General features: G+C 47.1%; 1 protein-coding gene across 1 annotated transcript; it reads right to left on the bottom strand.

Annotated features, from left to right (window-relative positions):
• Positions 1 to 33838: 33838 nt before the first annotated feature.
• Positions 33839 to 68837, bottom strand: mybpc2a (myosin binding protein Ca; the record flags this gene model as incomplete). Its single annotated transcript, XM_056288399.1, has 26 exons — positions 33839 to 34276; positions 34648 to 34834; positions 40533 to 40669; positions 42974 to 43133; positions 43449 to 43588; positions 45049 to 45244; positions 45995 to 46083; positions 47233 to 47400; positions 48533 to 48667; positions 48818 to 49006; positions 49230 to 49334; positions 50316 to 50475; positions 51433 to 51572; positions 51721 to 51750; positions 51864 to 51970; positions 52359 to 52524; positions 53667 to 53836; positions 54310 to 54415; positions 56627 to 56751; positions 57423 to 57555; positions 57883 to 58055; positions 58220 to 58276; positions 63696 to 63744; positions 64023 to 64140; positions 68462 to 68610; positions 68750 to 68837. Coding segments are annotated over 26 exons (3312 nt in total), but the record flags the coding sequence as incomplete, so codon positions are not given.
• Between the last annotated feature and the right edge of the window lie 3252 nt (positions 68838 to 72089).

Raw genomic sequence — 72089 nt, 5'->3', positions numbered from 1 at the left:
CTGTTAATTTGTTGAGGTAATCTGGAGAAATTGCACCCCACGCTTCCAGAAGCAGCTCCAACAAGTTGGATTGGTTGGATGGGCACTTCTTTGAGCAGATTGAGTTTCTGGAGCATCACATTTGTGGGGTCAATTAAACGCTCAAAATGGCCAGAAAAAGAGAACTTTCATCTGAAACTCGACAGTCTATTCTTGTTCTTAGAAATGAAGGCTATTCCATGCGAGAAATTGCTAAGAAATTGAAGATTTCCTACACCGGTGTGTACTACTCCCTTCAGAGGACAGCACAAACAGGCTCTAACAGGTACTATTTAATGAAGATGCCAGTTGGGGACCTGTGAGGCGTCTGTTTCTCAAACTAGAGACTCTAATGTACTTATCTTCTTGCTCAGTTGTGCAACGCGGCCTCCCACTTCTTTTTCTACTCTGGTTAGAGCCTGTTTGTGCTGTCCTCTGAAGGGAGTAGTACACACCGGTGTAGGAAATCTTCAATTTCTTAGCAATTTCTCGCATGGAATAGCCTTCATTTCTAAGAACAAGAATAGACTGTCGAGTTTCAGATGAAAGTTCTCTTTTTCTGGCCCTTTTGAGCGTTTAATTGACCCCACAAATGTGATGCTCCAGAAACTCAATCTGCTCAAAGAAGTGCCCATCCAACCAATCCAACTTGTGGGAGCTGCTTCTGGAAGCGTGGGGTGCAATTTCTCCAGATTACCTCAACAAATTAACAGCTAGAATGCCAAAGGTCTGCAATGCTGTAATTGCTGCAAATGGAGGATTCTTTGACGAAAGCAAAGTTTGATGTAAAAAAAATCTTATTTCAAATACAAATCATTTCTAACCTTGTCAATGTCTTGACTCTATTTTCTATTCATTTCACAACATATGGTGGTGAATAAGTGTGACTTTTCATGGAAAACACAAAATTGTTTGGGTGATCCCAAACTTTTGAACAGTAGTGTACATTCCTAACATTCAACAAATAATATCGACCCACAACACAAGAATCATGAACAAATCAATGACACCTTCATCACAACCGGACTCCCCCAACTGCAACTGTTGGGGGAACGACTCATGCCTCCTCGAGGGAAAATGCCAGACGAAAGGAGTTATCTACCAAGCTACGGTGACGAGAGATGACAACGGCAAAATAGAGACATACGTAGTTCTAACTGAGGGAACATTCAAAAAGAGGTTTAATGCACACGTGTAGCTTTAGAAAAAACCGTTTAACGAATGGAACATCTTTAAGCCGTTATATATATAGTCATTGGCGGACAGAAACATTAGTTATTCAACCACCTGGAAAATCCTCTCAAAGAACAGGGCATATTCAACCAGCAGCAAAATGTGCAATCTATGTCTAACTGAAAAATACTTTATCATTTGAAAACCAGAAATGTCCACATTGAATAACAGGAATGAATTGGCCAGCAGTTGCAGACATAGATATAAGCACCTACTTTGTGATTATAAAGAAATCATGACAAAGGACAAATACCATCCATCCATCCATCCATCCATTATCTTAACCGCTTATCCTGCTCTCAGGGTCGGGGGGATGCTGGAGCCTATTCCAGCAGTCATTGGCGGCGGGTGGGGAGACACACTGGACAGGCCGCCAGGCCATCACAGTAGTTTCTGGTGACCATTCCACTGCTGTCGACAATCCATCTGCATACCGACTAAAGTCTGTCACTGGTCTGCTTAATGTCAATAGTCTCAAACGGCCCATGTCAAATCTTTTTGTAATACACGTGTGAATAAGTTAAATAGGTAGCGACTGTACAGAAAACGGCCTGTAACAGGTGTCTGAAATTCAGATTTGACCAGAAATGTAAAGCGCTTTGAGTGGCTGTTGCAGCTAGAAAAGCGCTATATAAAATGCAACTTGATTGATTGATTGACATGTGATGGCCTCGCGGCCGGTGTCTCCCCGCCTACCGCCCAATGACTGCTGGGATAGGCTCCAGCATCCTGAGAGCAGGATAAGCGGTAAAGATAATGGATGGATGGATATATATATATATATGTAAGGTAGTAATGCAAATCTGCCACAGGGTGGCACTGTTACGCTGTATGTTCCCCTGGGAATGCCGCAAATGGCGATGTTTGTCCCTTTTGCAACACCGTACCCCTAAGTCTTGTCCCGGGCAAAAGGCTACGTTGATAAAATGTTTTTTTTTATTCTTCTGCCGGAAGCTGTGAGTATGATGAGGCCAGCGGCCAGCTGATTGATGAGAGGTGAAGTGTAAGCGAGTGCCAGTAAAGTGTCCAGGTCTCAGCCACGATCCCAAGCCTCCGCCTCCTTCCTTTTCCACGCAAACATTATACTACAACAAACACAACGCAGAGTCCCAGGGCGTGAAGGGAGACGACGGCCGAACGCAAAGTGCGGGTTACATCATGGGGTTACATATATATATATATATATATATATATATATATATATATATATATATATATATATATATATTGTGGTGACCTACATCTATATAACGAGAGACATTCACCTAAGAGGACGGTGTACCTTTAAGGGAAGAGGCGAGGGGTCAGATAATGCACTTCCGCTTCCGGTTCACTGTTCAGTGTCGTTGTCGAATGTATGACATGCTAAGTTGGAGCTAGTAAACTACCTCGACTACGTCTACTCTCACGTCTCCTGTCTCGTTGTTTTCTAACTCCACATACCCCGACGTGATCGAACTACTAATACGAGTATGTCTGACAACGACGACGCCGGGAATAATGCTGCCGCGGTACCCGCTCCCGACGCCGGTGCTAACAACATGGCTATTGCTAACGCTAGCATTTACGCCGCTACTGTGAAGCTACCCGACTTTTGGCAGCATAATCCACGGCCGTGGTTTCAACATGTGGAAGCCCAGTTCCAGCTGAGAGGGATAACGCAGGATGCAACGCAGTACTTCCACGTAGTGGCGGCGTTAGACGCATCGACAACGGCGCGAGCAATGACACTGTTGGAAGCTCCGCCAGCTGCTGGCAAGTACGATGCTATAAAGACATTCCTCCTGAAGCTATTTGAACTGTCGGAGCTGGAGAAGGCAGACCGTTTACTGTCCCCGAATGGCCTCGGCGACGGCAAACCGTCTGATTTAATGGAAAAAATGCTGTCTGTGCTGGGATCGGCTGATCCGGCCTTTCTTTTCACACACATTTTTCTGAGGCAGCTCCCCGCACCTGTACGCACAGCACTGGCCAGTTCTCCTCTCGCCGCCTCCAAGGACTACCGTTCTCTGGCTGCTGAAGCAGACAGGGTTTTCCTGGCCAACCGGCAACAGTTTGTGCATGCCCTGCTACCCCACAAGACCGCCCCACCACCACCTGTGTACGACTATATGGACACCGCGGCTGCGGTGACAGCCCGCCGCCAACCTGACGACGGGCTCTGTTATTACCATGCCAGGTTTGGGGCAAAAGCAAAACAGTGTCGCAAACCCTGCAGTTACAGGGTTCAGGGAAACGCCAAGGCCGGCGCTCGTTAACGGCTATGGGCGCCGGCCGTGACTGCAAGCTGTTGTTCATCAGAGACTCCTTGTCGGGCCGGCGGCTGCTGGTTGACTCTGGCGCTCAACGCAGCATACTACCAGCACAAGCTGTGGACACGATGACCGACAGTCACGGCCCCCAGATGGACGCCGCCAACGGCACGTCCATTCGGACGTACGGTATCAGACATGTGGACGTGTGTTTTGGCGGCCGACGTTTCGGCTGGGACTTTGTGATGGCTGCTGTATCCACCCCGCTCCTAGGTGCGGATTTCCTCTGTGCTTTCAACCTGCTGGTAGATGTTAAAAACTGTCGCGTGATTGATGCCGTCTCTTTTGCGTCATACCCCTGCACGCTTGGGGGGGCTGGAGCGCTGTGCCTCGCTAACACACTCTCCACCGGGGATCCATACCAACGCCTGCTCGCCAATTTCCCCGAGCTCACCACACCCACCTTCTCCTCGGCGGTGGCCAAGCACGGCGTGGAACATCATATCACCACAGTGGGCCCCCCAGTTTACGCCCGGGCCCGACGCCTCGACTCGGCCAAGCTCGCAATAGCCAGGGAGGAGTTTTCGACTATGGAGCGCCTCGGCATTGTCCGCCGTTCTGACAGCCCGTGGGCTTCCCCTCTTCACATGGTTACTAAGGCCGACGGGGGTTGGCGCCCGTGCGGGGACTACCGTCGCCTAAACAATGCCACGACCCCCGACCGGTACCCCATACCGCACATACAAGATTTCTCTACCCACCTGGTGGGCGCTGCCATCTATTCCAAAATCGACTTAGTGCGGGGGTATCACCAAGTGCCGGTCCACCCACTGGATGTCCCAAAAACGGCTGTCATCACACCCTTATGGCTCTTTGAGTTTTTACGTATGCCTTTCGGCCTTAAAGGGGCGGCACAGACGTTTCAGCGCCTTATGGATTCTGTGCTCCGCGACGTGCAATTTTTGTAGACGACATCCTCGTGGCCAGCGCGTCGGCGGAGGAACACATGACGCACCTCAGACAGCTGTTCGACAGGCTCAGCGAACACGGCCTCATCATCAACCCAGCTAAGTGTCAGTTCGGGGAGTCGTCCATCACCTTCCTCGGGCACCACATCACTCCACAGGGGGCCGTTCCCCTCCCTGCCAGGGTTGAGGCTGTCACCATGTTCCCCCGCCCCCGCACTGTACAGTCGCTGCAGGAATTCCTGGGCATGGTGAACTTTTATAACCGTTTCCTGCCCCATGCCGCCCACATCATGCGTCCCCTGTATGAGGCCCTGCGGGGTAAGAAGTCTAAGGACGAGCTGGACTGGTCTTCGGGGATGGACGAGGCTTTTGTGGCCGCCAAGACCGCGCTGGCCAACGCTGCGCTGCTAGCTCACCCGTCGCCTGCCGCCCCCATAGCCCTTACAACGGATGCCTCCGACTACGCCGTGGGGGCCGTGTGTGAGCAGTGGGTGGGGGGGGGGCTGGCAGCCGTTGGCGTTCTTCAGTAAACAACTCCGTGAGAGCGAGCGCAAATACAGCACCTTTGATAGGGAACTACTGGGTCTCTTCCTCGCAACCAGACACTTTAGGTTCCTATTGGAGGGCCGACAGTTCACCGCTTTCGTTGACCACAAACCGCTGACGTTCTGTATGGCCAAAACCTCAGAACCGTGGTCTGGGCGTCAGCAGCGCCATCTCGCGGCGGTTTCCGAGCTTACCACGGACATACAACACGTGTCGGGCAAGGATAACTTCGTCGCCGACTGCCTTTCACGGGCGGTTGTTAACGCCGTTCACTTGGGACTCGACTACGCCGCTATGGCAGCGGACCAAGCCAAGGACGCGACCGTTCAAGACTACCGGTCGACCCCTACGGCGCTACGGCTGGAGGACGTGACGTTCGACGCGGCCAACACCACCCTCCTCTGTGACATCTCCACCGGTCAACCGCGCCCCCTGGTGCCTACTTCCTGGTGGCGCCGAGTTTTCGACACCGTCCACGGCCTTTCCCACCCGGGAGTGAAGGCCTCGACCAAGCTGGTGAGCGTCAAGTTCGTTTGGCCTGGGCTCCGTAAGGATGTTAGAGTCTTGGCCGGCTCGTGTGTGGCGTGCCAACGCGCCAAGGTGCACCGCCATACCAAGGCCCCTTTGGCGCCGTTTGTGGTTCCGGAGAGGCGGTTTGACCACGTCAATGTTGACCTGGTGGGTCCCCTGCCCCCCTCCCGTGGTTATACGTTCCTCCTCACTATTGTGGACAGGGCCACCAGGTGGCCAGAGGCTATTCCCTTGTCCTCCACGACGGCAGCAGAGGTAGCACGGGCGTTCATCGGCTGCTGGGTGGCCCGTTTCGGCACGCCTGGTGACATCACGAGCGACCGGGGCTCCCAGTTTACCTCGGAGCTCTGGACGGCGGTCGCTGAGCACCTGGGGGTGAAGATCCATCGCACTACGGCGTACAACCTGCAGAGCAACGGACTTTGTGAGCGGTTCCATCGGGACATGAAAGCCGCTCTGCGGGCAAGCCTCACTGGCTGCGACTGGATGGACCGGCTCCCGTGGGTCATGCTCGGCCTGCGTTCGGCCCTGAAGGAAGACCTCCAGACCTCCTCCGCTGAGCTGGTGTATGGCCAGCCCCTGCGGGTTCCGGGGGAGTTTCTTCCGGATGCTACGGCTCCCTGGTCAGCCGCCTCTCCCCTCAGTGCGTCCCGTAGCGCTGCCGGTGCCTTCGTTCCCGTTCCGATGTCTCAACACTGCCTCCCCCGGTCCTACGTCCCCAAGGATCTGCCATCGGCGAGGTACGTCTTCATTAGGCACGACAGCCATCGGTCCCCACTGCAGCCCCCATACGACGGGCCCTTCCGCGTCCTGGAGGCGGGGGATAAGAACTTTGTGGTGGACATGGGGGGCAGGCCGGAGCGGGTCGCTATAGACCGTCTCAAGCCCGCTCACTTGGACATTGGGGAGCCAGTGCAATTGGACCTACCCCCGCGGCGGGGGCGCCCTCCTAGGTCGGCCCCGGCACCTGCCTCTGTTCCTGCTTCGGCCCCGCCTATGGCCCGGGTTTCGGCCCCATCTGTTTCCCCTCCTGTGAAGCGCAGCCGTTATGGCCGCAGGGTCCGCCCCCCGACTCGTCACCTGTTTTCCCCGTGACTTTGCACTATGTCATTGACTGTTCTGTTGTAGAGTCTATTTTTATGTTCATGACTTGCACTTTTGCTGTTTTGCATTGTTTTGTGTAGGTGAATTCTGGGGGGGCCTGTGTGGTGACCCACATCTATATAACGAGAGACATTCACCTAAGAGGACGGTGTACCTTTAAGGGAAGAGGCGAGGGGTCAGATAATGCACTTCCGCTTCCGGTTCACTTTTCAGTGTCGTTGTAGAATGTATGACATGCTAAGTTGGAGCTAGTAAACTACCTCGACTACGTCTACTCTCACGTCTCCTGTCTCGTTGTTTTCTAACTCCACAATATATATATATATATATATATATATATAATTGTGTGTGTGTGTATCCACATTAGCAGCTGATGAGTGCGCGGCAGTTGCTACAAGCCATCCAGTCCTTGTATAACCAAAGTGAGGGCTCTGTCCGCATTCTCGGCACAAAGTCAAACACGTTTTCGGTGGGTGTCGGACTCCGCCAAGGTTGTCCCTTGTCTCCGATTGTGTTTGTGATATTCATGGACAGGATCTCAAGACGCAGCCAAGGTGAGGAGTGAGACCGTTTTGGGAACCTCAGAATTACATCCCTGCTCTTCACAGATGATGTGGTTTTGTTGGCTTCACCAGGACGTGACCTCCAGCACGCACTGGGGAGATTTGCAGCTGAGTGTGAAATGGCCGGGATGAGTCAGCACCTCCAAGTCTGAGGCCATGGTTCTCTACCGGAAAATGGTGGATTGCTCCCTCCGGGTTGGGGATGAGTTGCTGCCCCAAGTGAAGGAGTTCAAGGTTCTCGGGGTCTTGTTCACGAGTGAGGGCAGGATGGAGCGGGAGATTGACAGGCAGATTGGTGCAGTATCAGCCGTGATGCGGACGTTGTACCGGACCATTGTGGTGAAGAAGGAGCTGAGCCAGAAGTCAACGCTCTCAATTTACCAGTCAATCTTCGTTCCAACCCTCACCTATGGTCATGAGCTTTGGGTAGTGGCCGAAAGAGTGAGATCGCGGATACAAGCAGCTGAAATGAGTTTCCTCCGTAGGGTGTCTGGGCTCAGCCTTAGAGATAGGGTGAGGAGCTCGGACATCCGGAGGGAGCTTCAGTAGAGCTGCTGCTCCTTCGGATCGATAGGAGCCAGTTGAGGTGGTTCGAGCATCTGATTAGGATGCCTCCTGGGCGCCTTCCTTTGGAGGTTTACTGGGCACAGCCAACTGGGAGGAGACCCTGGGGTAGACCCGCTGGAGGGACTGTATGTTCCAGTCTGGCCTGGGAACACCTTGGGATCCCCCAGGAGGAGCTGGAGGGCGTTGCTGAGGAGAAGGACGTCTGGAGTGCCCTACTTAGCTCGCTGCCACCACGACCCGACCCCGGAGAAGCGGCTGATGATGAGACGAGATTTGATAAAAGAAACACTCAACAGTAGGGAAAGTGCTCAACAAGTAAGGAGGAAAATAATCTAGTGAGTCAAGTAAATTCTTTATGAGACAGTACAAGCCTGTTTCATGCTGATGATTGCTTATGGCATGAAACAGGCTTGTACTGTCTCATAAAGAATTTACTTGACTCACTGGATTATATATATATATATATATATATATATATATATATATATAGTGGTGAACATATAGTGTAAGGGCCTAAATACTTTCTTTCTGTGATGGATAGTGCTCACTTAACTAAAACAAAGTATCACATAAAATAGGGATTTTTGTCCAAATGGCTCTCACCACAGACTATCTCGTCAAACACATTTACTGCCTCATTACCGGCTCTGGTAGACAGCAGTTCAGATAAGACTGGAATGGATACCACGGCCGTGGATAGACACAGTACACACGCTTCCGTAGCATCGAGGCTGTACCCAGTTACACAGCGGCTCAGCTCCAAATGTAAAACTTTACCTTTTTCTAAAGGTATCTGCAGCTCGACTGGATTCTGTGAATACAGCAGGCAGGATGGGACTCCCACCGCCATCCAAGCTTCCTTTGTCTCCTCTTCAGATGTAGATAAGAGAGTACTGTCTTTAATATCAGGTGTTTGGATGTGACAGAGCTGACTGAGACAAGCTACCTTAAAAGACATCCCTTGTAAAAAGGAACCTTTGCTTTGTCTGACTTGATTTGTGTGCCAGGAAGAAAAAATAAAAGCCTGTCAAAACTGTGAAATTTAATCTGTCCAGTTTAAGACCCGTCAGTAATAACTGATATCTCACTGCAGCTAAGACCCATCAGTAGACCTCAATTTTTATCTCAAACGTCTAATTTTCAGTCTATGGTCATCCCAGCACAAGGAAACCAGTGGCCTCACTCTCAATACAAAACCATGCAGATAAATAGCTTGCATAGCTGCAGATAAGGGATGAGGTGTGGACCCGGTGAGAGGCTTTCCCACATCGTCTTCCCGCTGCCGTGTCCTTACTGCCCTCGAGAATGTTAACTGCTGCTCCATTTGAATCATGATGACCTCAATGCTATACGTCCAGCTTATCATCTCTCTTCTTCTTTTTACGTACTTTTTGACCCCCCCTCCATGCCTGCACTTCTCAAAATAAAGCGTTTCCATCTTTTTTCTGCAGCAAGTGAAGTGGAATTAGTGTAATTGTTGTAATGAAAAGGCCTCAGGACCCGTTCCCCCAGCCTGGCACTGCAGTGGAGTCCTGCTCACCGAACGCATACGGCCGTCCCCGAAACTCAGCAGCCGCAGCAGCAGCAGAAATTATGACACACTATAAGAAAAGAGACCAAAGTAATGCCTTAAAATAATACTACTTTTACTAAACATAATGCAGATGAAAGCACAGCAGTAAACACAAGCCTTCCCCCCAAAAGACTTGCTTGGGATTTGCTCAGTGGAAAAAGAAAAAGAAAAGAAAAGGAAAAAAAAACAATTACAGTGCCGTGAAATGAATAAAAGGTATATTCGTTTATGGGAGGCCTTTGAAGATGGGTAAGGAGGACGAGTAAGCAAATCTAATTCAGCGGCGAGGGTTCTCCGTTGCTGAGGAGCCCAGGAAAAGAGGACCCATCTCCCAAAGTGCAGAGATTATTTGAGACATGAGACAAGTTGGCACTAAGTTCCAGCTCCTGCACATCCTTGAGGGCTTTGGCCTCACAGTGCCGGGTCCTCTGTTATGGACGGGGTGGGGTGGGCTGGGCTGGGGTGGGTTGGTGGGGGGGGATGAGTTAGTGGAATCCATATGTAGGCCATCCTGCCTTCCCACCTCAATCCAAGCAGTGAATGAGGAACGGCAACATGTTGCATGATCCCTGGGATTAATATGATGAGCATGCAGCAAGCCATGAGGGGGTTTTGATCAAATACTATAAGCAGAGCCAGCACACACACACACACACACACACACACACACACACACACACACACACACACACACACACACACACACACACACACACACACACACACACACACACACACACACACAGCACCCAACCACCTGACATATCATGCTGACATGACGCCTAGTAGACACACCTAATAGGCTTTCATTTGCACAGCAATATGGAACACCTGCTTACAGGTGTTCCATTAATCTCTCTCTCACACACACATACACACACACTAACCCTCATACAAATGCCCACCGGCACACACGTTCACTTATGGTACAGATTTGTCAATTTGTCATGACATGAAGATATGAAGTTGTTATTGCGGTATGTGATATGTGATTTCTCTCGTGTGCAGTGGCCCAGTAGCAACCCCCACCCTCACCCCCACCCCTCCACCCCTCCACCCCCACCCCTACAGATACATCAGGCTCATATATGGGCTGTGAGCTCAGGGAGGGCCTGGACTCTTTAATCAATGAACACGATGACACAGGGATAAGTCACACTGTTATTCAATAGAGCGTACAATAGCAAAAAAAAACCCCAAAAAAACTTGAAGGGCAAAACGGAGGAAAAAAAGAAAAAGAAAAAAGAAGTAGGCCATTTTTAGGCATGTCAGCTTGTGCTACATGTGTATATTTGTGTGTCTGTGTGTGCATATGTGTGTCTATATATATATGTGTGTGTGTGTGTGTGTGTGTGCGTGGGTGGTAACACCTGTGGTGATGCAGATACAGGCTGCGTTAGGTGGAGGTGCACTGTGTGCCATGCGGAGACACTGGGTGGAGGGTTCTCTATGATCCCTGTGTGTCTGTCTGTGTCATTTACTTCCTAATGCTGTCGCTGCACGCATGAGACCCACTCCTGGGCTTTCTCTCCCCCTGTGCTCTCTCTCTCTCTCTCTGTCTGTCTGTCTCTCTCTCTCTCTCTCTCTCTCTCTCTCTCTCTCTCTCTCTCTCTCTCTCTCTCTCTCTCTCTCTCTCTCTCTCTCTCTCTCTCTCTCTCTCTCTCTCTCTCTCTCTCTCTCTCTCTCTCTCTCTCTCTCTCTCTCTCTCTCTCTCTCTCTCTCTCTCTCTCTCTGTCTCTCAATTCAATTCATTCCAAATGTGCTTTATTGGCATGACAAACATTCTCATATTGCCAAAGCATTAATAACATATGATACAAAATACCTAATATCATAACAAACAATACAAACAAGATAAGACAGTTGAAACAAACAAACAAACAGATATATATTAATGAAGTGATTTTAGTCACTCATTGTCCTTCCCTTTGTGGCAGACTGCTACATACTTTGCTGCCAATCATGAACATTGGGCTTTCTCACCTAATAAGTAGGGGGCTGCCTGGGCAGAGTCAACATCTATTTGTGTTTTTGTTATTTTTGTGAATTTAGGGTGGTATTCTTTTCTTATATGTTTGTGTTTGTCACATGTGGTCAAGAAGCGGAGCTGTCTCTCCACCGCTCCTTGACCACAGTGAGACACAGCCATGTCTGTCCTCTCTGGGTAGCAGCTCTGTCTCCATGGCCAGGCTGTGCTCAGTGAGTGTGTGCATTGTCAAGGTGTTTCTCGGTGTGTTATCAGTCACCATGGTCAAGTAGTCTGCCATGGTGTGCTGTCTATTTAGAGCCACTAGCCCTGAAGTTTACCTTGGTTTTTGTTGTTTCAGTCCAACAGGTTTCATAGTTATGTTTTTGTTGTTGGACAGTTTGGTTGGCTGGAATTAGTTGAGGAATGATGTCACCGTCCTGAGGCTGGTTATCATTAGTGGTGTTAGAAGGTCTAATGTTGGTCTGTTGAGTGTCAGAACCAGTTGACTGAGGGGACTCTTCTCTATGGTCATCTCTTGGCTTTTGAGGGATTCATAATGACAGGATTTGGGGTCACTCATTTTTAGGTGTTTCCAGAATTGAGTGGCTCTTTTTTCAATGTGAATTATTAGAGGGCATTGGCCTATTTCTGCTCTGCATGCATTGTTGGGAGACTTCCTCTGGACCCGGAGGATTCCCTTACCAAATTCTGCATGCAGGCTTTCAATTGGATGTTTTTCCCATTTTCCCGAATTTGTGTTTGGTGAGAGGACCCCAAACCTCGCTGCCATATAGTGCAACTGGCTCAATCACTGATTGAAATATTTTGAGCCAGGTCCTAATTGGGATGTCAGCATGTGTTGACTTTTTGATGGCATAGAAAGCCCTTCTTGCCTTCTCTTTCAGTTCATTAACGGCCAAGTTAAAATTTCCAGGGGAACTGATTTTCAACCCTGGGTGTGTGTAGTTAGTTGATTGTTGGATTTTAGTTGTTCCTAGTGTGAAGTTATACTTTGTTCCCTGACATCTGGACCTTTTTTGGAATATAACTATTTTAGTTTTTTCGGGGTTAATGGCCAGGGCTCAGGTCTAACAGAACTTTTCAAGCAGAGCCATGTTTTGCTGTAGACCCTCTTCTTTTGGTTTTGCTGTAGACCCTCTTCTGTTCGCTCTCTCTCTCCCTCTCTCTGTCTGTCTGTCTGTCTGTCTTTCTCTTTGTCACACACACACACACACACACACACACACACACACACACACACACACACACACACACACACACACACACACACACACACACACACAGAGTACAGTACAGTACAGTACATTCTGCCCTCTCCTGTCTCCTGGTAGGACTGTGTGTCAGTGGTTTTGTCTCTCAGTCCAGGGCAGAACCTGTTCTAATAGTGGTAAAATAGCAACAACAGACAGCGAACACTAGTCTATGGTTTACTGTCGAGCTGCCTGTGCCCGTACCTCTGCATTAATCATTCATTCAGAAATCACAAACTTAAAAGCCTAAAGATGTGTAACAGGGAGTGGAAAACAGTAAAACAGTGTCCCATCATTTCATTCTGACTGCCTTCTGAACGCTCCCCAAAACTATGCCAGGTGCATGTGTGAGAAATGGGGTGGGGGGTAGGAGAGAGAGAGAGAGAGGGTTGAGAGAGAAGGTTGAAACAGGGTAGATACTACAGTGGAACGCTGCAAAAATCCAAAACACCAATGTTCTCTAGCTCATACTGCTAACCAAGGAATCCCGGATGCAATCTGATGCGCGACAGGATAAACCATGCAGAAGAAGAGCTCCCAATTTAATGTCAAACTTTTGTATTGTTAAGAGAGCGACAAACATCTAAAACGAGAACTACCTCCATAAAGAGGCTCGTTAGCTGGGAAACCTCGGTGTAGGTTTATCTTATTTTATCCAACTTTAATTTGCTAAGCAAAGCAAGCTAATGTTACTAGCCAGCTGGCTAACTAGTTAACCCCTACACAGGCTTTAATCTTCCTACGCCGTGACCCTCAGCTATTTTTCTATCAAACCAGGTAGGAAATATCACTCTAGCTACAGTAATATTAGTTGCTAGCTAAAAAAAACAAAACAAAACAAAAACAACAACATTTTTTTTATTAGCTATCTAAACATTGTTTATTCGCTGCCATAACAACATGGCCCTGAGACAGCAGCAGCAGTAGTGGCACTTTCCCCCTGCTTGTTTTCTACCCAGAGGAGGTAAAATCAGAGCACGGAAGAATACAGTTCAGAGATAAAATTCAAAGAAAATACTCAGAGACTATATGGCGATCGCTGTAATAACATTGGCGTTGTCACCAACTTGCTCTTTTATACTGAGCATGTCACTGCATGGCATACAGCCATATCAAAGCACTACAGCTTCATCTCCAAGAGAGGGGTCTGCAAGGGGAGAGAAATTCAGATCTTTGAGGGTGGGGTAAAGGACCAAGAGAGAAGCTCCTGACTGTCAACTTTTACCAAAATGGCACAGTCATGGTGCAAGGTAATGAAGCTGTCCTCGGTTCCTTTGGACAGGACTTTCCCACTCTGGAGGAAATGGCAGCATCTAAAACGAATACAGGAAGCATTCTGAGCTCTCCCATCACCACAAACACCCTGATACCAGAGAGCCAGGTCCACAGTACTGCTCAAAGCTCCTCCATGCCTGGCCATGATAACCAACATCCAGACCACCACACTGTCATCCTCCTGAGAGACAGACTTGCTCTACCAGAAGTGGAGCTCACTGAGATGAGAGAATGGCTGCTCCCCACCAGCACCATACCACATCCTGACCTCCAGGAACAACTCAGCCAGTGTAAGCACCAACTGGAGACTGTACACAAGAGCTGAAAGAACAGATCTCCAGCCTGCAGGAGAAAAATCAGGCCCTCACCATAGAGCTGAGGGAAATAAAGAACACCACGAGAAGAGAAGTAGCGCAGGTGAGAGACAAGATGACAAGGGAACTATCAGCCATCATGGTAGAGCTGCAGCACAGAAAACAGACTGTAGAAATGTCTACCAACACAAAACAGACACAACCCCTTACCCCCCCAACCCTCTCAACACTGATCCCCCACTATCCAGCGAAGGTGCAGCGGAGAGAGGCTCTCAAGCCCCTCGTGCCAACCCTCACAGTACTGAGCCCCCACCACCCATCAAGGATGCAGCAGTGAGAGGCTCCCAAGCCCCCTGTGCCCCCCCCAGCATCTCACACCGTAAGCCCACCACCCTGAAAAAAGACACTGAGGTTGCTATCCTCATTGATTCGAACGGCAAGTTCATACAAGAACAAAAACTCTTCCCCAACACGAAAGTGTCAAAGATCTGGTGCCCCACAACAGAGGATGCACTCCAAATCCTTTCCCACCCTGAGTTTGGCACTCCAGGCCATATTTGGATCCACACGGGCAGCAACAACCTGCGAGAGCAAAAGGAAAAGGTTAGGTTAGTAGTCTGGTCACCAAAATAGCAGAGAAAGCATGTGTGTCCTTCCCATACTCACGCATCACCATCTCTACCCTGCTACCCCGCAGAGACTTTCACCCTAAGACCATCAATAGAGTGAACACTGACATCATCAGAGGGTGTGCCTCACTCCCAAATGTGTTCGTTGCACATTATCCATCCATAACGCCTGAGCACCTGTACGATGACTCCCAATTAAAAAAGCAGGCAGCGGGCATGTTTACCAAAACACTAAAAGATGTGGCATTGGGCTGTCAAAGCCTCCATCTCATACCAGACAGAGGACCTCTCAGGGATCCTTACTATGCCCCAGACCTCATCAGGAGCCAAAAACCTCCCAGCGACCTTTACTACGCCTCAACCCCTGTCAAGAGTCAAAGACCTCCCAGGCATCCACCCAGAACCAGCGCACTTCACAGCCCCCCCACCCCCAAACCAGAACATAACCACATCCAGCAACACAGCCAGACAGGCCCTGGCTCAGGCTACTACCCGCCCCCCCCCCCAAACCAGAGACTCCGCCAGAACCAAGAGCCCAGCCCCAGCCCACAGCAACAGCAACAGCATGCAAAACCACACCAGGCCCCACTCAGCTACAAGTGGACTCTGAAGGAATGAGTGAGATTAAACAGCTCCTCCAGTACATCTGCAATAAGCTAAACTAGTGTCATAATGAAACACACCCGCACACAGATATATGTATATGTATATGTATATATATATATACATACACACATACACACACACACACACACACACACACACTTACAAAATACAGTATTCATACAGTTCAATGTTCATACCTCTCTTAACAATCCAATAGTTACTGCTTTATCCATTTTATCTGTGCCATCTCTCTTTTGTAATGAAATCACTATCAGTATGCATGTGGGATATCCAGGGCCTAAGATATTCAGCCTTTGAGCTGAAGATCTTAGAGCTGAAGACCTTTGAGCTGAAGATCTTAGCCCCAGAATTCAAAACAAACCTTTACGATATTGACATCATCATCCTACAGGAGACATGGTGTAAATCTGAAACTGTCACTCACTGTCCCAATGGTTATAGATATATAGAAGTACCATCTCAGAGACACAGCAACACCAACGGAGGTAGGGAATCTGGAGGATTAATCATTTGGTATAAACCTGATATACATAATCAAATTGATCCCCTAAAAATGGGCAAATATTACATCTGATTAAAACTAAAAAATAAATAAAAAAGAGCTCCTATTAACAGAAAAGGACTTGTTTATCTGTGCAATATATTTCCCCCCCTCCGAATCCCCCTAATTCTCAGAGGACATCTTCCCCACCCTTGAGACAGAGATATGCCATTTCCAGGCCCAGGGGAATGTGCTCATATGTGGGGATACAAACGCATGCACAGGAACACTTGCTGACCTCACAGATCCACAAGGGGACATTTACATCTACAATGAAAATATCTCTCACCCTTTCACTCTCCCCCACAGGAACAATAGTGACCAGGTCATCAACAAGAGCAGAAGAGACCTCCTGCAGCTCTGTCAGAGCCTCAGTCTGTACATTGTCAATGGTTGGACATGGGGAGACAGCCTGGGTAGATTCACCTACTGTTCACCTCTTGGCCACAGTACTGTAGATTATATAATCACAAACCTTGACCTGTCCTCTCGAATTTGGATTTGAGAGAGAGTGAGAGAGCAAGAGAGGGTGGGGGGGAGGGGGAGGGAGAGAGAATATACAAACAGAAATAGCAGTTAGAATTTGGTGAAAATTAATTGAGTGTGTTATTGAACCAGTTGCACTCTATGGCAGTGAAGTGTGCGGTCCACTTACAAAACAAGACTTTACTCAATGAGATAAACAGCCCATTGAGACCTTGCATGCAGAGTTCTGTAAGATTCTCCTACATGTCCAGAGGAAAGCTACAAACAATGCATGCAGGGCAGAATTAGGCCAATACCCACTAATACTAAAAATACAAAAAAGAGCAATTAACTTTTGGACACATCTAAAATTAAATGACCCCCTCTCGTATCATCACCAAACCCTGCAATGCCAAGAGCTGAATAGGAATAGGAACCCCCTTACCCAATTGGTCATGAGGCTGAGAGCACAAACCTGCTGTATCAACACACCTCAGGAACAGAACACATCACCAATCAGACTCAATCAAATTACAAAACAGTTAAAACAAAACTACATCACACATTGGCAAACACAAACAAAAACACAGAGCAAAATGCAGTGCTATCTGCTCTAAACTGACAGTACACCATTGCAGATTATTTGAGCATGGTGACTGATCAACAGCTAAAAAGATCCTTGACTGTGTACAGACTGTGTGAGCACAGCCTTGCTATTGAAAAGGTGAGACACAGGAAGACCTGCTCCCTGCAGAGCAAAGGCTGTGCTGTCACTGCACCCTCAGTGAGCCTGAAACAGAGCTACACTTCCTCACCACATGGGAAAAATATAAACATCTTAGAGAAGCACATTTTAAACAATTCAAACTAATAACAAAAGGTTTTCTGAACCTATCAGATGAAGAAAAACTGCGAGTCCTACTGGGGGAAGACCCAAAGAGCTGTAAGTTAGCAGCAGTCTATGTTGCTGCCTGCCATAAAGTGAGGGACAGTGAGTGTAAGTTAGCAGCAGTCTATGTTGCTGCTTGCCATAAAGTGAGGGACAGTGAGTTACAGTCACCTGACACACGTTGTTGCTGCCATATTCAATAACAGTTTGTTTTTTAGTATTATGTTTTTTTGTTGTTTTCAATGGTTTTCTCCAGTTGATGTTTGGCTTTTTATTTCCTCTTTCTTTTTTCAATGTTTGGACACTTGCTTTGGCAATATGTACATTGTTATGTCATGCCAATGAAGCCATTTGAATTGAATTGAATTGAGAGACAGACAGACAGACAGACAGACAGACAGACAGACAGACAGACAGACAGACAGACAGAGAGACAGACAGAGAGAGAGAGAAAGAGAGACTTTCAACAATACTTTAATAAAAATGACAACAAAAGGACAACACAAAGACCAACATGGTCAGTAACATCAGATTCACAGAATCTAAATCATCTCAGGACACTCGCCAAGATCAGCTCATCATCCACAACACAGCAAAGCACATTTTTATAACACCACACACTGCAAAAACTTCCCAGATCATCCATCGATTTAAAGTAGCAAAAATCTTTCAAACGAGCTCTTAACATTTTTATGAACACAAAAACAGCATCATCATCCCCAGCATCCTCCATTCTGTTTCTTCTGCTCAGGTACACACCCAGAACGAAATTAAGAAGCTGCATTTGGCCTTATTTTTCTGAGAGTACCTGTAGCCCAGAATGAACACAGGTTTGGAAAAGACTTCCCCAAACAACCCAAAAACATTTTCCAGTAATGTAAACAGTGGCAGCAGTCGACAACATTCCATGAAACAATGAAAGACAGTTTCACGATAAGAGCAAAATGGGCACTCAAGGCTAACATCAGAATTAATCACAGAGACAAAACCATTAACAGCCACGACACCATGTAAAACCCTCCACTGCAGGTCTGCAGCTCTTTTGACCAATGGTGGCTTCTACAGCGCTCTCCACTCAGAACCAACACTGTCCCTCAGACCTAGGTGAGGGCTCACCATTCAATTTGTCCCTGTGCAGAACTTTAACGTACATTTTGTACACTGACCTTCCATTCGGACCCCGAAAAGAAAACACATCCTTCTCATCAGGTCTAACAGAACCATTATAACGCTGGACCAACAGCGTCGGCTCACCACTTGTGAGAGCTTCTCTCCATTTGGTAAGCAGCAGAGTGATGATGCGACTTGATCTCAGCTCTGAGCAGGAGGCAAGAGGATCTGGATTCTCCAAGTCTGGGCCTGCAAGCTGAACCACATGTCCCAGAGTCACCACGTTCGACACACAGAACCGCCTCAGCAGAGTTGGCCCCACCTGACAGACTGCACTGAAACGGAAGTCATGTATGATTGGTTCCTGGAGCAGCCAAAACAAAGAGCTGTGTTGTCTTAGTCTCTCTTTGTTTAACAAGTTCCACACCTTGAACAGCCCACAGTAGAAGTCGGGTAGGTCCTTGATGTTAAGCTGTTTCAAGTCCATCAGAACCAAAGATCTGTCCAGTCACAGGCCACCTAGCTGACTCAGAATGGTGCAAGCCAGCGACCTCCGCACTAACTCAACAGGACCATACAGAACCTTTGCAGGAACTGGAAACGGAAGGTAGCCCCCCCTGCTGCTCAGGTGGATCAGGCCCTGCCCTCCTTCAACCCTTGGCAGGTACAGCATACACTGAGGCACCAAGTGCAGTTTGTCCCAGAGGAAGTCAAACAGAAGAGCCTGGATCTTGGACAGCAGGCCTGGTGGGGGGTCAACAACTGACAGGCGATGCCATAACATTGATGATATCAAGTTGTTGACGATCAGGACTCGACCTCTGTAGGACATCTCGGTTATGATCCACTTCCACTTTGCTAACCGACCTTTGACCTTTTCAAGAACATTTTCCCAGTTTTTAAGAACAACGGACTTATAACCCAGAAACACCCCTAGATATTTCAGCCCTCCCACCTTCCAATTCAACCCCCTAGAAAAATGGAGCTTTTTCTCCAGTACACCCCCAACACTGACAGCTTCGCTTTTGATCCAGGTAACCTTGGCCGAAGATATTAAGCCAAACTGGACGATGTCCCTCTTCAACATGTCAATATCCTGCTGACTGTTCACCAGAATTACTAGATCATCCGCATAGGCTGACAGTTTTAAGGGTGCACTGCAACCTTGGATAGTTATACCCCGAAGGTCAGATCTGAGTTTGTGTAACAATGGCTCAAATGCTAGGGAGTATAACATGCCCGAGTGGGCGCAGCCTTGTTTAATCCCCCTTTGCATTTGAAAAGGAGCACTCAAACCACCTTTAATTTTCAGCACACTCTGAATATCACAATACAGAACCTTATGTTTGCTAATAAAGCCAGGACCAAAACCAAAGGCCCTCATGTGAGCCACAGATATTCATGCTCAACACGATCAAAGGCTTTTTCTTGATCAATAGATACGATGCCAGTGTTGAGGCCAAACAGCTTACAGATCTCTAAACAGTCTCGAATCAGAATGATGTTATCTGGGATCAACCTGCCAGGTACACAGTAGGTCTGGTCACAATGAATCATCTGTCCCATCACTTTACTCAGTCTGATTGCTAACACCTTTGAGAGGAGCTTACAATCAGTGCAAAGCAGTGACACAGGCCTCCAGTTTGTAATGGACTGTGGGTCACCTTTCTTGGGCAGCGAGGCGAGAACCGCCCGCCTGCAGCTCAATGGCAGACACCCTCTGGCGAGAGTGTCATTTAGCACCGCCAGCAGATCCCCCCCGATCACTGACCAGAAAGATTTGTAAAAGTCAACAGGTAGATCATCAATACCAGGAGCTTTCCCACTCTGCATACTCTGCAGAGCAGCATAGAGTTCATCAGAGGAAAGAGCTGCTTCCAACTCTACATTGCTCTGCTGGTCTACCTGAGGGAGATCGGTATAAAAACTCTAAGCCACTGCCTGCTCCTCTCTATGCTCACAGCTAAACAGGTTACTGTAGAAGCTGACAGCACACTTGTGAATCGCAATATGGTCAGTCAGCACCTGCCCAGTGTCAGATCTTAGGCTGTGAATGAACTGCTTCTGCCCATTCTTACGCTCCAGGCCAAAGAAAAAAGTGTGATGGGACATCCATCTGGGCTACACGTTGAAAGCGGGACCTGACCAAAGCGCCCGGAGCTGAAACACCCAGCAAGTTGGTCAAATGAGACTTTTTCGCTGCAAGTGCCACAGTATGGTGTTGGTCCTCTGTGGCCTCAGCCAAGCCCTGTAGTTCCTCTACTTCAGACTCCAGAGCTTTAACTGAATTCATTAAGGTTCGTGTGAAATTCTGAGTGTACTGTTGACACTGTTGTCTTATTTGGACTTTTCCAATATCCCACCACTGTTGTACAGACACAAAATCCGATATTGTACTTTGGTGGTTTCTCCAAAAACAGACAAAAGTGTCCTTGAAGTTTCTATCCTCCAGTAAGGTTGTGTTGAAATGCCAATAGGCACTATTGGATTTCACACATTTTATAAAGACAGAAACCATTACTAGTGAGTGGTCAGAAAAACCGACAGGGCTGATGATACAACTTTTGAACACATTAAACTGATGTTTCAAGCAATAGGAACGATCAAGCCTGGCCATAGACATCAAGTTATCCTTAACATGTGTCCAGGTGTATTGTCTCAGTTTATTATGAAACCCTCTCCACACATCACACAGTTCATGAGCCTCAATAAGACAAGCCAGACCACTGCGAGAGGCAGCATGAGGCTCTGCATGGTTCCTGTCCAACCTGCTGTCCTCAGTACAATTGAAATCTCCACCAATGAATAAATTGCACTCACCGGTACAATTCTCAATAACTTCATCTAAAACATCCAGGAAGACTAACCTCTCCACTCCCACAACTGGAGCATAAACATTAATAAACACCATTTTTACCTGTTCATACACTGCTGTTAATTTTAACAGGCGGCCTTTAATAACTTCCTCAGACTCGACAGACTGAGGAATAAAATTTCTGGAAAAAATAATACCAACTCCACCACTGTTACTGGTTTTGTGACTTGAAAAGGTCTCACCAGTCCATTCTCTCCGCCAGTCAGCCTCGTTATCAGTGGTACTGTGTCTCTTGTACAAAAAGCACATCTAAATTTTTAAGAGCACACAGCTTGAAAAGAGAGGCCCTTTTCCCACCATTCTGTGCCCCATTTAAGTTTAAGCTCCCTATTCTTATGTCCTCCATAATACAGAAAAGAAGTTGCAAAACAGATATAAGTGGACAGAGAAAGAGTAAATTGAAAAACTTATTCATCATTCCCTAACTGCTTTCTGACCTTTCGAACTATTTTTTTCAAACAAAAAGTTTCCTGTTCAGTGAAGGTTTTCTCCCCCAGACCACCAGGACTTCTCAGAACAAACTTCACTGAATCAAGGAAGAGTTGCAAATCAGGAAACACTTTGTCAACTTTTACATTTCTGGCCCCCTTAGTGTCCTGTAAGAACTTCTTAATGCTCACTAGAGTATCCAGTCTGTTGTCGAGTCCCCGTCTGCGAGGCAGCCAGAGACTCCACATCACTGGCTTCATCACCTTCACTCTCATCCGACTGCAGACACCTACTCTGACAAGAAACCTTTGTCGCTGTACTAGAAGGCAGAGACATCTCATCAGGTTTCCTCTTTTTATCCTTGACATTATAAGAGCCTTCCTTTACCAACATCACACATTCCTCCTCCAGAGAACATTCTGCTTCATTAGTTTCAGACTGTGCGTCCATTACATCACAGTTAATAGTATCTGTGGGACACTTTTCAACAACCTCTACAACAGTATTGTCCTGTGTAGGGCCCAGATCAGCAGCACCTGAACCCACAGCCCCTGAACTCGCCGAACCCGGATCATCAGCAACTGAGCCAGCAGCCCCTGCTTTAGCAGAACCTGGATCAGCAACACCCAAACTAGCAGTTTCTGGGTTAGCCGAACCAGGAACAGCAGCACCTGAACCAGCAGCCAGAAACTCAGCTTCACTCTGGTTTTCTTCCTGCTGCGTTTCTCCCTGCTTTGAGCTCGGCGCTGCAGTCCCAGTTTGCTTGGGGCCCTGTGCTGCCGCCTCACCCTCATTTGGCTCAGCAGTTGATTTCCCTGGACAGGAACGGATGAGATGACCCTCCATTCCGCAGCCAAGAAATTTCATTGTCTCTGATGATACATACACATCATAGTCAAAACCATCAACTCTGAACTTCAAAATCAGATTCAGCTCCGTTTTGTTCCTCAGAACCATCAAGACCTGCTGCCTTCTGAAGGTAGCGACATGTTTTAAAAGTGGAGATTCTCAGCTCAGATTGATCAGTTTTATAGGTGACACTAGTAAGTGACCCGCAACCAAGTTGCGGTGTGGTTATCCACCCGTCTAAATCTCCCTCCTCTTCATCCTGCCAGCTAACCGCTTTCCCACTGCCCCTAACCCCCCCCCCAACTCCAACTCCCTCCCCCCAAATGCTCAGAATCACCTGAAATGCCGAGAAGTGGTTTTTAGCCATTTTTAGAAAAATGCATATTTTGCATATTTATGCATAATTATGTATAATTTTAATTTTCTGGGACTTTTCCCTTACTCTCTGAGACAATACCTACCACATCCAAAAAGAATTAGGATCATAAATGCTTTAGTTTTCGGTCCCGCTATCTACACTAACACACACACACATTCCGAAAATATATGAGTAGAAGGTGCGAAAGTACCCATACCTGTACGACACGTCACAGAGAGGATACATACCACCGTCTCTTCAGTTTATTGTCTTGTAGAGCCAGCAGGCAAGAGCATGTCTTCCTCGTCGTCAGTGTCGGACGCCATGACAGAAGAGTGTAAACAACACGCAAGCATTGTGGGTAATGTAGTGTTTCACGGGCGGCTTTAAAGGAAACTACAACGCGGAAGTGCGCTCGACTATGGAAGTCCAAATGACTGCGGACATTCCTCGTGGAGTCCGCTCCGCGTACGTTCCACCCGAGTATGTTTGGGCCTTTAAATCTGATTCATCAGATAAGACACTCGGACACTTCCACGCGCACAACAGCGGCCAACTTTATTGTTCGTCAGACCCGCCAAAACCCGAACCGCCCGCACGCGCTGATTTACATTCAAAAACAGAAAACTTTATTGAATTCACTTCACGTGACAGCCGCCATATACGCCCGCGCTCGACCCATGCAAATGCGACTCTGACGTTGTGGCTTATTTCACGGACGCTTTGTATTTCCAACGCTGCTCGCTGTCTCCACCCGCCATCCAGCAAGCCGTTAAGAACGCGAGGTTTGTGCGAACGGCGGAAAGAGCCGAGGTGTGACGTAGCCAGAGCCCGCCATCTTGTTGAACTGCTCAGGATTTTGAAGGGATTCCACATATTTTATGCATATTCCGCATATTATGCATATTTTTAATGTTCTGCTATTTTTTATAGGTGCCCCCGATCATCCCCGATAACCTCCAAAAAGAATTGAGGCCCCAAGTGCTTTAGTTTGGCCGTTTATAGACTCCCACACAGACACACACCAGACACACATTGTGAAAATACAGGAGTCGATTAATTTTCCATGTCTCGCCAGTTCTCTCTGCAACATGTCGTTGCTAATGAACAGAGGGACTTTGGACAAAGTGACCTTTTTGGCCGGATTGACCAGCGGCACCACCTGAAGGAAGGTGTCCTGGATTACCACGCCTTGCTCCACAAACACGTTGGCCTTGTCAATACTGTCGAGAAACACGACTCTAGTGGTTATGGGGCTACATAATTCCCCTTATTGAGCTAGTAGGAACGTTAGTTTACAGCTGCTGTTTCCTCGGTTCGGGTTTACAGTGACACACTTCCGCTGCGCGGGTTTTTTGTTGTAATGGTGGAAGGAATAAATGGTGCACGTTGTGTAGCCGAAAGAGAAAGTTGTCACGACTCCTGCTTGAGCTCCTCTACAACTCCACTATTCATTCTCGACGCGGACTTTACACCGTCATAACCCACGAGTTTTCCGATTGCTAAACCGCAACCTTCAACCGAGCACGTGAAGTTAGGACAGAGTTTAACTCCATGTCGGCGTGTGAGCTCCTCGAGCCCCACGCCTCCGACTCCGCGAGTCTGCATGACTCACAGCCGGGCCGGCCGAACCCGCTCCGCTGTCGAAACTACACCACCACGACAGAAAACCTGTCAAAATACAAACCCCCATAAAACACGAAACCACGAAAAGTAGAAAACGCCGAGACGCGCATTCACTCACACTTCCGCTCCGAGAGAGAGAGAGAGAGGGGGAGAGAGACACACACACACACACACACACACACAGAGAGCGAGGTTTGATTTTAAAAAGGTACATTTATTCCGAATACATTACAGTCCAACAGCTGATACTCAAACACAATCGCCTCTTTATAATCCAGCTCATAAAAATAACTCAGGAAAAAAAAACATTGTTTAGTCTAAGCAAGTATTTGCAAAAAACAGAAATTCAAAATAAAATAGCCCAACATTAACACAAATTCGTCTCAGGAGGTTTGCAGCAACGTAACATCCTGCCCCTAGACCCTCACATCGGATGAGGAACAACTCCCTAAAAAAAAACCTTAACGGGGAGAAAAATAGGAAGAAACCTCAGGGAGAGTAACAGAGGAGGGATCTTTCTCCCAAGACGGACAACGTGCAATGGCTGCTGAATTTACACAATTTACATACCAAAAGAATTAAAATGAAACAAAGCCAATAATGCAGCCAGGACTTTCCCTCATTACAGAAATTTAAAAAAGAAAAGAAAAGATAAACATCTTCATCAATTTCCACTATGCACAATACCCCCATAGTTCTGGGGGGGGGGGGGAAAGCCATTTCTGTGTAGAAGCTCTGCTCTGTAGGGTGATGTTCATGGTGGAAACCAGTTTCTGGGAAAGTCCTGGGGAGCACCAGTCGTGGACATCCAGTCTGGCTCCATGAATCAGTGGCTCCTCCAGCAGCAGTAAGAGGAAGATCGCCCAATGCAACACACTTGTCGACCAAATTCGTCTTAAGCATCATCAAGGAGTTGCAATTTCACTTTCTGTACAGATTTTTTCAGTCTGAAGATTTTCTGGTCAGTAAATGTGTTTACTTCCAAATCTCCTGTGTTTTCCAGAAAACGTTTGACTGAGTCAATAAAAAGCTGCAAGTCTGGAAAGTAATTTTCCATCTTGACCACCCTCAAACCCTTGGGGACCTGTAAAAACTTCCTGATTTTCAGGAAAGCATAGCTCCCTTCAGTGTTCACCTGTGTACGAGGAGTGGAAACTAACTCAGTCACTTTCTTCTGTGTCCTCCTCAGGTGAAGAAGAGGGTGGCTTTTTACCTTTTGAAACCGTCTTTGCTTTTAAATTGTCCTGTCTACTCTCTGTGGACTTCCTTTCAATAGACTTTTTTTAATTTTATTTCATCATCCGTCAGCATCTCTTCCTCTTCATCAAGTACAGACTCTAACACGCTAATAGCAGTCTGCTGTATTTGCTTCTGCCGACCACAATTCATATCTCGCCCAGCCAATTTGCTACACTCCCCGTTCTCACTGTTCTCATTTCCATCAGCTTCCACCTGTTCAAGTTCTGTCACCTTCTCATCGTGATCACCTTTTTTAACCTGCTCAGCCTGCCCACCTTCCTCTCCTGCCTGGTCAGTTCGTCCGTTTTCCTTATGTTCTCCAGCCTCGGTCTCTTTCTGTTTCACCAGCTGGTCCATTTCTCCTGCCCCTCGCTCCCCGGCCTCCTGTCTGCCCTGTGCCGACTCGGCAGCGCCGTCTTCCGCCGGAGATGCGCCGGTCGTGGCGGCATCGGGAGACGAAGGCGGCCGTTGAGAATCAGACCTACTCTCACTCCTGTCGGGACAAGACCTTATTGCCTCTCAGACCCACAGCCAAAACATTTCATCATGTCGGATGTAACAAACACAAAGTAGTAAAAACCGTCGATCCTGAACTTAAACTTCAGATCCAAATCCTCCGCACTATCTCTCAGAATCATGACGCCTTGTCTCCTATGGGGCACAACGTGTCTCAAGTGAGGAGACTTGCAACCCGAAGACACCATTTTTATCGGGGACAGTAGCTGTCCGTATCTTGCAAGCTCCTTCTCTAAAGCGGCATTTCTCATGAGCGGGGAGCATTAGAAATTGATTCTCGTGGCAGGATTAACCAGCGGGAGAACGGGAGTCGACGTGTCCTTAATCACCACACCACTTTCCACCAGCTGGTTGGCTTATCAACACTGTCAATAAACATGAGCACAGCACTGTTCATTCTGGATGCTGGTTTTATGCTTCCATAGCCCACATGGTCGCCTAGCGCGAGGCAGCACTCCTCCACCCAGCGTTTGGCCACCGGAGCCACTTTAATCGCACGCCGGCGAGTCAACTTTTCAAACGCCGTTCCTCCGCCTCCCACAGCGGCCATATTGCCCCGTTGAGGGCGGTAGCACCGCTACCGGAAAAAAAACATAACTCCGCTTAGACCTGTCACCGAAAAAAAACCTAACTAAAAGACAAAAAAAAGCACACGAAATAGGACAAGACGGATAGAAAAACAGAAAAAAGCTCGTTTTAGAAACTCGCTTATACCGAAGCAGCACGATGCTTCTCCGTCCTCACTCGCACTTCCGCTCCGCTCCGCTCCGAGAGAGAGAGAGAGAGAGAGAGAGAGAGAGAGAGAGAGAGAGACTTTTGACCTTTAACCAAGCCTTTAATGGTCCAATTCTTAATGCACATCCAGATAACAACATTAACACAAATACTCATGTACATTGTGAAAAACACAACAGTCGCCATACACAGTAAAAACAAAAGGATACAGACCTTCCCTTATTTTTTTCAGAAATGGAGAGACAGACAGACAGACAGACAGACAGACAGACAGACAGACAGACAGAGAGATGCAGATGATTTCTGTAACTCTTGCTGATGTAAGCTCTATTGCTCATTGTGTGTTTTATTGTTGATTGCACTGATGTTTTTACTGCTTTGTTTTGTTGTGGTTAATGTGAGATGACCTTGAGTGTCATAGAAGGTGCCTTTAAATAAAATGGTGATGATGATGATGATTATTATTATAAAAGTAATCTGGGGATGTCTTGTGTTCTGACAGTTTTTTAAGGATCATGGATGATATACCAGTATCTACATACAATTAGCAGATTGCTTGGCAACAGAGTATCACTTCAGAGAAGTCTGAATGGTGGTTAGAACATGGCACGTATATGGGTTGTGGGCTGTTTTGTTACAGTTCTGCTTTATTTTCCTCCAAACATCTTCTCGGGTGGTGTACAGTCCTCAGCGCTGCGTCGGTGCATCAATCAGTTGTGCAGCGTAGCATTCAGCTTATCTGATCATAAGCTTGTATCAACATAACAAATGAGCCACAAATAAAATACGTGGATGTACTAAATAATTTGCATGCTAGCAGCCCCCCCCCCCCCGCACACACGCACACACGCACACACACACACACACTGTAGAATCGTTTATTGCTCCGCAGGGTTCAAAATGTAAGCTTTGTGCTGCACTGCAGGTCTGCCATGCAATCCAGACAACAAATCATGGCCTACTTTCAGGTATCTGGAGGATTTCGCCGGCGTTATACTGGCATTTCTACTCTCACCCTGTTTCAACTCACTTAACAACACACACTGCAACACAAATGACCATATGCTATCTTGTGGTGGACACGTATTGGGGACAGAATTCAACCCAGGAACTAAGGGTTAAGTCATGGTTGCCCTGGCAGGTTAACGCAGGGTTAAGTTATGGTTGTCCAGCCAGTTTTCTGGTTATTCTTGCCACCTCCGCTCAGTCGAGCTGTGGTTTTGTTGTCTCTCTGATTTACCGTGGATTAAAGAAAGTTGCCTACACGGCTAAAGTGTGAACCTACGGTCTTCTCCGTTACTTCGGCTCTACACTGGTGACCCCGACGTCGGTTTTCGGATGTTTTCTGAAACCACACACATTATGGCTACGAACGCCGTTGCAATTAAACTGTCGGAGTTTTGGGAGTCTTCCGCGGCTACATGGTTCGCGCAGGCTGAGGCACAGTTCGCGCTCAGAGACATAACAGCAGACGAGACCAGGTACTACTACGTAGTGGCAGCGCTGGGGTGCGCTACGGCTTCCAGGATAAGCGGTTTCATAACCAACCCACCGGCCGATGGTAAATACGCCGCACTTAAACATCTCCTCCTTGAAACTTTTGAACTGTCAGCAACGGAGAGAGCACGTCGCCTCTTCGCAATTCAGGGCTTGGGAGATGGCAAACCATCGGAGCTAATGAGCAGGATGTTAAACCTACTGGGTCAAGAAAAGCCATGTTTCCTGTTTATGGAGCTGTTTCTGCGCAACATGCCGCCCCACGTCCAGACTGCGCTCGCTAACTCCACCATCACTGATCCCCGTGAGCTGGCAAAGGAGGCTGACCGATTCTTCGTCGCTACACAACGTTCCTCCCATGCCGGGGTGCTGGCTCCTACCTTCGCTGGCCCCCCGCCGACATCGCGGGCGTGGCCCGACGGTGGCGCCACAGCATCAGACCGCTACAAGCCCTCTGGACTCTGTATGTACCACGCTCGATTTGGTGCGAAAGCTAAACGGTGCCGTTCCCCCTGCAACTACAGGCCGACGGGAAACGAGAGGGCCAACACTCAGTAGTGGCCATGAGTGTTGGCGATACGAGCAGGCTACTCTTCATCCTCGACACCATCTCCGGTCGGCGATTTCTTTGTGACACGGGCGCACAGAGAAGCGTGCTCCCTGCTACTGACGTCGACATCATGGGCGGGGAGCGGGGCCCCCAGTTGGCGACGGCTGACGGCAGCCCTATCCACACCTACGGCGTGCGGTCTGTAGAACTGTGTTTTGGTGGACAACGTTTCACGTGGGAGTTCGTCATGGCCAATGTAACGCTTCCCCTCCTCGGAGCTGATTTTTTGTGCGCTTACGGTTTGCTAGTGGACATTCAGAACAGCCGTCTGGTCGATGCCTTAACCTTCTCCTCCTTCGCATGTACGCGGAGGGAAGCGGCCTATGCAGGTCTAGCCAACTCTCTCTCAGAGGCAGACAAGTTCACCCGCCTCCTCGCTGAGTTCCCTGACCTCACCCAGCCTACCTTCTCTGCACCCACCGCTAAGCATGGGGTGGAGCATCACATTGCTACGAAGGGGCCCCCGGTCTACGCCAGAGCCAGGCGTCTCGACCCCGCCAAACTCGCCATTGCCAAGTCTGAGTTCGAGCACCTGGAACGCATGGGGATCATCCGCCGCTCTGACAGCCCGTGGGCATCCCCACTCCACATCGTCGCTAAGCCTGATGGAGGTTGGCGCCCATGCGGGGACTACCGCCGACTAAATGACGCCACCACGCCTGACCGCTATCCTGTCCCGCATATCCAGGACTTTTCTGCAAACCTGTCTGGCAAATGCGTCTTCTCAAAAGTCGACCTGGTCCGTGGTTATCATCAAGTTCCCGTGCACCCCTCAGACATCCCCAAGACAGCGGTGACAACCCCATTCGGCCTATTTGAATTCCTACGAATGCCATTTGGACTCAAAAACGCGGCCCAGTCCTTTCAGCGGCTGATGGATTCAGTGCTCCGTGGCCTTCCTTTCATCTTCGTCTATTTGGACGACATACTCATCGCCAGCGCCTCCGAGGAAGAACACCTGTCCCATCTTCATGCCCTCTTCACACGCCTCAGCCAGCATGGGCTGATCGTCAACCCGGCGAAGTGCCGGTTCGGGCTGACAGCCATTGATTTCCTCGGGCACCGCATCACTGGGGACGGGGCAGTCCCCCTGCCCTCAAAGGTGGAAGTGGTGGCGGCCTTTCTGCGCCCCCAAACAGCTCGTGCGCTCAGGGAGTTCATCGGGATGGTGACATTCTACCACCGCTTCATTCCTCGAGCCGCCTTTATCATCCGGCCACTGTACGAGGCGCTGAAAGGCATGTCCCCCAACCAGGCGGTCGACTGGACAGCAGAGCGGGACCGTGCGTTCACCGAGACTAAAGCTGCGCTCTCCCAGGCTACCCTGCTAGCGCATCCTTCACCAACAGCGCCTATTTCCATAACCACGGATGCATCGGACTATGCTGTTGGTGTGGTTCACGAACAGTGGGTGGGGGGGCTTGGCAGCCTTTGGCCTTTTTCAGTCGCCAGCTTACACCCCGAGAGCGCAAGTATAGTACTTTTGACAGGGAACTCCTCGGTCTCTGGCTCGCCGTCCGGCATTTCCGTTTCCTGCTAGAGGGCCGCGAGTTTACTGCGTACGTGGACCACAAGCCCCTCACGTTTGCCATGTCCAAGACGGCCGAGCCATGGTCCGCTCGCCAGCAGCGACAACTCTCCTACATTTCGGAATTCACTACCGACATCCAGCACGTCGCTGGTAAGTCTAACCAGGTAGCTGACTGCCTGTCTAGGGCAGTGATTGGAGCGGTCCACCTAGGCCTTGACTATGCACAGATGGCTGCTGACCAGGCCACGGACCCGAGCATCCTCCGTCTCCGGGCCTCCGACACGGGGCTCCGCCTGCAGGACGTTCCTTTCAGCGACACAGGTGTCACCCTCCTGTGTGACGTCTCCACAGGACAGCCCAGGCCCATCGTCCCGCACAGCTGGAGACGCCCGGTATTTGAAGCTGTGCACGGCCTCTCTCATCCAGGCGGTAAGCCATCCGTGCGCCTGACCTCTGCTAAGTTTGTGTGGGAGGGACTTAAGAGAGACGTGAAAGCGTGGGCCGACTCGTGTGTTGCCTGTCAGCGGGCTAAGATACACCGCCACATTAAGGCGCCCCTGGAACGCTTCGCAGTGCCGGAGAGACGATTTGACCATGTCCACGTCGACCTGGTTGGTCCCCTACCCCCCTCCCATGGGTTCACCTACCTCTTCACTGTGGTGGACAGGACTACGCGCTGGCCTGAAGCTGTTCCCCTGGCATCCACGACGTCTGCTGATGTGGCCCGGGCTTTTATTGGGTCGTGGGTCTCACGTTTCGGTACGCCTTCCGACCTTTCATCTGACCGCGGGCCACAGTTTACCTCAGAGCTATGGAATGCTGTGGGTGAGGCTCTGGGCGTCAAGCTTCACCGCACTACCGCCTACCACCCTCAGGCGAACGGCCTATGTGAGCGCTTCCACCGGTCCATGAAGGCTGCGCTTCGGGCTACTCTCAAGGACTGCAACTGGGTTGACAAGCTCCCATGGGTCATGCTGGGCCTGCGGACCGCCCCGAAGGAAGACCTACAAGCCTCCTCTGCGGAGCTGGTGTACGGCACGCCGCTGCGAGTCCCAGGCGATTTCATGCCCAATGCAACGCGTCCCTGGTCAGCTGTGGACCAACGAGCCTCCTTGCTGGACGGGGTCAGAGCTTTCACACCCGTCCCTACCGCCCAACACGGCGCTCCGGTGTCCCAGGTGCCCCCAGGTCTACAGTCAGCGGACTACGTGTTCATCCGTCACGACGCACACCGCCCCCCTCTGCAACCCCCTTATGACGGCCCCTTCCGCGTCCTGGAACGGGGAACTAAGCACCTGGTGGTGGATTTTGGGGGCACGGCCGAGCATGTTTCAGTGGAACGAGTTAAACCCGCACACCTGGACTTGACGCAGCCGTTGGAGTTAGCCCAACCTCCTCGTCGCGGTCGTCCCCCGGCTCCGCCTCCTCCCCCCGTGGAGGCCCGAGCTGCCTCTTCTGCTCCTCAGGCCGACCTCCACAGGCCCGCGTCAATGCCTCCCACAGACACTCCGGCCCCTGTTATCCGGTGCCGCCGCGGACGGCCTGTCGTCCACCCGCGCCTGCCTGACTTCGATTACTAGGGCGAATTCTGGGGGGGCTCATGTGGTGGACACGTATTGGGGACAGAATTCAACCCAGGAACTAAGGGTTAAGTCATGGTTGCCCTGGCAGGTTAACGCAGGGTTAAGTTATGGTTGTCCAGCCAGTTTTCTGGTTATTCTTGCCACCTCCGCTCAGTCGAGCTGTGGTTTTGTTGTCTCTCTGATTTACCGTGGATTAAAGAAAGTTGCCTACACGGCTAAAGTGTGAACCTACGGTCTTCTCCGTTACTTCGGCTCTACAATCTCACTAGTACTCCAAAGTACTGAAACGTTTCTGGATGCGAGCCTGTTGTCTGGACAACACTTTTTAGAAAAAAGGCTGCAACACTTTTGTAAGTCTCTAAGTTCGGAAACCTCCATCAGCAGTGCATTTTCACTGTAATGGCGATGAAGCTGCCACTCGTCGTTACGACGTAAATCCTCTGGATGGTCAGCAGCGCTGCTCGTCACCGTGCTCTTACCCCCCCTGCTGGAGAGAAAGGAGACCGAGGAGTGAAGTGGCGCCTCTGCCAGCAGCAGCCCCAGACCACCGATAGCGTGACCCGAGGACAGGGCCGGGACTCACAGCAGTCTGCTCACAGCAGCACATCATGGAGGAAGCATGGATAGTTGGAGTTCGCAAACTCATTTGTATGTATTCAGAACTTGTTTTCTTCCTTTTTTCTCCATTTGATTCTTTTGAAACCATCTGTTGTCAGATGGGTGAGAGGACGAGGGGTCGTGTGTGTATGTGTGTGTGTATATATATATATGTATACATATATATGTGTGTGTGTATATGTATACATATATATGTGTGTGTGTGCATAGGCTTTCATTTGGTGTGTGAGGCCAACTATCCCAGTAGAGACGGTGCTGTGTTTGTTTTGCGGGTGTGTAAATTAGCGGTAATGCGTTTGCTCAGTAATGACGTGGGAGAGCTAATTAGGGCAGTGTTGATGGGTGCATTAATTAGTCTCTAGTGTGTGATGCTAATGAGACCCTGATTCAGGGTGCGTGTTCATGTTTGTATGTGCACAAGAGTGTAAGCCTTGTATCTATAAAGGCCTTCATGTGTCATGTGTCGTGTGTGTGTGTGTGTGTGTGTGTGTAGTCAAATAAAGGATTAGAGAGTGTGGAATTGGGTAAGGAGAGAAAAAGCATGTGAGTCAGGGCCCACATGTTTGCAGTCCTTGTATATGTGTGTGTGTGTGTGTGTGTGTGTGTGTGTGTGTAGTAAAGAGAATTGTGTTTGTGTGTATGAGCTTCCTGTAATCCCGATGACTCCATGATGCTGGTTATACCTGAGTGAACAGCGGTCCCTCCATTCACACCCTGCCCCTCGATCCGGTTGTGGCCTGACAGGGGGCCTCGGGTCCTGTCCCATATCTTACACTCTGCTTAAGAAGGATCGGTGTGTAGCTGGTCACACTGCAATGGTTTTAGCGCAACAGCTGAATTACATTCATAAATTTATCCCGACCTGTAAAAATGTCTGGGACGCTAAACAGACAACACCAGGAAACAAAATGGATGAATTGTTGGGTTTCTTTTTTATAAGCGTGGTCAATGACAGGCTCACTTCACAGATAAGAAGAATATTTTTTTTGTAGGCTGTATTACTAAGGCAGCATGGTGACACTACTCTGTAGCTATTGGCGGTTAGGATGTGACAGCTTGCTCTAAAAATTTATAGCAAATGACTAATACTGGCATTCGTCACAGCAGCGGTGAGAGGCAGGACTGGGTAGGACTGAGACAGGGGATGGGGTACAATGATGGAGGAGATGATGGGGGTGGGGTGGGGTAGCGGTGGTTGTTACTGCCTCTTCTTGTTTTTAGAATCTCACCAGTGTCTCCATTCTAATCATATTTATTCATGACTATCCGGTTATACATAATCCATTGCTATTCCTGTTCAACTGGATCCTTTGCTTCGCCGTGCTGTTGTTCACTTCTTCTCTCCCTCTGCTTTCTCTGGTACAACTGGGGAGAGATAGTGGGGGTGGGGTGGGGGATGGAGGTGGGGGTAGAGAAATATAAATCAGCATGAGAGGTTGGTAGCTCATCCCTTTTTTTTAAAAAAAAAGAAGAAAAAAAACATGGCTCTTCAAGTCCTCCATGGTTCTGGATCTCTTCACCAACAAATACAGCGAGATGATTCATAATTCAGCACAGTTGGCTAGAGTTTCTACTTGCAACAAGAGACGAGTCAAAGGATTGCGAAGATGGACATTTGTCATGCGGGGCTTTACCCAAGAGTTGTTGGTTTCTTTAGCTCAGCCTTTGGTACACCACCCTCCACCTCCCCACCTTTCCACGTTCAGTACAGAATGGTTAGAACTGAGAGGGCTTACCTCGGACCTCCAGTCTGCACTCGACCTCGTCTTCTCCCAGGTCGTTGATTGCCCTGCAGGAGTACTTGCCGCCGTCAAACAGGCCCGGCTTGCGGATATTCAGGGTCAACACACCCTGGTGGTTCTGCATCAGGAACTTGGGGTCTTCCGCGATGATCATTTTGTTTTTCATCCAGATGATCTTGGGCTGAGCGAGTAGAGAGAGGAAGAGGTTAGGAAATGGTGGGTAGGGTGGAGGAGGGGCAGGAAAAGGAGGAGGAGGAAAATCCACAGTTGGGTTGGAGGAGGGAGCGTGGAAAAGCAGTGAGAGGAGGCTTGACAGGAGCGAGAATAGATGGCAGAGGGAAAGAGTGAGAGGTGAAATTGGGTCATAATTTTCCTGCTCAACAAATCTTTGCTGATTTGCAAGAATATGAACTGCGTGTTCAAAGATCTCTCTGCTCCATCTCTTGTTCTAGTGCCAGACATAAAGATACACCCCTCTATCAAGGCATCAACATCTTTTTACTGACTGCTAGACACTTGCTGCTGCTTGGCTCTCAAACACAAATGCTCACACGAGCAAAAAAAAAAAAACCAGTCTATGGTGTATTTTCTCTCTCTCTCTCATACACACACACACACACACACACACACACACACACACACACACACACACACACACACACACACACACACACACACACACACACACACCATCATTATCATTGGTGGTCACTTGGGGTTAAGTATGACTGTCCTCCTTCTAGGTCCTTGTGGCTCTTCAGGTGGGTGTAGAGGCCGATCCTGGAGCCACATATTTTGGGGTAATGTGGGAAAAGGTGTGAAGAAGTGGTTGAGGATGTGGTTTGGGCTTTTCTGGTAACTCGCGCCTTTCTGAGTCTGCGCTTGTTTTCAGTAGCACAGTGGAGGTCATGGTTGTAGCACCCAGCACCCTCATGGACAGCCAGTCTCCAGGCCTCCCTGTTTTTTGATGCTTGTCCCCAGGTGTTAAGGTCGATGTCAAACCTTTTGATGCCGGATTGGTAGAGGGGGTGGAGCAGCGACCGGGATGGCTCAGAGGAGTGGGGGAATTGGCTAGGTACAATTGGGGAGAAAAAGGGGGGAAAACTTTTTGATGTGGGCCTTGATGTTGTCTTTATATCGCTTCTTTTGTCTTTCTGGGGCATGGCATCCTGTCATGAGATGAGAGTAAAGGACTTGTTTTGGGAGGCGAGAGTCAGACATGTAGAGGACATGGCCAGTTCATCTCAGCTGATGTTGTGTGATGGTGGCAGTTACTGGCCTCCTTGAGGATGCTGAAGTTGGTGGGCTTATCCTCCCAGCTGATCTAAAGGATCTTCCTGAGACATCGCTGTTGGTATGCCTTGAGTGCCTTCAGGTGCCTGCAATATGTGGTCCAGGTTTCTGATCCATAGAGTAGGGTGAGTAGCACTACCGCTTTGTACACTAGAATTTTTTTTCTGGCTTGAAGGTTGAGGTTTTCAAAAATCATTTTACTAAATCTTGAGAAAGCCCAGCTGGCACAACTGAGATGATGTTGTATTTCAATGTCAATGTTGGCTTTGGAGGAGAGAAGGCTGCCAAGATATGGGAACTGACCCATGCTTTGGAGTCTGGTGTTGTCTACAGAGATAGATGGAGGAAGAGCAGGTATATTTCGGTTGGGTGGGGGTTGGTAGAGGATATGGGTCTTTTTATGTTAATGGCCAGGTCAAGCTGCTTGTGTACCTTTGCAAAAGCATCCAGTATGTTCTGTAGTTCCTTTTCTATGAGGTACATTAAGGTGTTGTCATCAGTGTACTGCAGCTCTATGATGGATGTGATGGTGGTTTTACCTTTAGCCCTGAATCTGTTAACATTCAGAAGATTCCCATCAGTCCTGTACAGGATTTTGATTCCCTGAGGCAGATCGTATGACCGAGGTGAGGTGAGGTGGATGATGGTGGCAGTAAAGACAGAGAACAGGGTTGGGGCAATGACACAGTCTTGTTTAACTCCTGTGTGGACCTTGAAGGATTCTCTCATCTCCATAACTGCTGAGTACTCTAGCTGATGTAGTAGTCACAGTACTCTGATATATTTGTCAGGTCAGCCTATTTTTGACAGAACTAGAGAGAGGGCCTGGCGGTTTATGGAAACAAAAGCTATGATTAAGTCTATGAAGGCCACATACAATGGCTGATTCTGTTCCTGGGCTTTTTCTTGGAGTTGGTGAGCAGTAAAAATCATGTCTATGGTGCCTGGTGTTAGGATGAAAACCACTCTGGGATTCTGGCAGAATGTCATCTGAAATTGGCAGGAGTCTGTTGGCCAAGGCCTTAGCCAGGGCTTCCCTGTGGTGGAAAGCAAGAAAATTCCACGGTAGTTTCCGCACTCAGCTTTGTTCCCTTTCTTAAATATAGAGACAATGAGCACATCCCTAAGTTACACAGGGATTTCCTCTTTTGCTTATATATAAGTAGCAGGGCATGGATATGTCTGAGGAGTGTAGGTCCACCTGCCCTCAGTACTTCTGCCGGTATTCCATCAGGACCAGCAGTCTTGTTGATTTTCATCTTCCTGATGGCATCCTGGACTTCTCTTAGACTAACTAGATGGTGCTGCCATGTCCTCCTCTTTGGGTTGTTGGGGGAGTTGTTGGAGGGCATCCATCTCAGAACTAGAGTCCTGGTTCAAAGGGTCCTGGGAGTGCTCTTTCCACCTCTCTTTGGCTCATTGTCTGTTAACAGTGTGTAACCACCTTTGGAGCAAAGGGGCATTAGACAGCAGTGGCTGGGACCGTATATTGCTTTAGTAGCATCAAAGAAGCCTCTAGTATCCCCAGCATCTGCAAGATGCTGGATCTCAAGGGCCTTCATCGTCCACCACTGGTTCTTCAATTCCCTGACCATGCTTTGGACAGCTGACTTTGCTCTTGCATAGGCAGCTCGTTTGGATCTCAAGGGCCTTCATCGTCCACCACTGGTTCTTCAATTCCCTGACCATGCTTTGGACAGCTGACTTTGCTCTTGCATGGGCAGCTCGTTTATTTTGGCAGTTGATGTCATTCTGCCAGATGGTAAATGCTTGCTTCTTGATGTTGATTAACCATTGGATTTCTAGGTTATTCTCATCAAACCAATGTTGGTGGTTCTTCATTTTATGTCCAAGAGTCGTTTTACAGATGCCAGTGATTGCAGTCCTGAGCATATCCCAGGGGCTTTCAATATCTTCTGGATACTGCTTGGGCATTGATGTACTGAGCATGGCCGGGAACTGTTGACAAGAGGAGGTATCAGTAAGTCTTTCGAGGCTGAGCTTTAGTCGGCTCTGCTTTTTCAGCACCCTTCTTTTCTGGTGAAGTTGGATGGACAGGGTGGAGCAGATAAGGTGAAGGTCCGTCCAGCAGTCATCTGCACTGATCATCAATATGATGGCTAGTACCTCATGTCGGTCTCTTTGATGGATAATAATGTAGTCAATGAGGTACCAGATGTTAGAATGAGGGTGCCTCCAGGTTGTTTTAAATTTGTTCTTCTGGTGGAAGAGTGTGTTAGTGATGATTAGGCTGCATTCTGAGCATGTTGTTAACAGCAGAATGTCATTGGAGTTTGTGTTTCCAACTCCTTCCTTGCCAATTATGCCTCTCCACAAGTTGCAATTTCGTCCCACTCTGGCATTAAAATCTCCAAGCAGGATTAGCTTATCCTCCATGGGGACTTTGGTGAGAACATAGAAGGTCTCCTTTACTTCACCTTGTGAGTGAAGTGTTGAGCATATGCGCTGATGACAGTGATGCTTTGGTTATTTATAAGCACCAATCATATTGTCATCAGGCGTTCATTGATGCCCACAGGAAGCTCAGCAAGGTGGCAAATGAGGCTGTTTTGATGGAAAAGCCCACAAAGTAGATCCTTAGCTCATCAGCTGCTCTTTCTTTCCAGAAAAAAAGTGTAACCACCCTTCTCCTCTTTCAGCTGCCCTTTATCAGCGAGTCGGATTTCAGAGAGTGCGGCAATATCAATGCGGAATTTTATCAGCTCTCGGGCAATGATGTCAGTACGCCGTTCAGGTCGATTGCTGGATTGATTGCCCATGACGGTTCATATGTTCCAGGCTCCAAAATATATGTGTTTCTGTGTCTGACCACATGGTGGTGATCAAGGACGTCGGAACCCGGGGGGGGGGGGGGGGGGGGAGGGACGAGTCCCTTCAACGTGGGGGGGGCGAAAAAGCCCCCCCCAATAAACAAGAATATCCACTACTAGATATTTGCATAAATATATATTATATTGGACATATACTCCCTGTATGTGCCAGAATTCATGTCATTCCCATCTCGCAGTATGTAAAAGTATTAGTTATTAACAACAACAATACAAATTCCCCCCCTCCTCCCCATGTCTTTGGTCCTGGCGGCGGCCCGCTGAGATGTGCTGTGACGCGGCAGTGGCACTCACAACTTTTGAAGGCAGCAACGATGAATCCTCCTTTATTTATCATCACTCACAGGTTTGTAAATTCCCTCACAAACATAGTGTACTTACTCATTTTTAAAAGATAAACATGTCGTTATGATGAAACCTGAGGTTGAAACATATGTATAGTAGTATTTTTGCTCACTCCTGTCAATGCTAGTCAATGAGCGGGAAGGCTAACTTTAACTAGCAGAGACTTTGCGATAGTCACACACAAATAAATTGTAAAGGTTATAATGTTAATACGGAACGGGTTACATTAACCTTATTGTGAATACAATATAGCATTTACATTCATTTCAGAGTACTGTGTTTTGGTAGTTTGATAACTTCATAATGTTGTTAACCAACTACCATGATTTGCCTCAGTGATGTACATATGTCTAGGCTTTACGTTTTTGTCTCAAATAGCTTAAAAATTGTTAAAATTTAGCTGCCGAAATAAAGAAAAAAAATAATCTTCCAGGGGAGGCCTTATCAAATGGACATGAAACGTGTTTTTCTTTGCTGAAAACTGTTGTAAAATGGAAGTTAAACCCCCCCCCCCCCGGGGAGCATGTCCCGGACCCCTCTACACAGTTTTGTCCCCTCCAGTATAAAACTCTCTCCTACGCCCCTGGTAGTGATCCCTCTGGATGCGGTGGTCCAGACACAATGTATGAGGCAGACTATGTTTTGGGCACCCTTTCTCGCCCCCTCCCCAACTGGGGTGAGCAAAGTGGATCCTAAATAGGGCTGCTCAGTAGTGGGTGCAGCAGCTGAGAAGCCCCTCTGCCTCAGTCCCAGGGCTTAGCGACTGATCATACACCCCCCTGCCTGGGTGCCAGGTTGTGGCTAGGGGCTGCCAGACTTCACTGCCCTGCCCCGCCACCTCTTCCTGATTGCCACAGGGCTTTGACCCAGGATGTTTATGGGTTGATCCTTGCGGGAGGACGCCTGCGCGTGACAGCTATTTACGTGGAGTGGCTGATGTGCCTGCAGCCACAACACAGTCGTTGGTGGGGGGGGGGGCAGGGTCCAGTGGCACGGAGAACCAAAACGATTTGGGACCACCCTCTGTTGCAGCCTTCATCCGCCTTCACTGCCATTGTGACCTGGAGACATCTTCCATCAGTTCCGCCGTTGATATCTTTGTTGGATTGCGCTTCGTCTGGACCCCCCTCCCCTCCGGGAACCGCCCCCCCCCCCGACCTATCTGCCTTGGGTTAACCTACCAGGAGCCAAGCTCTGAACAGCATAGCTCTTGGGATCATTGGTGCACGCAAGCTTCTCCACCACGGCAAAGTGGTGATCCACGGTAAGATACACCCACACACACACACACACACACACACACACACACACACACACACACACACACACACACACACACACACACACACACACACACACACACACACAGAGTTACTGTCTGGAAGTCAATACCTTGGGATAGCCACGGACAGCACAGCTGATAGCAGTGGTGTAGCCTGCAACCACACACCTGTCCACCAGGGCCGCTGTAAACTTGGGGGACCTGTTCATGTCCTTCTCTTTAAAGGGCTGGAGGTTATGTGTCAGACCTGGAGAAACAGAGAAAAGCCACACTCTTTCAGACCGTTCACATACTTGTTAAGTTCCCATTCAACATGTGAGTTGTTTAAGAACATTAACTTAGGATCACCAAACAGTCTAATGGAGGTGACCTCATCACATCAGATGCCTTTGTTGACTGTTTGTTGGTTGTTTCTGATGGTTGATTGCTTCCATTGCAAATGTTATGTAATCAATTGCTTGTTTTAATTCGGGGTTATCAGTTCGGGACAGGGATTGGAATGAGAGATGGGTTCAAGGTGGAGGTGGGATTACATCAAGGATTGGCTCTGAGCCCCTTCTTGTTTGCAATGGTGATGGACAGGTCGACGGACGAGATCAGGCAGGAGACCCCATGGACGATGATGTTCACGGATGACATTGTGATCTGTAGCGAGAGTAGGGTGCAGGTTGAGGAGAGCCTGGAGAGGTGGAGGTATGCACTGGAGAGAAGAGGAATGAAAGTCAGTAGGAGCAAGACGGAATACCTATGCGTGAATGAGAGGGAGGACAGAGGAATGGTGAGGATGCAAGGAGTCGAGGTGACGAAGAGAGTGCAGGCAGGGTGGAGTGGGTGGAGCAGAGTGTCAGGAGTGATTTGCAACAGAAGGGTACCAGCAAGAGTTAAAGGGAAGGTTTACAAGATAGTTGTGAGACCAGCTATGTTGTATGGTGTGGAGACAGTGGCACTGATGAAAAGACAGGAGGCAGAGCTGAAGGTGGCAGAGTTGAAGATGCTAAGATTTTCACTGGGAGTAACGAAGAAGGACAGGATTAGGAATGATTATATTAGAGGGACCGTTCAAGTTGGACGGTTTGGAGACAAAGCAAGAGAGGCAAGATTGAGATGGCTTGGACATGTGTGGAGGAGAGATGCTGGGTAAATTGGGAGAAGGATGCTGAATATGGAGCTGCCAGGGAAGAGGAAAAGAGGAAGGCCAACGAGGAGGTTTATGGATGTGGTGAGGGAGGACATGCGGGTGGCTGGTGTGACAGAGGAAGATGCAGAAGACAGGAAGAAATGGAAACGGATGATCCTCTGTGGCGACCCCTAATGGGAGCAGCCGAAAGTAGTAGTAGTAGTAGTTCGGGGCAGGGATCTCATTTCTTTTCATCCACCAGTCACGGGGGCTGGTAGATACACAGGCTTTGTTTTAATGATTTTACCAACCAGATTGTGTTTATGAAGCAGAGAGGAGTCATTGGTTTGCTGCCAAATTGTCTGGTAGAGTAAGCATACACAGCAGCCACGAAAATTTGGCTGGCGGCAGGTGTTGATTTCCCAACCTTTTTTTTTTTAATCATCTCTAGCCAGTGATAAAACCATTATTTAACACTGTGTTACATGATGATTCCCAGTCTATTTGTTTTTCCCTAAAAGATGTGCTCCGGTGTTCCAACAACCAATCACTTATTGCCTCACAAATATCTGAAACTGTGATGCAGTACAGGTGGCGTTAGTGATAAATAGCATAATATAACCCCATCACTGATAACTCTCCTCCATCCTGGTGTCTTGGCGGTGGAATTGCTCTGATCGCCTCTAATGTTGGCAGTCTGGGAATTGAAGCTTACTCTACTGTTGTACTCAATGTGAGTCCTGCTGGATGAGGGAATCCACTAAATGCCTTACAAATGAAAGTAGAAAACTATAAAAGGTGCTATGTGTCGCAGCCTGAGCATGCTGTATTCAGCATCATAACCACGTTATAATGGCATCCTCAGACGTTACGGTGCCTGCATTGCTTTGCATGACCGCTTGCATTTGACTCCCCGGTTCCATTAAGCTCCACCGCACCCAGTGGCCATTCATGTTCTTTTTTTGTTTCTTTTGTATTTTCTCCCCAGTTGTACTTGGCCAATTACCCCACTCTTCCGAGTCGTCCCGGTCGCTGCTCCGACCCCCTCTGCCAATCCGGGGGAGGGCTGCAGACTACCACGTCTCCTCCGATACATGTGGAGTCGCCAGCTGCTTCTTTTCACCTGACAGTGAGGAGTTTCACCACGGGGATGTAGCGTGTGGGAGGATCACGCTTTCCCCCCCCAGTCCCCCCCCCCCTCGAACAGGCGCCTTGACCGATCAGAGGAGGCGCTAGTGCAGCAACCAGGACACATACCCACATATGGCCAATTGATTTGAACCGGCGACACCCGTGTTGGTAGGCAGTGGAATAGATCGTCACGCCACCCGGATGCCCTGCATTAAATGTCCTTAGGCATCGGAGATAATGCTACCACATCACATTGTGTTTTTATTTTTTTTCCCTTTGGTTGATTTGGTGTGATTCTATTACCGGTTTTGGCGATGGCAGCCGTGTTTTTGCTGATGCCAGCCTCGTCACTGAGGCCACAGATGTTTTCACTGAACGCACGGAAGGAATATTCGTTCCCCATGACCAGGTCAGACACCGTGCAGCTGGGCCTACGGTTGTGCTCATAGACCGTGAACCATCCCTGATGAGAGAGAGAGAGTGAGAGAGAGAGTGAGAGAGAGCGCAAGAGAGGGGGGGGGGACTTTAAGAGGCTTAGAGTGGGTCTTGAAGTCTGTGGAGCAGTGGACAATTGTATCCCCGTCATCCATGTTCTTGCAGCTCCACATCAGGTTTCCATTACCTCTCGTATTATTACAACCTGCAAAACACAACTGCACGCACACACACACACACACACAGACACACACACACACAGACACACGCACACACACACACACACACACACACACGCACACACACACACACACCCTGCCCCTCCCTCCAGCCGACAGCCTACCTTGGTCTTCATGTCAGCCTTCTGGATGGTGTAGCCTATGATTTCGCTGTTCCCATCATCTTTGGGGGGCTTCCACTCCAGCGCAGCGTTGAAGCCCCAGATGTCTGTTACATGAACATTAATGGGAGGACCAGGCTTCTCTGAAAATGTGCGTGAGAGACAGAAGAAGGGGTTGGTGGGTTTAGAGAGTTGGGGGGGGGGGGCGTCGGTTGCTGGTTGGGATGAGGAGATGGAGTCTGAAAATGTGTTTGAGGCTGAGAAAAGCACATGAAACATTGCTGGTGAAGATAGATAAACTGATCTGGAGGAGGAGATTTGCAGGGACAAAGCGAGAAATTGACTCTCAGATGCAGATGTATGAAGATGGACAGATTAGCCAGAGCCAGGGTTTAAAGGAAAGTAAGAGAAAAAAAAACAATCACTACATCCATTACAAGAATCACTCTGCCGGCCTGAGACATGCCCCGCCTGACAAGGCACCTCTTTTGTACTCCATCCTATACACGGCAAAGGGGACTACACGTATATAGTTCAGGGCTGTAATGGAACTGCCATTAATCTTGCTCTGCCTGGGCTCTTGTACTGCGCAGTGAGCGACTACAGTGCAAGCACACTGCACAGCTGCACAGCTGCACTGCTGCACTGCTGCATTGCTGCACTGCTGCCCTTCATCCTGTTATAGTGCCCCAGCAGGGCTGTGACACAGACTCTGTGTGTGTGTGTGTGTGTGTGTGTGTGTGTGTGTGTGTGTGTGTGTGTGTGTGTGTGTGTGTGTGTGTGTGCGTTCGTGTGTGTGTATGTTTATGTGTGTTAGTGTGTATGTGTTTGTGTGTGTGTGTGTGTGTGTGTGTGTGTGCGCGCGCGTGTGTATGTGTGCGCGCGCCCATGTGTGTGTCAAGTCAAGTCAATTATATTTGTATAGCCTAATATCACAAATTACAAATTTGCCTCAGTGGGCTTTACAGCAACACAACATCCTGGCCTTAGACCCTCCCATCGGAAAAGGAACAACTCCCTGTGTGTATTTGTGTGTGTCTGTGTGGGTGTGTGTGCGTGCGTGCATGTGTGTGTGTGTATGTGTGTGTCTAAAACAGAGCCAGAATCTCAGAACGTCCCCCCCGAGCAGAGGACGTGACAGCGTAGCTCCACACCCCCACCCCCCACCGCAACACCGACACAACTGCAAAATCCTAATCCAATCCCAGTCTGCACGTAAATAATCCCAAACGGAGCCCCGCCACCTAATCCACCCAACACCCTGACCCCGGGGAGACGTGCCGTAAAATGAGGTATGAGCTGGCGGCCATGGTGGCGGTGCAGGAGACAGGATTACCAGCGAGAGAGCGGAGTCGGTGCTTTCGACAGTCCACGGCTATTGAGTCACAGATCCCCGGGAGTATGAAATTAGGAATTATCATCAAATTAAAAACTCTTGACATGTCACAGATTTGGGTTCACAGCATCATCCCCTTCCAAAGCCTTATTTAACAGTGCCGTGTGAAGTGTGAGCTGTGAGCAGCTGGTCCGGTCCTGAGAAAGACCATGCAATACGGTGTCTCCAGGCCAAGCAAGCGGCGGAAGCCCCCTCCTCTTATCTCACCTACGATTTGAATGTGAATGTCGGCACTGTCTGAGACGTTCTCAATCAGGACAGTCAGGGTGTATTTGCCAGAGTGGGCTCTCTCTGCCGAGCGGATGAAGATGATGGTGTCCACTTCACTGGTCCGAATCCCAACCGTTTTGTCCTCCAGGGGCAAGCCGTCTTTGAACCAGGTCACTATAGGGTGAGGTTTACCCTGTGATGAGGGATGGAGAGTAAAAAAAAAAGTGAAATTAAAATTAGTCTCTTAAGTCGTAATGTCATTTTTGGTATCAAAATAAAGAGTAAAAATCATCTGGTTGAGGTGGTTGTCTGTTTTTTTTGTGTGCACTTGTTTTGTTTTGTCCTGTAGACAAAGTGCTGCGTGTTGACGGGTAGTTGTGATGAATGGGAGTGTGTGCTCTGCACTGCCATTAGGCTTACACTGCAGTGGAAAACACTTGCAAAATTGTCCCAGACTACACTTTACGCTGATTGTTAGCGACAGTAAGTCAGTTATCACCGTGAAGGTTGTTACGCATCGTTAAGTGTTTCTTTGGATACTTTCATCAAAACACATTCACTGATTCCAAATAGTGCACTCCAATAACTTTAGGATCTTTCAGCCACAGAATTTGCCTGTTTTTAGTAAAAACAACAAAATGAAACAATAATTTACCTTTAAATAGCCAATTTCACAGCAAATCTCAGATGCACATCCAAATTCTATCAAAAGGAACCAAAGGAGTGTGTTGGAATACTCTGCAGTGTGATTCAGATGCTCAGTGCCACATTGATGTAAAGGCAAATTAAGATTTTTTAAGCATCTTATGCAACACTCACTTCATAGAGTTTTTTTTTCTGCTCCTGTTAAATGATATGACTAATGTATGTATGTGAGCTCAGTACTTTATGTGAGCTCAGTACTTCAGTAAGATTTACGACTCAGCTTGGCCGGACGTCTAACCTGAAAGGGGATAACCAAGTTGATCTTCTCGCCCACTTTCCTGATGAATTTGGTTCGCAGCTGGCGAGGCATGCGGATCCTTGGTTGCTCTGATGGATGGATAAATCAGAAACAGAAGGAATGTAGAAGTACTGCAGATTTTGTGGTGTGAAGGTGTTTAAATACTGGATGTAAACTTTACAGCATGTACCATCAGAAGGACATGTGTGTTTTTGCATGCATACAAGTGAGCGTGTGTGTGTTCACAATACTATGTGTGTTAACCCACAAGCACACCGGCACTCTCACATGTTATATGTTTAAATACTGGTCTGATATATGTGGAGTGATACATGTGGAGTGAGCTATGTGGAGTGATACGTGTGGAGTGATCTATTTGGTGTGATCTATGTAGAGGGATATATGTGCTGTGGTATATTTAGTGTGATCTATGTGGAGTGATATATGTGGAGTGATCTATGGGGGGTGATACGTGTGGAGTGATATATGTGGAGTGATCTATGGGGAGTGATCTATGGGGAGTGATACATGTGGAGTGATCTATATAGAGTGATCTATAGGGGGTGATCTATGGAGGGGTGATCTATGGTGAGTGATACATGTGGAGTTATCTATAGGGAGTGATACATGTGGAGTGACAGATGTGGAGTGATATATGTAGAGTTATAGCTGTGGAGTGATACATGTTGAGTGATCTATGTGGAGTGATGTGTAGAGTGATATATGTGGCGTGATATATGTGGCGTGATCTATGGGGAGTGACATGTGGAATGATACATGTGGAGTCATCGATGTGGAGTGATACATGTGGGGTGATATGTGGAGTGATACGTGTGGCATGATCTATGTGGTGTGATATATGTGGTGTGGTATATGTGGAGTGATCTATGGGGAGTGATTCGTGTGGAGTGATTCGTGTGGAGTGATATATGTGGAGTGATATATGTGGAGTGATACATATGGAGTGATCTATGGGGAGTGATCTATAGTGAGTGATACATGTGGCGTGATATATGTGGAGTGATCTATATGGAGTGATTTATGTGGAGTGATACACGTGGAGTGATATATGTGGAGGGATCTATGGAGAGTGATATATGTGGAGTTACATATGTGGAGTGATCTATAGGGAGTGATTTAAGTGGAGTGATCAATGGGGAGTGATACATGTGGAGTGATATATACTGTACTGTGGAGAAATACTGTCAGCGGTCTGACTTATAACAAGTGACTCTGACCCATGATCTCTCTGATAGTGACAGCTTGGGACAGGGTGGCGGGGGGGCTGCGCCCTGCCATGTTGACAGCCACCACTCTGAAGAGCATCTTCTCTCCCATGGGCAGACCCTTCACACGGTAGCTGATTTTGTCCACCGGCTCCTGATTGGCCTGCACCCACTGATCACCTGAGACAGGATTGGCAGACAAAGACACTTAAAAAAAATGCAAAAACACACCGGAAAACAAGAAACTATCCCGTGGTTTCAAAAGGATTTTAGGAAAAGTATCTCGACTGAGATGTGACAGAGTTTGTGGTTTTTGGGCCCACTTTATCTATTGCGTTCAGAAAATGATCTAGATGGATTGCATTTTCATCTGCTTGATGTGAGCTTTGTGTATTCCTATCAAAATCGAGTATGTCTTTCCAATGCCAAAATGCTGATTGCCACGAATGTCACTTCCTCTGCTAATACATACATCTGTAAATTTGACAGGAACAACTTTTTTCCCATCTAATCCCCAACCATAAGTGCCTTTATAATCCTTTCTGAAAATGGGGTTACAATCCAAGCCTCTCATCAGCTCTGTGATTTGCATGGAGTTTCAGGGAAGAGCCACAAAGTTTCCTTCTCTTTATGAAGTAGTAATATGTGGACATAGGTCCCGTGACCCTGAATGGGATTAAGCGGGTATTGATAATGGATAGATGGATGGATGCATTATGTAGGTAAAGGACCACCACCAGGGTTAGTTAGGGTGGTCACATCCTACATTTGGTGTATCTGTATGTAGAATTTATGCTTTTTTTGTGTGGATTTTTTCCCCCTTTTCCTTCCCAATTGTATCCGGCCAATTACACTACTCTTCTGAGCCCTCCCGGTCTCTGCTCAACCACCTCTGCCGATCCGGGGAGGGCTGCAGACTACCACATGCCCTCTCCGATACATGTGGAGTAGCCAGCCGCTTCTTTTCACCTGACAGTGAGGAGTTTCACCAGGGGGACGTAGCGCGTGGGAGGATCATGCTATTCCCCACACTTCTCCCTCCTCCCCGAACAGGTGCCCCGACCGACTGAAGTAGGCGCTAGTGCAGCGACCAAGACACATACCCACATCCGGCTTCCTACCCCCAGACACGGCCAATTGTGTCTGTAGGGACGCCCAACCAAGCCAGAGGTAACACGGGGATTCGAACCAGAGAGCCCCGTGTTACCCTTGCATTTTTACTCTATTAGATTTCACTGAGTCACCAAAGACAATTGATAGCAACTGTCCAAATTGTGTCTTTGTCTGGTCTCACTGCATTGTGTATTCATACTTCCTTCTTTGCAGTACTCGATGATGTAGCCGTCGATGCCCCCTGCTCCAACCTTCTCTGGAGGACGCCACTTCAAGGCACAGGTGGTGTCCGTGACATCATCCACCACGAGACGAGTGGGCTCGCTGGTGGTGGCTGAAGGAGAGAGGAGCCAATTAATACAATAACAATATTATGCCTTTTTTTTAAAATGGGAGGGCGGTTTAAGCTTCCTCAAAATAAGCATTATTTTTTTGCAGCGCTTCAGTTAATTAACCAGCCTGCTAATGACAAACTGTAATGCACCAATGGGCATGAAGGGCTTGGAGCTTCCACTGGGTTGAGAGATGCCAATGCCGTTGACTGCAAAGACCCTCATCTCATATAGCACGCCTTCGATCATCTTCTTGGCTTCATACGTGGTGGACTCATAGACATCGAAGTTAAGCTTGGTCCATCTGGACGAGCCAACCTTCTTCCTTTCCATCAGGTACCCTGCAGTGACATCATCATTCACCATTATCACCTCAAAATGACTTCAGTGTGCTGTAAAAGTATTTCTGTGTGGCGAATAGAGTGCAGTCCAGAATGTAGAGTTCTCCTGGGGAGACATCCGATGTTAACATCAGATGTGTGTGTGTGTGTGTGTGTGTGTGTGTGTGTGTGTGTGTGTGTGTGTGTGTGTGTGTTCATGTAAGGGGTACGGGGGTGTAGTTACCTTTAACAGGAACTCCACCGTCAAATGCAGGGGGGTCCCATGAGATGATGGCAAAGTCCTCACCAACTGATGAACATCTGACATTCTCTGGGGGGTCAGGCACATCTGGAGAGACAGGTTAAAGTTAGGGTGTGTGTGTGTGTGGGGGGGGTGAAGACAGAGAAACGAGACAAGACTGGGGTTGTGAGAGACTGCGCAGAAGATATTTTTCTTTATCACTTAGGAAGCATGTGACACACCGTCCAGATGCAGCTGAGAACTCAGAGTAAAAAAAACAAAACAAAAAAAACAACCAAAACCAAGAAAAGCCATCCATCCATCCATTATCCAATCCACTTATCATGTTCTCAGGGATGCTGGAGCCTATCCCAGCAGCCACTGGGCAGCAGGTGGGGACACCCTGGACAGGTTGCCAGTCCATCACAGGGCACACACACACACACACACACACACACACACACACACACACACACACACACACACACACACACACATACATATTCACACCTAGGGGCAATTTAGTACAGCTGATTCACCTGACCTACATGTCTTTGGACTGTGGGAGGAAACCAGAGCCCCCGGAGGAAACCCACACAGACACGGGGAGAACATGCAAACTCCACACAGAGGACAACCCGGGACGACCCCCAAGGTTGGACTACCTCGGGGCTCGAACCCAGGACCTTCTTGCGGTGAAGCGACCGTGCTAACCAGTGTGACACCCCAAGAAAAGAAAAAAACAACAACAAACAGGTAAACTGTGCAATTAAACTGTCCATAGATCCCTGTTAAAACTGCATATATGTTACTCGTCACTGCACGAAATCAAAACAGGGATGTAGCATTTTTCTCATCCCTTCATATTGTTGCTCATATAAACTCTGCAGGCCATTTCAACTGTACTGTCAAAGGTCACAAATGAATAACCTTGTAATACAAACAGGCATTGAAGGAGACTACTTGTGTCAGTAGTTTCCATGGATATACATCATGTATCCGAGTGTATCCATGGTAAAAAAAAAAAAGGAAGATAGGATGCACAGACAGGGAGAAAACGAGGAGTGAAGGAGACAAAGAGCCACTGACCCACGATTTTGACATAGAGTTCAGCCTTGTCCTCTCCAGCCGGGTTGGTCACCGTGATGAAGTACTTGCCCTCATCCTCCCTCTCTGCCCCCTCGATAACGAAGCTGCTCAAGGTCTTTCTCGTCTCCACTCGAACTCTGCCCTCAGCCTCCACCACCACCTTCGACACAAAGCATGACATGTTGGGGAGGTGGGGGGCAACTAACTAACTAACTAACGCTGATGGTCATTATCTCTCATGACAGATTGGTAGGGACGGGATTTTTGTTTGTGTCTATTTGAGATGAATTGAGAGCTAGAGAGACAAAGAAACAGAGGAAAACAGAAAGACAGACAGACAGACAGACAGACAGACAGACAGACAGACAGACAGACAGATAACTAGAGAGACAAACAGACAGACAGCTAGAGAGACAGACAGACAAACAGACAGATAGACAGACGGACAGCTAGAGAGACAGATGGACAGACAACCAGTCAGACAGACAAACAGACAGATGGACAAACAGACAGGCGGATAGAGAGACAGACCAACAGACAGGCAGCTAGAGCGAGACAGATAGACAACAGACCGATAGAGAGACAGATGGACAGACAGACAGCTAGAGAGAGAGAGAGATGGACAAACAAACAGACAGACAGGCAGACAGACAGCGAGAGAGACAGATTGACAAACAGGTAGACAGACAGACAAACAGACAGGCAGACAGACAGGCAGATAGACATACAGACAGATGGACAGACAGACAGCTAGAGCGACAGATGGAGAGAGACAGACAACTAGAGAGGCAGATGGACAGACAGACAGACAGACAGATAGAGAGACAGATGGACAAACAGACAGGCAAATAGATAGATGGACAGACAGACAGCTAGAGAGACAGATGGACAGACAGACAGCTAGAGAGGCAGATGGACAGACAGACAGACAGATAGAGAGAGAGACAGACAGATAGAGAGACAGATGGACAGACAGACAGACAGACACAGATGGACAGACAGACTAACAGATAGAGACAGATAAAGATACAGAAGGACAGACAGATAGACAGACACAGACTAACATAGAGAGACAGACGGACAGACAGACAGATGGAGTGAGGAATAGGCCCCTCACATCGTCTCCTCTCATCCAGCACACGGTTGGTGCTGGTTCTCCTGAGATCTCCACGTCCAGACGCAGCTTGTTTCCAGCCACAACAACAAGAGTGTTCTTACTGCCCGTACTGCTTGTGTCCAGGTGGATTTTGGGTGGGTCTGTCATTATTAACATTACAGGGAGAGCAGAAGCCTTTTACCGTCATGGCAGGCGGAAATGCAGGCTGTATGCAATACATGAAATGCAATCGCGTGTTCGGCTGATGAAAGACATCTTGGATGTATTTTGCTAAAAGGCAATGTTTACCTTGGCGGGGAACATAGTCAATCTTGATTTCTAAGGAAGGACAGAAAAAACACAAATCAGAGGAGTTGAAAACTGTTTTCCATCATATTCTAGCAGAATAATAAACAGCCTTATATTTTCGCACAATTGTCTTTCTTTCTCACCCAGGAAGTTGAGTTTTGCAGAGAGAGAAAGTGCATATCCATCGGGAACGAACGTATAATCTCCAGCATCCTCAGGCTTCACGTCATCGATTGTCAGCTTGTGGATCCTGGGGACATGTTACCAGATGTTACCACGGAGACAACACTCATCCTGACTCACAATTATGCAAAACACAGTTGCCCTGGCAACATGCTCCAGCATGCGGCGTTGCAGCACGAGGAACATACTAAATAGCTTTCACCTCATGTGACCGCTGCTGCCCGGACATGTCTCCTCCCATAGGAGGCGCTCATAAAGAATTACTGACGAGGTCCCAGCAGGGTGTCTGTGTGTTTCTAGTTGAAATTTACAGATGCTAAAGGTTACAGACCTTTGGATGACCTTCTTTTGCATCATTTGGATTCTGTGTGCACGGGTGTAGGCTGTCTGTGTGCATGTAAGCATGCACAATGGTGTAGATGCAAGGTGCTGAACAATACCAACCCACCCCGTACCTTCCTATGTGGGACATTTTGATGCGATCGCTGGGCAGGACCTCCACACCATCTTTGAACCACTTCCCTGTTACTTTCTCATCGGACACTTCACACTTAAACATAGCCTGCTCCGTAGCCTTTACCGTCAGGTCGGCTATACTCTGCAGCACCTCCAGCTCCTTATCTGAAGCGAAGAGGCAGATTTTAAGTGCAAAAGAAAATCAAAATGATTATTGATCCTTCTAGAACGACCGGGATTTCACTCCTACCGGTTTTTAAACTATATTCTGTCAAGATAAATACCCAGTTGAGATATTAATGCATTGCATATGTTAGTAGTCTATTAGGAAACGACTGACACCAAAATTAACATTTTAACAACTATAATACTATTTTTGAACAATTTAAACTTCAGGGAGATATGGTCGAACTTGTATAGCAAAATTGAAAAAGTGAAAATATTACCTGAAAAACAAAACGGAAAACAAATATTGCTAATCTAACAAACGTAACAAGGCCTATAAAACGTGAAATGTACAAAAAGAACTGAAAATAAATATTAGAACAGTACCAAGCAATGACTGGAACTTAAAAACTACTAGAACGACCATGGGTGGTCATTTTGACCGCCACAGTTTTTAAACTCTATATTCTGTCACGATAAATACCCAATTGAGATATTAATGCATTTCATATGTTGGTATGTCTGTTATGCAACTAACTGACACCAAAATTGACATTTTAACAGCTTTAATACTATTGTTCAAACAATTTAAAATGGCCGCTGTCTAACGTCTGTAAATACTGCAACGCCTCGGTGGTAGTCATGGTGTGTCTGTAACGGCGTCTGTAACCAGACATGTTGGCAATAATCAGAAATCAAGTTTAGACTATTACTCTGCACTGGAGGATGCTATTGTGTTTCTAGGACACAGCAATGAACTTCGCGAATGAAATGACGCGACCAACACACGTCGTAAATAGTGACATGACGCGTACGATCACGTGCAAATTATGAGGCGTCTTTTTGACGGCTCATGGTCGTTTTAGGTAGATCTTATAACTTTTTTCTGCAATTGATCTAAAACTCATTTTAAATGCAAATATATAAGCAATTTTAGGAGAATTCAGGGAGCGACAGGTCTCTTTTCCCCCCACAAAGTTATTAAACTTTGAGAATCCAAAACAGTCAAAATGACTGTTTTGGTCATTCTAGTGCTGGTTTGTGATGTGTCAGTTATCTGATTATGATGATTCGACATATTGCAAGTGTTGGCTTAGACAGACAGCAGAGCCTGTTGTGACCCTGACAGATGGAAAAAGTACCTTCGACCTCAAGCTCAGCTTTTGACTCCCCACCATTAGTAAAAGCATAATATGTCCCAATGTCCTCCTTTGTAGCCTCGTTAATGATCAGAATGTGTCTCTTCCCATCCTTCTTAAACCTGTACTTAGAACCCGCTGATTCTCTGGTCAGCTCCACTCCATCTTTCATCCTGAAATACACACACACACACACACACACACACACACACACACACACACACACACACACACACACATTTCAGAGACCATTCAACAGAGGGGGAGGGACATTGGGAGAAGACTATCCAGATTAAGAGTTAATGGAGGGAATAAAATGTTGCATGCACACGTACCGTCTCATATGAAACCAGAGAAAAAGACAAGTGGGTTATGCTGACATTAGCCAGAATTAGGAATTCATCAGTCTTAATTTAATTCATTTTGATTGCTTTTTTTTGTGCTCAACAGAAGCTCAGTTTCCATTTTTTCAGAGCTATTCGGCTTATTTGGTTATCAGGGGATTCATAAACCCTGAAACAACAAACCCTTAATAGGATGGAAGACTGTGAAAAAAAATCCCTTACAGACTGAAAGAATCATTTCTGGATTGGACTGAGTTGAAGGATGTTAGTTATACTAACTCCCTCATAACTCCCTTACTTACCATTTGACATTAGCTCCTTCCTCAGACACCTCCACCTCAAACTCCACCTTCTCACCCACCACAGTGTGGACGTCATCCAGCAGCTTGGTGATAGTGACTGGTGGCTCTGAGGATGCGCGCGCGTGCAAACACACACACACACACACACACACACACACACACACACACACACACACACACACACACACACACACACACACACACACACACACACACACACACACACACACACACACACACACACACACACCCTTTAATGTGAGCCCAGAGCAGAGTAATGCAGACAGAACAGGAAGAATGGTGTGAACAGAGTAGTATTATTGGCTAAAGTCGGCTGCAAAGCCCTTGATTTGAATATAATTTCAACGTTACAGAAACGTGATTTTTCAGAGGAGTTTCAAAAATTCTTACCTGTCTATATTTTTAAGAGCTGCCCCCCCCCCAAAAAAATTGATTTGATTTATGGGAGAATCTCTTTTACTTTTTCTCTGAAGTAACTGAGTACTTGAAACAAGCTACTCTTTTGATGTTCCCTAATTAATAGCACTTTGATTTGAGCAAAAGATTCAAGAGTCAGGATGCAGTACCTTATTGCCACACCAACTTACTTGCTAGTTGTTATCTGTTATAGTGAGCTCAGACAGGAAACAAAAGCACATCAGCAGTCACACAACATGGAGACACAAAAGACAGTGTAGCAGCAGGACATGGATGGAGTGCAGAATGGAGTGAAGGACGGGGTGAGGGATGGAGCGAAGGATGGAGTGAGGGATGGAGCGAAGGGCTGGTCCACTGTAAAGACTGCTGTTACTGCACAACTGTGCACTGTGCAATTGTCAGAAGTGAAAGGTGATGTGCTTTTGGTTGAGTAAAGCATGGCAGCACTCTTTCAATCTCTGGTAATGGACAACATTTGTCACACGCTGCTCTATTCCCATCTCATCTCATCTCATCTCATCTCATCTTCAGCCGCTTCTCCGGGGTCGGATCACGGTGGCAGCAAGCTAAGTAGGGCACTCCAGACGTCCCTCTCCCCAGCAATGCCCTCCAGCACCTCCTGGGGGATCCCAAGGTGTTCCCAGGCCAGATTGGACATGTAGTACCTCCAGCGAGTTCTGGGTCTACCCAGTTGGACATGCTCAGAAAATCTCCAAAGGAAGGTGCCCAGGAGGCATCCTAATCAGTGCCCGAACCACCTCAACTGGCTCCTTTTGACGCGAAGGAGCAGCGGCTCCACTCCGAGCTCCCTCCGCATGTCCGAGCTCCTCACCCTATCTCTAAGGCTGAGCCCAGACACCCTTTGGAGGAAATTAATTTTAGTCACTTGTATCCGGGATCTCACCCTTTTGGTCACTACCCAAAGCTCATGACCATAGGTGAGGGTTGGAATGAAGACTGACTGGTAAATTGAGATCTTTGCCTTCCAGCTCAGCTCCTTTTTCACCACAACGGTCTGGTACAACGTCCGCATTACTGCTGATGCTGCACCAATCCACCCGTCAATCTCCCGCTCCATCCTACCCTCACTCGTGAACAAGACCCCGAGATACCTGAACTCCTTCACTTAAGGCAACAACTCATCCGCAACCCGGATGGAGAAATCCACCATTTTCCGGTAGAGAATCATGGCCTCTGACTTGGAGGTGCTGACTCTCTGTTCTGTTCTAGTACTTTGGAAAAAGACGAATAGAAAATGTATCAGCTATGGGATTTGATGCCATGTCTTCATCAACATGGTCTGCTCCCTGTCTGACACCACCGAGCACCGTGTGTCTGCAGAGTGTGGCTCAGGTTTTGTTGATGGTACAGTCTTATATCTTGGATTTATTCAAATGACAAACAATAATACCCCAAATGTTCCTCTCATGGCTGCTTTTCTACAGTGTTCCAGTAGTAAAGGTTGAGAGCATCACTGGGTGATGCCTGGATGTTTTGCTAGCCCAACTTCCATAAAACTTTCACACTCACACATTTCCATAGGCGCCATACCTGGCCTAAATATGACAATGCATTTATGCAATCAGCCATAGAGAAATAACATACAAGACATAGATTTAAAACTCAAACAATTCAGTCTTCACAGTCAATGTAAAAAGTTAGCATGCAGACCACACGGCCATGCTTTGCAGGGCAGAGAAGAAGAGTGGCAGGGGCACGTTGTGTGTCTTAAAACACGAGGAAAAAAACGATGCAGACATACAAAGGAAACTGAGCTGTGAAGCCTTCCTACTCTCTATAAAAACCTGCCATTCAAAACCCAGCTGAGAACCTTTGTCTCTGGAGAGGAAGGATTCTCAAAATGAGGTGAGTTGTGTACCTTTGACAAAGACCTCCGTAAAGCATTTCTCCTCCTCCACCACACACTCGTAGGCTGCATCATCCGACAGGTTGCACTTGTTGATGGTGAGCGTCCGTTTGTTGCCCACGCTCTCAAACACATATCTGGCCAGGGGAAGAAAGGTGGGGGAAGATTGTGTGAGGAGAGGGAGGAAGCAAGAGAGAGAGAGAGGGAGAGAGACAGAGAGAGAGGGAGGGAGTGTGTGTGTTTGTTTGTGAGAGAGAGAGAGAGAGAGAGAGAGAGAGAGAGAGAGAGAGAGAGAGAGAGAGAGAGAGAGAGAGAGAGAGGGAGGAAGCAAGAGAGAGGGACGGAGGGAGAGAGAGAGAGAGAGAGAGAGGGAGTGTGTGTGTGTGTGAGAGAGAGAGAGTGAGCGAGGGAGGAAGCAAGAGAGGGGGGGAGGAAGCGAGAGAGAGAGAGGGAATGTGTGTGTGTGTGAGAGAGAGAGAGAGAGAGAGAGAGAGAGAGAGAGAGAGAGAGAGAGAGAGGGAGGAAGCAAGAGAGAGAGATTGTAAATGACTGCTTTCAACCCACTGAGACAGTGAAATGCAAGAACCTGTAGATAAAAGCTTCAGCTGAATGATTCACAAACTTAGAGACTGAGACCTGAGACTGAGACACACACGAACTTAGCATCACACACACACACACACACACACACACACACACACACACACACACACACACACACACACACACACACACACACACACACACACACACACACACACACACACACACACACAATTTCTCTCTACAATAGTGTTATTTGGCTCACTTGGCTGATGGTTTGATTTCCTGTCCGTTCTTGAGCCACTTGACCTGAGCATTGGAGTTGGTCACTTCCACACTCAGTTGGATCCTCTTGCCCTTGTCCACTGAATAAGCTGAATCCAGCTTCCTTAGAAAAGCTGACAAGGAAGTTCTCCAGTTAATAACCACTGATGTGACACTCACCATCCAACCACCAGCCCAGAAGCAGTCAGCATGCTGTGTCCCGCCAGGCATCCCAGACAGTATAACCTCTCCCCTGAGGCCTCCATATGCCTGGTATTTACTTCCCACTACATCAGAGAGCTCTGCTCTAGTTTCCTTGCCCACTACCTCACTGCTAGAGCTCAGTCTGTTTGTCTGCACCAAGTAACTCGCTTCTCGCTCGCTCTCTCTCTCTCTCTCTCTCTCTCTCTCTCTCTCTCTCTCTCTCTCTCTCTCTCTCTCTCTTTCTCTCTCTCGCTCACCGTCACTCTTTTTGGGCTCCACCTTCTTCATCTTCTTTAGCCTCTTCAGCATGCCCCGGAGGTCGGTGATGCCGTATTCAAAGGCAATCTTCTCGTAGTCACAGGGCTTCGCTTCCTTCAGGATTTCCCACACATCCACTTCCTCTTTGGGCTCATCTTGCTTCTTCTTCTCCCTGTGTGTGTGTGTGTGTGTGTGTGTGTGTGTGTGTGTGTGTGTGTGTGTGTGTGTGTGTGTGTGTGTGTGTGTGTGTGTGAAAATGACAGTGAGTGAAGCTCAATTGTGAGTGTGATGCCATAGAAGTGAATGTACATCTCACTGCTGAAGTGTCATTCTTACCTTTTCTTAAGCAGGGCGCTGAAGTCTAGATCCCCCGCATCCTCACCTGCATCACCACTGGGGACAGAGAGAGAGAAGAAAGGAATTGGAGGATCAGCTTCCTTTCAAACAAATATGAGACACTTTTCATGTCTTTCTTTCTTAGCACCACGCTGCATAAAAGCAGAGTTGTGCTATTTGCAAAGCGGAGGAATGATGGAGGGATGCTGTTCCCTCTGATTTCTCTGTTAGTGCAGGGCATTAATTCTCAAATAAGGTGAAACATCAAAATTAGACAAGCGATCTAGACAAAAATAATTGCATTTGTTGTAAAACAAGCAGGACAAAACAAGGCTCCATATCTTCCTTAAAACAAGGAAGTGAGGCATCGCCTGAAGCATTGTTACCACGCCTTCTGTGATGTTTTGCTGGTGAACAGCCGCGTCAGTGTGGCAGGGCATCGGCGAAAACGAGCAAGAATGTGAATACATTCACACGTCCCCTTTTGTCTTTTTTACAGTGAACAGACCTGAAATATTACAATACACAACTGCAAAATCAACAAAGGCGACATGAGCGTATACCTGCACGCCAACACGACAGGTATACGCAGGTTCTAATGAACCTGGTACTGAATTTTTTTTTCTTCTTTTGTGGATTTTTGATAGATGTTAAGATGGGGGGGAGGGGTGAGTCTACATGCTGCCTTTATACTTTAAAATGAAAGCGAGAACTGCAATAATCTGATGAAAAATATGCAAATATTAGTGAGACGACATTCTTTTCCAATAAACCAAGACACACACACACATACACATACACAAACACACACACACACACACATATATATATATATATGGGAAAGCATAAAGTGAAAGGCAAAGCCAAGTGGCTGGGAGAGTGTACAGGAATATCTGTACTGAATACAGACTGGAAGTCCCCAAGTCCAAATGGGAAACACCACCAAAGGTGGTTGGGAATGGTCGACCTAAGATCCTGTGGGACTTCAAGTTCCACATTGACAAGCAGGAGCTGGCTAACCAACCAGACATTGTGGTGGTCGACAAGGAACAGAAGACAGCAGTAGTGATCGACGCAGCAATCTCGAGTGAAGGCAACATCAGGAAGAAAGAGCATGAGAAGCTAGAGAAATACCAGGGCTGAAGGAAGCACTAGATCGGATGTGGAAAGTGAAATCCACCGTAGTCCCAGTGGTAATAGGCGCACCAGGGGCTGTGACCCCCAAACTGGGAGAGTGCCTCCAGCAGATTCCAGGAACAACATCTGAGGTCTCTGTCCAGAAGAGTGTGGTCCTAGGAACAGCTAAGATACTGCACAGAACCCTCAAACTCCCAGGCTTCTGGTAGAGGACCCGAGCTTGAGGAAGACACACACCACCCGAAAAAGAGTGAGAGAGAGACTTTTTATAAGTCAAAGGACACAAAGACTTGATGAAATGCAGGGGAGTACACTGGTCAGTTTAAAGCCCTAATAACCCTTTATCCAATTTCTTATGCACTTTTGAAAGTGTCTACAGCTACTGAACAGAGGGTAATAAGTCATATAATCAAAGGAGACATCCTTCACCTGGGTTATAACAAGCAGATGAATATATGTGTAATGGTTTCCAAAAGCTGTCTAGAGGTCAGCATGGTGATGGATTCTGGCAGCTCTGTTATAATGTAGGCTGCCTTTCCAGGCAAGATTTTACACCACTGGAGCTTTCAAGAATGTTGGAGAAATGCGTCTTGATTTAAAGTTATTCTGATGGATTAGATTTATAACTCATTAGTTATGGCTCTTCCATTGACCTTATGTCAACCCAACAGAGATGGTGGTCGATTACGGGAGAATCTGGAGCAGTGTCTAAGACGCCGTCCACTACCATCATTGAAACATCAGCTGACAGAAGTCGTTGTGGAAATGATGTCGCATCTGTCCAATAGTGTGTCACGCTAATTTAGGAGTAAATACACTATTGTGAAAGCAAAAAGCAGACGGGCAATGCTTCTCTCTTGCAGATGCAGGTCCACGCACAGTGGTGGAATCACATTCAGAAGTAATCTGCAGCAATATCCTGGTTCTATATGAACCCTTTTCCGTCTACCACCCACACATATGAGAAGAAATAGCTACATTATGCCATCTAAAACACATGAACAGAACTCGGGATCCCAGAAACCTGAAGGTGTCCACAGCAGACACAGTGCTGTTGAGTATGGTGTGTGTGTGGGGGGGGGGGGGCTCCACCTTAAGCCCATTGTCATCTTCACAGTTTTGAGCATGTTCAGCTCCTGGTTGTTATGACCACACCAGAGGGCCAGCTGATCAACCTCCTGTTCACATGCAGACTCGTCACCATTCCAGATGAGGCCGATGATTGTTGTGTCATCTGCAAACTTCAGGAGTTTAACTGATGGGTCTCCTGAGGTAAAATCAATTGTGTAGATGGAGAAGAGCAAAGGGGAGAGCACACATCTCTGGGCAGCGACAGTGCTGACTGTCCGGGTGCTGGATGTGATTTTCCCCAGCCTGACCTGCTGCCTCCTGTCTGTCGGGAAGTTGTTTTTTTGGTGGCTTTTCCCCCCTTTTTTCTCCCCAATTGCGTTTGGCCAATTACCCCACTCTTCCGAGCCGTCCCGATCACAGCTTCCCACCCTTTGCCAATTCGGGGAGGGCTGCAGACTACCACATGCCTTCTCCAATACGTGTGGAGTTGCCAGCTACTTCTTTTCACCTGACAGTGAGGAGTTTCGCCAGGGGGATGTAGCACATGGGAGGATCATGCTATTCCCCCCAGTTCCCCCTCCCCCCTGAACAGGTGCCCCGACCGACCAGAGGAGGCGCTAGTGTAGCAACCAGGACACATACCCACATCCAGCTTCCCACCTGCAGACACGGCCAATTGTGTCTGTAGGGACGCCCGAACAAGCCGGAGGTAACACTGGGATTTGAACCAGTAATCCCCATGTTGGTAGGCAACAGAATAGACCACTGCACTACCCAGACGCCCTCTGTCAGGAGGTTTTTAATCCACTGACAGTTTGGGACGGGCACAGTGAGCTGGGTGAGTTTGGTGTGTAGGACTTCTGGAATGATGGTGTTGAATGCTGAACTGAAGTCCACGAACAGGAACCTTGCATAAGTCCCTGGGGAGTCGAGGTATATAAGGATGTAGTGCAGTCCCATGTTGACTGCATCTTCCACTGACCTGTTTGCCCAGTAGGCAAAATGCAGGGGGCCCAGCAGGGGTCCTGTGATGTCCTTCAGGTGGAAAAATGCCAGTCTCTCGAAGGACTTCATGACCACAGGCGTCAGGATGATGGGCCTGTAGTCCTTTAGTCCAATTATGGAGGGTTCCTTGCGGACTGGGAAGCTAGAGAGCATTTCAAGCAGGAGGGGACTTCACACAGCTCCAGTGATCTGTTGAAGATCTGTGTGAAGATGGGGGCCAGCTGGTCTGTACAGACTTTCAGACAGGAGGGTGACACACCATCCGGGTCTGGTGCCTCCCTAATCTGTCTCTGGAAGGGCTGACACACATCCTTTTCACAGATGTGTGTCAGCCCTTGGAAAGAGTGACGTGTCAATTGTCAAAGCAGTGCAGGTCCCTCAGGCCCCTTGCCTCATTCAGGCAATGAGGATATGTGGAGTTATGGACTGAGCCCTGGTCAAGAGGCAGGTGGCATTGGGCGTGTCCCAACAAGTCACCAGACAAGGCCAAATTAATATGTCTCCTCTTTTTCAGGTGTAGTAGTGCAGGTACAGCAATAGGAGCCTAGGAAATTAATGACAGCAGTGGGGTTTCCATCAACTAGTTTATGCAAAATTTGACATTTTGAGTGGAAAAGTGCTGAATGGAAATGCAAAATTTTGGAAAAAGTAAATCCCAAATATCTCAAAAAAAGTGTATATGCTCACTTTGTGTTTGGTCTTATTAATTCATTAACTACCAGAGGACCCCTCTCACATTGTGTACTTTTACTAGGTGCCTGACTTGTGTTTCAAGGGCATTTCACCATGTCATCCATTATCAATATGTTGGAAGTTTTTACCCACTCCCAACTCCTCTGCTGTTTTCTCTAAATATATTTTATAGTTATTTAGTCATGTTCTATACTTGGTTAACTGAATTCAGGGTTGCATGTGGCTGTGACCTGAATTGGGTGCAAGGCAAGAAGAGATCCCTGACATGGTGTCAGCTGCAGGACATATTCTCACTCACATTCACACCTATGGCCGAATTAAGAGTTCAGAATGAACCTAATCTGCATGTGCCCAGACTGTGGGAGGAAACCTGTGCGAGCACAGGGACAACATGAAATAGTTCTAAAATAAAGTTAATGACATCTTGTCCAAAACACAGTGTTAGGCCAGCCATTTTCATGTTGTGTCCTCCATCTCAACCTTTCTTTCTCATTCAAGTTCCAGTCAAGTAAAAATGCTGTGTATATCTTAAAACAGTGATTCAGGGGGTGTCCGGGTAGCGCAGCGGTCTATTATGTTGCCTACCAACATGGGGATCGCTGGTTCGAATCTCTGTGTTACCTCCGGCTTGGTCGGGCATCCCTACAGACACAATTGGCCGTGTCTGCGGGTGGGAAGCCGGATGTGGGTATGTGTCCTGGTCGCTGCACTAGCGCCTCCTCTGGCCGGTCAGGATGCTTGCTCAGGGGGGAGGGGGAACTGGGGGGATAGCGTGATCCTCCCATGCGCTACGTCCCCCTGGTGAAGCACCTCACTGTCAGGTGAAAAGAAGCGGCTGGCGACTCCACATGTATCGGAGGAGGCATATGGTAGTCTGCAGCCCTCCCCGGATCGGCAGAGGGAGTGGAGCAGAGATCGGGACAGCTCGGAAGAGTGGGGTAATTGGCCAAGTAAAATTGGGAGGAAAAGCCCCCCCCCCCCAAAAAAAAACAAAAGAAACAGTAATTCAAAAGAATTAGAGACAGTGAATTGTCAGCTAATCTCTGTTCAGACAGGAAACATATGGAAGCGCTGTTATTGGCTGAGAAAGTGAAAGAAAAAAAAACCTGACACAGATAGTTTACACAAACACAGAGAAAGTGAGAGGAGTGATTAAGACCGATGGTGCGAAAAAGACGGAGAGGAAATTGAGCAAAAGTGAAACTGATGCTTGGCAAATAGAAGCAGACTCCGTGGAGAGCGTGTAACTGACACACACGCTTGTCTTTTCGGGAAACAAAAAAAAAAAGGAAAAAAAAGCCAACAGGCCGTGAGGGTCAAGGTGAGGCAAAAACACACAGCAACCAAACAAAAAACAAAAAACAGACTCGCATAGATGTGACTGAGAGAGAGATGTCAGACAGGCTGACTGCTACAAAGCCAAATGTGACTGAAGGATAGACAGACAGCACGGGCGCAGACGCTCGTGGAGACGCTGACGGATGCCCCGAGGCAGAGCTCTAGAGGAGCACAGGGGAGGTGGTGTGATGGGTGACACACTGAACAGACCCTTGCTGACACTGACACTCACGATCGCTTAAACGCCTCCAGGATGTTGGCCTGCTGCTCCTCTTGTACAGCTGTAAGCAGACAGAGAAAAGGGGGTTTGGGTGGGGTGGGGGTGTCTAGTTGGAGTCGGGCTAGGTTAATTCATTACACAGTCGTCTGACTGGCAAAGGAAAACTGGACTGATGACCTCGCTAAGCCGCTAAATGATAGAACCTCATGTGTATTACATTCACTGAGTTATTGGCTGATAAATCCAGTTAGGTAGTAATGGTAGCTCTTCAGAATGGGAGATGACAACGATGTGATTAAGTGTGTGTGTGTGTGTGTGTGTGTGTCTCAGGACCCCCACCCTCCACGGAGACTTCAAATGTGCAGCTGTCGCACTTGTCTTTGGAGGTGACCTCGCAGCGGTAGCCACCTGCGTCCCCGTCCACCACTTTGATGATGCTCATCGCATAAGTGTAGATCTGCCATAGGGGAGAGAATGATGAGCTGGAAACACACCTTCATACAAACATAGGGACTCGCAAATGCAGGGACCACAGAGTGTACAAAACGGAGGGAATACAATGTACATGTTTCTGTGTATTGCCACACACAGAAACACACATTTTCAGACATACACATACACACATACACACACACGTATACTTAGGTCACTTTTGGGTACCCAGCACTGACTTGCGTCATTCCCTGAAGGTTTACACTAACCTTAATCATAACTGACACATGCCTAACCCCAAACTTTAGGTCGGAGAGATACTCGGTTTTGTTGTTCGTTGGTTGTGCACGCCCTTGGAAATTAACGCTACGCGTCTGCAAGATGCAATACACTCATGAGTTGCTCCTTATCAGATGTAAGGGTCTAAGTACCCCTGTGTTGCTGCAAAGCCCAATGAGGCAAATTTGTGACTTGTGATAATGGGCTGTACAATTAAAATTGACTTGACTTGACGGTAGGGGCAGTGTAGGGGAAGTTTGGGGATGTGGCTGCAGCACAGTGACAAATACGCTTGTCGGAGTAGCTGGCATGTTAGAAGTTGATGCAGAATCCTGAAAAAAAAAGAAAAAGAAAACAAGTATATTTTTGCATGTTTCTCTCGTGGATCTAAATGCTCTCTTTTTTTCCGGTTCTGTATTGTGTTACATTGCATTGAATAAGATTAATTCCCCGAGAAACTCTTGTTGTGTTTGCAAAATGTATTGTTTGAAAAAACTTTTCTCAATAAACTTTAAAAAAAAAAGAGTCTGAGACTGTTATGTCCGTGCATGGCGAAAAATGTTCGAAAAAGGAAGTGGGGATGGTGCCGATGGTGTGTTTTGTCTATTTATATCCTTAGTTCTCTGTGTGCCCTCCAGTAGAATGCTCCAGTAACACACAAGCACATAGGCAAGTATGTGAACAATTCCGTTCACGATGCAAACAGCTGTCTTCGCGATCGCATGGTTCAAAATCAAATATATCTCAGGCCTTACCCTGATCTTAACGAGTAGCTGAACCCTAAACCATCTTAATGTGTGCTGACAGCTACAGGTTAAAAAATATGTAAAGGTTAAAACAAGGCAGGCTGGCAGTGTATCTCCCTCACTCAATCAATATTAATAAACATAATCCCAGATTTGTCTTTGACACTGTAGCTAAATGTATTAAAAAGCAGCAGTCTATTAGCTGCTCACCATTCATGGCCCATGAGTTTCTAGACTTTTCTGCAATTAGGTTGATGAGATCATACACACAATTGGTTCTTCAACACCAGCTACTCCTGCCGATCCTGTCTTACCAAATTCATATCTATAAAATGAGTCACTGATAGTCCCTGTTATTACATCTTTTGAGACTATATCTCATGATACTTTGACCAAGCTTGTGTCAGCTTCTAAACCAACTACTTGCCTACCAGCTAAACTTTTTAAAGACCTCTAGCCTTTGCTGGGATCTACAATGCTGGGTATTGTTAATTTATCACTTACTACTGGCACTGTTACCAGCAGTTTTAAGAAGCTGTGGTCAAACTTCAACCACACCTCGAATCACACCTCGATCCAGGTTCTCTTAATAATTTTTTACTAGTTTCTAATCTTCCATTCTTTTCTAAAACACTTAAGAGAGTTGTGTATCAAAAACTTTTGACCCATATAGAAAAAAACAATCTATATGGATTTTTTCATTCAGCTTGCAAGGCCTGTCACTCCTCTGAAACTGCTCTGACCAGAGTGGTGAATGACCTTCTACTTGCAATTGGTTCTGATTCCACCTCTGTGCTTCTACTACTGGACCTCAGTGCAGCCTTTGACACCACTGATCACTGTATACTATTGGAATAAATTGCAATATTGGTGTCTCTGGCTTATCTCTGTCTTGGCTTATAAGTAAGATAAGTCCTACTTATCTGGAAGAACACATTGTTTCTACTATAATAAAATCACATCAAATTCTCTGATGTTAAATATGGCATACCTCAGGGCTCAGTTCTTGGCCCTCTACATTTCTCTCTTTATATTTCCCCTATTGGCTAAATTATACGCAATCATGGAATAAATTTCCATTGCTAAGCGGATGATACTCAGCTGTATATGTGCCTATAAGGGCTGATGATTGTACAAATGTCCAATTTTAGAGACCTGATTGGCTGCTGTGAAAAATTTGATGTCACTAAATTTCCTGTTTTTCAATTCCTGTGTAATTGAGATTCTGTTCGTTGGCTCTGCTAGACACAGATACCAATTTGATCAAGTAACAATAACAATTGACAACTCTGTGGTTTCACAAAGTGTAGCAGCCCAAATTGTTGGTGTTACATTTGATCCAAGCCTTTCCTTTGATAAGCATGTTAAAGAAATCACCAAGACTGCCTTATTTCACTTGCGTAACATAGATAAAATTCTGTCTTTCCTGTCCATGGCTGACACAGAGACTCTAATACATGCATTTGTTTCATCCAGACTTGATTACTGTGATGTTCTGTTTTCAGGTCTGCCACATGCTAGTAATAAAATTCTTCAGATGGTTCAAAATGCTGCAGCTAGAATCCTAATTAAAGCTAGAAAATTTGACCATATTACACCAATTTTTGCCTCCCCTCATTGACTTCCTATCTATGTTAGATCAGACTTCAAGTTGCTTCTGCTGACTTGTAAAATCCTAAAAGGGCTTGCCCCATAATACCTGTCTGATCTCCTTAAACCGTTTATTCCATCTTAAGCTCTCTCCTCTCAAAATACAGGGCTCCTGTGTGTACCGAAAGCTAAAAAGAAATCACTTGGTGGCAGGGCCTTTTTCTAAAGGTCCCATTCTTGTGGAATAATCTGCCTGCTGCCATCAGAACATCAGAGGGTGTTGGGTCTTTTGAATCCAAACCTAAAGCTAATCTTTTTGCCTTAACCTACCTACAATTAGTTGCCTTTAAATTGAATGCTTCGCTACCTGTTCTGCATGGCGGGTCGGTTTCTGTCTCAATGAATTTACCAATCACTGTTCTGCCAAAGAGATTATAGAGTATAGACTATTGCAAACTGTTCTCACATCTTTTCTCACTTGCCAAATAATGTCTTCTTTCTCTCTACCTGTGTATGTGAATGGTGTGATGTGAGTCTCCGCTGAGTGCACGTGTCTGTCCTCCTCCCAAGTTTCCATGGGTGGTCGCCACCTGGAAACTGCTTGGCATCCTCCTCATCACATTCTTTATATAGCTTAAAAATCCATACAATTTTATTATCCTGTTTCAATTTTATATCCTTCTCTGACTCTGAAGTGTGACTAATTTTTTCTTGTCTCTTCTCCTGTTTAATTGAATGGTATGATGTGAGTCTCCCCTGTGTGCATGTGTAGTCTGTTCTGCCAGGTCTACATGGTGATGGTGGTTGTGTGGCTCAGGCTGTTCTGGTGGCATCTGGACACTGCTTGGCATCCTCCTCATCATATTCTTCATATATCTTATAATTCCATTATAATCTGTTATCCTCTTTCAATCTTGTATTCTGTAAATTGTGTTTTATTCTGTTCACACAACATCCGTTGCATGTCTATCCATCTTGGGAGAGAGATCTCTGTTGCTCTCCCTGGGTTTTCTTATTATTTTATTCTTCCTATTAAAAGGGTTTTCATAGGAAGTTGTTCCTTAACCAATGTGAGGGTCTAAGGACCAGACCGCTGTAAAGCCCACTGAGGCAAATTTGTAATTTTTGATATTGAGCTGGACAAATAAAAATTTACTTGACTTGACTCTGTGATGTCAGCATAGCAGGATAAACACAGCTGCAGTTAATAACATTAATAATGGGTATGTTTGATTCCGGTGTACCTGCACACCTATCAGCATTGAAAGACACACAGACAGAACCAAAACTAACAATTGTCTATAGTACTGTGAATACTGGTTCTTTGTCACACCTACATCCAACAGATCCATTATTAATGTTAATAGCTACAGCAGTGTTTATCCTGCTATGCTAACATCAGAGTACCAAGACCAGCCGGCCATGTTTTTAACCTTTACATGTTTTTTTAATCCATAGATGTCAGCTAATTCACTAAAATGCTCTAGTGTTTACTTACCCTTTAACCTAACACCAAGGAAAACAGAAATTGTTTCATATCATGCTGAATGCAACTGTAGCGAAACTGAATTGGGGAAACCAAATTTGTTCTTCAATAGACATGCTGTACTTGAAGTAAAACATTTGTCCCCAAATGTGGCTTATGACACACAAACACACACACACACACACACACACACACACACACACACACACACACACACACACACACACACACACACAAACACACACCTTGGTGTTCCTATCATAGGTCTCTTTGAACTGCAGGTGCTTCCCAGCTTTGCTCCCCAAGTCGAGCCACTTCCCCTTCAGCCATTTCATAGCTGGTTTCCTCAGCAGATTTGAGGAATCCACTTTAGCTACAAATGTGACGTCCTTCCCTACCATGTGCAAGCATGTGACACAATGATTACTTCAGGAACTCAAAGTTTTTCATCTGGACAGGGAAATTCTTTCATTTTGAAAAAAAAATAACTCGAGATTTTCATGTGACACAATGTTGTGATAGGGATGTTATACCTTTTGTGGCCGTAATACTCTCAGGCCTCAGCACAAACAGGCCAGTCAGCTCAGACAGCTGCGACCCCTCTCCAGGCACGTTTTCTGTGATGGATCGGGAGCAGGGTTAGAAAGGTTTAGAGAAGTACATATGTTTAGAGAAGTACATATGATCACATTTAAGAAACAACACTGAGGACAGCACAATGACAAGACAAGTGAATCAAGCAAACCACCAAATTAACACTAGTCAATCTTCTTCAACCTGCACCTTTTAAGGAGAGTCATTTATTTGCTGGATATTTATGAATGAACTATAACTGTTACTAGTATTGGGCCTAAAGTCAGACCAGTATCAGTAATTAGATTCAACTTTTCACATCTGAAAATCTTGAAGAAGGCATAATAAAATATTCAGCGACATTCTACACTTGTAATATTGTGTTGTTTTTTATATGTTTATCCACAACTGTCTCAAGAACTGTGGAAGAATGGGCTAATCCGCATTAATATTCATGGGCTGACCTTGAGTGACAGATAAAATAAGGGTTGGCAGTAAGGGTGGGTGGGGTTTCATAATTTGATGATTTGATCTGATTGGCTGTATGTAAATGGGTATCGTATGACATCATGAGTATAAAAAAAAGATCGGCTGCGAGAAGCTGAACTGGGGGGGGATGCTAAAAAAGTTTAAAAAAAAAAAAAACAACTAAGCCAATGTGGGTTTGTGTCCTGCTCGCTGCACTAGCGCCTGCTGTGGTCGGTTGGGGTGCCTGTTCGGGGGGCGGGGACTTCGGGAATAGCGTGATCCTCCCACGTGCTACTCCCCCTGGTGAAACTCCTCAGTGTCAGGTGAAAAGAAGCAGCTGGCGACCCCACATGTATCAGAGGAGGCATGTGGTAGTCTGCAGCCCTCCACGGATCGGCAGAGGGGGTGGAGCAGTGACCGGGAAGGCTCAGAAGAGCGGGGTAATTGGCTGGATACAATTGGGGAGAAAAAAATGGGGGGGGATTAAGGGGAAAAAAAGAAAAGTAAAACTTAATTCTATAGTATATGTAATTTTTTTTCAGTAGAAAGAGACATTAAAAATGCATGATGATTAAAGTAATACGTAATGTTGGAAAATATTAGTTTTTCAACTTTGGTCCAACTTGAATACTAAACCCTGTGAGCATAACGTTATTTTAAATTGAAATGGCTGCTCTCAGAGGCAAAACTACCCACAATGTTTGACTGGATTCTCTGCCGTTACAGTTCATGCCCATTGGCTGGAAATAGTGTTCTATGTAAAATGACGGGAGACCAAGAAACCCTTAAAGAGGGCAAGAAAGCAGTTGCCCCCTGAGAAATGAAGAAATTATTCAAATCACCCCTGAAAACATTTGAAACGTTTGATTATGGTTGACTTTCTGTCACAATCTGCCGTGTTGACAGAAGTAGTGCCAAAGCTGCTCCGATCTGGCTGAGGGAAAATTTGGCGTTCCTCTCTTTATGCGTGAACTAGTAGTTCCTTTTTAAGTTGATATCGACCTTCAAATTCCCTACAGGTGTTTGCTTGTCAATTGAAAAAAAATTGAAAAATTTTTTTGTACAGACGCAAAATATTTTCGTTTTCTTACCATCAGGAGGCAACTCTGTATCAAAGGGGGAAGAAAAGAAGAGAGAAAGCGAGGTAACATGTCAGTCTCTACAGTATCTGTGTTGTGCTGTTACAGACAAGCGTTAATTGGCCCTTTGACAATGTTGACTTCAGGTGAGGAACACTCACAGGTTTAATCAACGTGCTCTCACACTCATCAAAACACAGCTCTCCTCCCTCACCCCGATCAAAAGAATAACCCTCAACTGTTTAAAAAACATGTCGCTGTTAATAAGTTATGTCTAATTAAAGTCAGAAGAACTTCAGATTGTATTAACTTGTACAAAATGTACATAAACAGTTGTTCTCATTGCTCTCACCTGAGTTGGACCTGATTCTTCAGGAAAGAAAGGGTTTACAAGCAAACAGCAGTCAGGTAAAGATCAGTCAGGGAAAGATCAGTCAGGTAACGACCAGTCAGTTAAAGACCAGTCAGTTAAAGATCAGTCAGGGAAAGATCAGTCAGGTGAAGACCAGTGAGGTAAAGCTCAGTCAGGTAAAGCTCAGTCAGGGAAAGATCAGTCAGGGAAAGATAAGTCATGTAAAGATCAGTCAGGTAAAGCTCAGTCAGGTAAAGCTCAGTCAGGTAAAGACCAGTCAGGTAAAGCTCAGTCAGGGAAAGATAAATCATGTAAAGATCAGTCAGGTAAAGACCAGTCAGGTAAAGCTCAGTCAGGGAAAGATCAGTCAGGGAAAGATCAGTCAGGTAAAGGCAAACAGGTCAACCAATCAAGTTGTGTGAGTAGAGCACTGGGTAGGCATCCATTGCATGAAAGGTACTGTTGATGAAATGGAACCAGGTTCAGGGGTCAGATAAGGTCATGCGCCCCCATAAATTCAGAGAGACACACTGGCCGGTGCCTCTCCCGCCTCTCTCTGCTTTTATGGGCTCAGTTAATTTGATCTTTTAATCAAAAGTGCCCCCCGAGGATAGGTCCAAGTTCAGATGTTTTGGATGATTTAAAGTGTTTCACTGAGAATGTTAAGCCGGGCAAAGCTGATCCTGGAATGGCACCCAGGGGACAATTTTGAATGTTTACACGTTCATGCTCTCACATTGGAAACACGCTGTGGTTTGGCATGAGAGCTACTGGGTAAAATGAACTCCAGACATTGTCCTTGTCTCCATGGGTGGAACTTAAGGATTTTGTAGAATAGCCTGTTGAGACTAATTGGCTGTGTCCTCTCTGCAGCCTCAGTTCATATTTTGGATGGTGAGGGCAATTTACACTGGAGTGTCCATTGAAGTGAAGCTTATAGTGACATGGTCTAGCCCAGGCTGAGGAATACAGGGCCCAGGATGGACAGAATCTTCATCCATTGGGTCAGTATTATCTTTTTCTTTAAGGAGTTTGGCTGAAGTGCCCTGTGACAAGTTCACCCAGGGTTTGGAGTGAGCAGAAGATATCTTCCCAGTGGAATCAGAATGAGTACAGGGTGTAGCTCTGGCAATCTATATAAGCCTATGACTATCAGGATCCGACCTTTATCATCAGGTTATTTGTTTTAGACCATAAAGAGCCTCACAACACGTTTACTTGGAGCATACAAAGACAATGATGAAGAGTAAAGTTTTTATAATTTTACGACTTATTCCACAACATCACTCATACAAGACAACATAGAACAATACATAAAGGAAAGTCTTAGTGAAAGTCTTTCTGAACATCTCCTATGCACACAGATCTCGATATATACCTGCTGTAAACACACAGAGCATA

The sequence above is a fragment of the Lampris incognitus genome, chromosome 10 (genome assembly GCF_029633865.1).
Source record: "Lampris incognitus isolate fLamInc1 chromosome 10, fLamInc1.hap2, whole genome shotgun sequence".
Taxonomy (NCBI): domain Eukaryota; kingdom Metazoa; phylum Chordata; class Actinopteri; order Lampriformes; family Lampridae; genus Lampris; species Lampris incognitus.
This window is presented reverse-complemented; position numbering and strand designations above follow the sequence as displayed.